The sequence below is a fragment of the Microtus oregoni genome, unplaced genomic scaffold, assembly GCF_018167655.1.
Source record: "Microtus oregoni isolate MIOR12 unplaced genomic scaffold, Mior012 000219F_ref0000284, whole genome shotgun sequence".
In the NCBI taxonomy this organism is placed as follows: Eukaryota; Metazoa; Chordata; class Mammalia; order Rodentia; family Cricetidae; genus Microtus; species Microtus oregoni.
In genome coordinates, this window is record NW_024544887.1 from 30,354 (window position 1) to 102,442 (window position 72,089).

The window sequence follows — 72,089 nt, forward strand, 5'->3', positions numbered from 1 at the left end:
TGTGATTGTGTAGTTCATTTAAAAATGTAATGTATAATTAAGAAATAAAGGTTAATGGATAATCATCAGTAATAGTAAAGCTTGTAGTCATGTTAGTTAGATTTTCTAGATATATAGAGATATATTTTAGATAGACATTCTTCATGTCTTTCAAAGATTACAGAATAGGACATTTAATGTTTTAATAACTGAGGACTTTTCATGACAATGAGACATATCTGCTCCTGGCGGCACCAATCTACTTCAAGAGGAAGATGGGCATCGAAGAGGATCCATATGGAGTTGGATAGCCATTTGGGCAAGAAACTGCTCTTGCCTGGACTGTTGCATAAACTGGACAAAGAGAACCCACAGAGAGAGGACTGCTGAACTTGCCTAAAGGTGAGACGATCTTTTGGGGTTCATGACTCATGAAAGAGTCTGCGAGACATTCTACAGGACACAGCAGATAGTGACTGAACTGTTTTTGAAATTTCCTGCTTCATGGAAATGTCTGCTGGATACTATGGGCCTGAAGGCTGAAGATGGATGCCCCAACCATACAAAAGAACTTTGGGTGACTGTCCAGGCAGCAAGATGTCTCTGTCATTTCTAGAGTTTTCTTATTTCTTGTTTACTTAGGTAGTATTATATCCTTCTGGAGTCTTTGATGGAGTTGAAGAATGAATAGATAGTTATAGTTTTCCTTAGTTATGATAAAAGATAAAATAGATATAAATATTGTAACTGTAATTCTTGCTTGATAACTGTTTTGCTATATGTAATTTTACTATGTTAAAGTTAAAGCCTTTCTTTTTTGTTTAAACAGAAAAAGGGGAAATGATGTGGGAGTGATTTCTTATTAATAAAAAAACTGCCTAGACCCATTTGATAGGCCAACCCTTAGGTAGGCGGAGTAAACAGAATGGAATGCTGGGAGAAAGAAGCTGAGTCAGGGAGTCGCCATGATTCTCCCACTCCAGACAGACGCAGGTTAAGATCATTCCTGGTAAGCAAGCTCGTGGGCTACACAGATTAATAAAAATGGGTTAGATCAATATGTAAAAGCTAGCCAATAAGAAACTAAAACTAACGGGTCAGGCAGTGTTTAAAAGGATACAGTTTCCGTGTAATTATTTCGGGTAAAGCTAGCTGGGTGGCGGGACACAGCCCGCCGCTCCGTATTTCAACATCAAAATACATAAATCTGGGGCTGCAGAGATGGTTCAGTGTTTAAGATCACTGGCTGCTCTACCAGAAGACCCACGTTCAATTCCCAGCCCCCACTTTGCTGCTCACGACTGTCTGTAATTCAAGTTCCAGTGGATCCGACATGCTCATATAGACATACATATAAGCTAAACATCAATGCACATAAAAAATATGCTACGTTTCTCTATTTATAAGTGTTATCTATATTTTTATCAATATAGTATTCTAGATTTTTCTCCATGTTCTTTTACTTTTATGTATTTTATTTTCATATGCAGTTGTTGTGGTGAGATTTTGTTTGTGTTGTAACAAATAAAGCTTGTCTGAAGATCAGAATGCAGAGTTAGCCACACTAGTTAGCCATAGAAGTCAGGCAGTGTGGCACACACCTTTCATCCCAGGACTTGGGGGAGAGAGAGAGAGAGAGAGAGAGAGAGAGAGAGAGAGAGAGAGAGAGATGGCAGATGGATCTCTGTGACTTCAAGGCCACCCTGGGCGACACGGGAGTGAATCAGTCTAAAAGAGAAACAGAATTCACAACTTTGATCCCAGCACTTGAGATCACATGCCTCTAATGCCAGCGCTAGGGAGGTAGGGGCAATATGGCTGGGTGGAGAGAGAAATATGAGGCTGGAGGAGACAGGAACTCAGTGCATGCAGTCTGCGGACTTGTCGAGACAGAATTCCCCATTCGGTCTGAGGATTTCGAAAAAGAACTAGTAGCTGGCAGCTCTGCTCCTCTGCTTCAGCTTTCACCCCCTCATATCTGACTCTGGGTTTTATTATTAAGATCAACTAGAATTCGTGCTACAAGTTGTAAATAGAAATAACTTTTAAACTCCCATTGCAGAAAGTCTATTGTTGACTAAAGAAACTTTCTTGACTTCTTGTTACGCTTTTTGGGGTTTTCTGCATATGAAAGCACAAGCTCAGGAAACTCTTAATTTCTTCTTTTCCTATCTGGGTCTCTTCTCCTTTTTAGTTTTAAATTTTTAATGACTTATTTATTTATGACTGTTTTGGCTGAACCCGTGTTATGTACACCACGTGTGTGTCCAGAGGCTGGAAAAGTGTGTTCAATTTCCGGGAACTGGAGTTACTAATGACTGTCAACTCCTGTGGATGCTGGTAACTGAACCCAGGTCCTCTGTAAGAGCACCAAGTGTTCTTAAACACTGAGCCATCTCTTCAGCCCTAAATATCTTCTACTTTTTAAAAAATCTTATTATCGTTATCATCATCATAATCATCATCATCATTATTATTATTCCTCTTCCTTCTCTTCTCCCGACCTCCTCACGATCTCACAGTTCTCTTTTCATTACTATTTTCCTTGGATAACTTTTTTATCCTGTCATCCTAACTATATATTTAAAGCTAAAGCAAGTCATTTCTAGGGAGCTTAATGTTTGATCTTGTTTTTCATCTGGTCAGTCTTCTGAGTAGAGATTTTCATACATTTCTATTTAATACTTAATAGGTAAATATTTGCTATTTACATTTCATTAAAGATTTATTGGCTGTCCCATAGTTCCTTTGTGTATCTCTATAGGCTTTCTGTCTTGAGGAGTTACACATTTGTACAGATATGTGTTGGTTCAGTGTTCCTTAACTTTCATCAGTTTTGTTTCTACTAGAAATGGACAAAAAAAAAACCCAAAAAACAAAAACAGGAGTCTACTGTCGGACACAGGCCAGCAAAGCTGTCAAGTGAGCAAAGACTGAGACATCTTTGAAAAGTTCATCAATATCACACCCTGGCTGCACCCTGGCGGTCCTGAAGTTAAGACTCAGGACCATTTGGTATCTACTGCGGTTCTGAGGAAAGCTGGAGAGCTTGTTACAGAGGCTCACGGGTGCAGAGGCAGGGTTTTTGTTGTTATTTGCTTTTTTGCTGTTTTGTTTTGTTTTGATACAGGTTCTCTCACTATGTTGTTATGGCTGACCTGGAACTCTCTGTAGAGCAGGATGGCCTCAAACTCACAGACTTCCATCTGCCTCTCTTTCCTGAGCATTGGGATTAAAGGCATGTACCACCATGCCCAGTTTGTTACAGAGGCTCAAACGATCATTTCTCTTGGAAGTTTTTGGTTTTGTTTTATGTATATAGGATAAAAATCACAAGCTCTCAGCACAGAAGCTGGAGAAAACACAAGACACTTTCATGACCTTGCTCTAGGACAAAGGGCAATGAGGCTGGTTCAGGGGTTCAGATCCTCAAATCCACATCTCCATTCCTGTGCTATACATAAACTGAGATTATAGGGGAAGGGGTGGGAGTTAAGTTTACAAAATTCCTGTCGACAGACTGGTAAGTCTGTTTACGAAGCATTATTATGTGCCATTCCTCCCGCATCTCTTAACAAATGCTTTTATTTGGGAATTTAGGGCTAGACAAGGAGATAGCCCAGCACTTTGGGAAGCAGACTAGTTCTGGCTTTGGACCTGAAGGCAGTTATTGTATCTACTAACTCTGGGTTCACCTGCATCCCCAAAACAATACCCTCGGGTCTTGAGCTTCACTGGAATTTCATAACTTCTTATCTTAATTCCAACAACGAGACTTGCCTGTACATGGACACAGACTTGGTACTGTGGGAGCTATATACAGGTGACTTCTGACATTTTCTTAACATCCTTCATTTCATTTCTTTTGTCAGAAATTTATAATTTTTATAATTGAGAATTTGTATGCTTCATTTGATTAGTATCTAGTAAAGTGAATGTAAATAACATTGTTCTAAATTTCAATTTCATATGTCAATATGCTTGTTGATAATGTACATCAACTGCTTTAAAAACCATATAAAATCCATTCACTGTAATATAGACTGTGATGTCAGCAATATATTCATCACAGAGGGCATCTACACAGATATTGCATTATTTGCTTTATTATATCATTTACTTGAACATTTCCTAAATTTTTATGCAGGCAAAATGGAAAAAAATGAAAAGTTGTTCTTGTTAAAATGACATATTCAGAAACTTCATATTTTCATAAGATAGAAGCTACCAAGCCAGGCGATGGTGGCGCACACCTTTAATCCCAGCACTCGGGAGGCAGAGGCAGGCGGATCTCTGTGAGTTCGAGACCAGCCTGGTATACAGAGCTAGTTCCAGGACAGGCTCCAAAGCCACAGAGAAACCCTGTCTCGAAAAACCAAAAAAAAAAAAAAAAGATAGAAGCTTCCAGTATTAAATATTCTAAAATATTTTTACCTCTTCACAGCTAATTGTGCATACAACGCATTTGTTTAAATGTGCATAAAGAAAAAATCAATGTTCTATTCTTGTTCAGCAACTAATTTTAAAATACTTTCAATCACTTGTTTGACAAGGCACAATTATGGGTGGGTTGGTTTGTTTGTTTTCACTGATGAGTAAATTTGAAATTAATAGCTTTTATTGACAATTATTTTTGAAGCATCCAAACAGTAGGGAAAAATTGACTACAAATATTAAAACACCAAAAAGTCACTAAATTCTTTATGCTTCCACATTTATGCTATGTGTGAATTTTCATTCATTGGTTATGGCATCCTATTTCAAACAGCTTTGAGGAAGAAAATGAGTATGAGAATACACACCACAAAGGTATTTAAAGTTTCATGAACTCTGGAATAAATTCACTTGATTACATTTCGGATGTGGAGGTGTTCTTCGCAAGGGGGGGGGGTCTTTTGCAGGTGAGGGGACTGGCGCCCTCTGAGATCATTTAGAATATTCACGAGGCTATAGAGCTTCAGTGGCAAAGTCGGGCTCTTTAACCCACAGTACTTTAGTCCCAGTCCACCTGCTCACACTTAACCACAAGTGTAATGAATAAGTGATTAAGCAAGTTTTCAAACCAATCTTAAGGTAATCCATCTAAAGTATAATTTCCCACACAATTAGATGCATCACGCAGTTCATTTGATTCCATAACTGGACAGATAAACTCGAGTGGTCATCCTGAACTTTAATATACTTGTAGAACAAACACAATGGGTGTTAATTCATCATCCACCACATATTTTTAAGTAAATGAAAATTTCGGAGACGTTAAGTTTCTGCCTTCAATGCGAAGTGAAGGAACGAAGCAATTTTTCACTAATTCAGAGAGAAAAGCTTCCATCTGCAATGACGAGATGACCGCTGCCAGCACTGCTCCAAATGCTGAGTGGCCAGTGGCTGCAGTGCCCCGCCTTCCTGTAGCACATACAGGCCTTCACACTGTTGACCGTTACCTGTTTCAATAATAAGATGATGCATCTTCTCCAGTCAGCAAATTATATCATATGCCCTATTTCTGCCTACTGAGTTTGAAATTCGGGTTATAGATTTATTATTTATCCATAAAGATGTTTCACAGGCTCCCTTGGTAATTTTTAATTAGTTATCATGCTGGGTAGCCACTGTGACATAATGCTTTATGAAGATGAGGAAATGATTTTGGCATTGGAAAAAATCCATTAACCAAACAAATTTAAACAGAACTTTCATGCTTGAAAGAAGAGAAAATTGATCCTTGAATTTGAAGTAACATGTTATTTCAGAACTGTATGGTTTTACTGATTTTAATAACTTATGGAGAAGGAAATTAAAATTTTCCAGGCTTACAAGTCTTCAAAAATAATGAAGGCAGTTTGATGAAAATAAATACAGTGTTTCCAGAATCCCAAGGACATTTTACGGAGCATTTAAAGTGCCTCAGGATCTTTGCTGTATTAGCTTTCTCAGTGTTCCTAAAATATACGTGATTGATAGCATTTGACTACTGCTTTGCATCCTCCGGTATTATCGAAAGCACAAGGGCACTTCTTACCTTTATTTTAGATTTTATTTTGTTTGCTTTCTTTTATATTATAGCTTTAATTATGTAAAAACATGTGAATTACTTAAAACTCTACTTGCTACAAGTGTTGCCTTAAGCAATGTTTAGGGGAGGAAATAAACAACTATTAAGGAAATAACTCTTCTCTCTCTCTCTCTCTCTCTCTCTCTCTCTCTCTCTCTCTCTCTCTCACACACACACACACACACACACACACACACACACACACACACACACACACACTATTCTTAGTGTTTTCATTACCACTAGTGCCAAAAATTCTCAGAGGGCTGTGAAGTCTCCCATACTTCACTTACTCATTTTTGTGTAAGTGAACCGAGGCTCACTGAGTGTAAGATACTTGTCGAATATAGTAGAAATAATGTATTTCTGACTATGGAGTAGAATCCAGTGTTTCCAGTACTAAATATAGCATTCTTGAATCGCCACTCAGTGTTCTGATGATTCTTACTGTTTGTTCAAGCAACTCCAGATAGGTGTTGAGTACGGGTGTATGGGCACATTTCAATTATCCCCCATATGGCTAAATCCCTGGCAATTTGTTTTTAATCCTTGACCACCTGCATGGGCAAGAAAAAAGGAACAGAATACCCTTAATAATTTCAAGGCTGGCAAGCCAGGTGGGAAAGGAAATAACAAAATTCATGCAGTGTCTTAGGAATATGATTTGGGAAAAGGTCAGTCTAAAAGAGAAACAGCAAGCAAGGCACACGAGAATAAAATTGGCTTCACAGGAGGAGGAAGGAGGGAGCCACAGGTGACTCAGTGGCAAGGGGAATGGAATGCTCTGGAATGCTATGTGTGCTCTATGGGACTTGCTCCGTGAAAGCATGCTGTTATTGGTTTACAGTCAATTAGAAGTTAGAAGTAAAGCTTAATTATGGTTGCTATGTTTGTTTCCAAGCAGAATTTTATTATGATTAGGCAAATAGAATTGCTGCAAAAGAAATTGTAGGCTAACTCTCCCAATTCCCAGCTTCAGTGAGCAAATTAAATTGAGCATAAATGCTATTCTAAATCTTCAGGCAGGAGTCTTTGTCTTAATATATTTTTAGACATTATTTCTCTACTATGTGCACAGAAGAAAGTCGTTTTGTTATTTCCTAAAAGAAACAAATTAGAGTAGTAAATAATCACAAATTCATTTATTAATTCAGTGAACATTAGTTTTTATGTGCCAGAGAAGGTATAAGTGCAGGTATGTTAATATAAATGATAACATATAAAAAAGCTAACTCAAAGTGACATGAAGGCATTCTTTCCTTTCAATCAAACTAAATTTCTTTGCATCTTATTTCTGTCCCTTACTATTTGAATGGCATTGGAAAAGTCATTTAATCACCTTAAATCATAGCTCTAATAACCGTATAACAAGGAAACTAATCTTTTAACATGAAAAGTATCTATCATTATACTTTATACACTGTAGGAAAAAGAATGATAACAAAATATATTATAACAAATGATTTGGGGCTTCCTTGTTGGCCACTGAGATATGAGTTTCTTGGTTCTCCTGCCTCCATGGAACTAACAGTGGCTCTATCTTTCCCACCACGATGAACTGCTTTCCTTCATCATATGGCCCAGAAAAAACAAGACTCCCTTAAACTGCTTCTTGTTAGATATTTGGTTAGAGTGAAGAGAAAGGAAACCAGCACAGACTCTTGGTTCTAAAAAGCACAGCTATTGCGCTGACAATCCTGACCATGTGGTTTGCAGGCTTTTGAAACCAGTTCATGAGAGGAATGTAGAAGAATTTGGAAGTGGAAGCTAAAGAATCCCAGGATGCTGTAAGCAGACTGTTGGTGGGAGATTCTGGTAGAAGTACAGAAAAGGAGAATATTGATAGGAGTGTGGACACTGGAGGCCAGGCACATCAAGTTTCCAGAGAGGAAAAAGGATGCTTTGAAAAATTGAGGTAAAGGCCATTTATCTTGTATTTAAGCAAAACATCTGTATTATTTCACTCTTGTTCTGAAACTTTGATACTAAATTTAAAAGTAATGAGTGAATTGTTTGGAAGGGGGTATTTTAAGACAATACAGGGGCTGGAGAGATGGCTCAGTGGCTAAGAGCACTGGCCACTCTTCCAGAGGTCCTGAGTTCAATTCCTAGCAATCAAATGGTGGCTCACAACCATCCATAATAAGATCTGGTGTCCTCTTCTGGTCTGGCCTGTAGACATACATGCAGACATACACTGTATACATAATAAACAAAAACAAATAAATATATAAATAAATCTTTAAAAAAGACAATGCAGCATGTGGACAATGCTATATTCAGACAATAGAGCAGAGCTTTGCTTATTCATTTTGTGATGCTTGTGGTGAGAATTCAAATATAAAGCAGAGCAGTAATAAATGTGTAGTTTGTCAAGGGAAGGAACACGAATAAGGTAAAAGTTGTGGATGTGGCAGAAAGGCAGGTAGACCACAAAGCGACTATAATTATTCAAGAGATGGGGCATAGTGGAGCAAGGCTTCAACCCCAGGACTCAGTAAGCAGAGGCAGACACGTGTCTGAGTTCCATGGCGGCCAGAGCTACACAGTGAGACCCTGTCACAAGAGAAAGGTGGAGTAGGAGGAAGAGACCTTGCACTCTACACTCTGACAGTAGAAATTACGTCTTGAGAGGAAAATTCCATTTATTCTAAATTCATTTTGGAAAAAAAAGAATCCCTGAAAAAAAATCTTGAGAAAGTAGAGCCTCCAGGGCACGCTGCCACATCGGGGAATTCACAAGGTTGAGTTCGGAAGTACACAAAGTCTGCTCCAGATGTGACCATAGATGCCAGGCTGCATACTGAGAGGGTAGAGCTTGGAGCCTTCCATGTGGTGCTGAGTTTGCAAGCATGTAGGAAGCAAGGGTGATGGGGACAAAGGGACTTGTGCTGAGGTTCGAGAAAGTCACTGAGGTCAGCTGACATATAGCAGGGTATAAATTTCTTCTTGGAGCTCCTGATATGCATGAAGGTGCGAAGGTCTAGGCCAAAGCCGGAGAGGACACCTTAAGACATTAGAGGTGGCAGAACTGAGGAGCATGTATGAAGAAAAGCTGCAAACACTGCGTAGAGCTGGTCCAAGGGGGCTGGAGTGGCCATGGGTAACTAACGGTTTGAATGGTCGAGCTACCCAAACCTGCTGGAGCCTAGCAGATGCCATCACAATACCCAGATTTTAGGCAAGGAACTACATGCTTTTCTGTCTGTCCTGTTAATTTTTCAATAGTGCTTTGATCTATTGTGACCTTTTTATATTTCATCTCAGAAGAAAAAATGTTACCCTGGGACATTGTATAGTTGAAGTATATATAACCTGGCTTTTAAAGATAAAATAAAAAAAAATTGCAGGAGTCTCAGAAAACACCCTGGACTCTAAAACACTATTGGAACACGCATATTAGATGGCTCAGAGGTTAAGAGCATTGCCTGCTCTTCCAGAGGTCCTGAGTTCAATTCCCAGCAACCACATGGTGGCTCACAACCATCTGTAATGAGATCTGGTGCCCTCTTCTGGCCTGCAGGTGTACATACAGGTAGAACGCTGTATATATGCATAATAAATAAATAAATAAATAAATAAATAAATAAATAAATAAATAAATATTCGTAAAACAAGGCCAGCTGGCCTGGGTCTGAAAAAGCATGGGATAAAACCGGACTCACTGAACATAGCGGACAATGAGGACTACTGAGAACTCAAGAACAATGGCAATGGGTGTCTGATCCTACTGCACGCACTGGCTTTGTGGGAGCCTAGGCAGTTTGGATGCTCACCTTACTAGACCTGGATGGAGGTGGGGGGTCCTTGGACATCCCACAGGGCAGGGAACCCTGATTGCTCTTTGGGCTGACGAGGGAGGGGGACTTGATTGGGGGAGAGGGAGGGAAATGGGAGGCGGTGGTGGGGAGGAGGCAGAAATCTTAAATAAATAAATAAATAAATAAATAAATAAATAAATAAATAAATAAATAAATAAATAAAAGATTAGATTGTTAGGCCGGGCGGTGGTGGCGCACACCTTTAATTCCTGCACTTGGGAGGCAGAGGCAGGCAGATCCCTGTGAGTTCGAGGCCAGGAAAGGCTCCAAAGCCACAGAGAAATCTTGTCTCGAAAAACAAACAAACAAAAAAGATTAGATTATTAGGGCTTTTGAAGTTGGACTGGATGCATTTTACCTTATGACATGGCCATGTGTCAGACATATAATGTTCTTGTTTAAATATAAAATATCCCCTAAAGGTCCTTGTATTTGAATATTTAATCTCAAATGTGTTATGCTGTTTTAGAAGCGTGTAGAGCCTTTAGGAAGTGTGCTCTCACTGAAACCAGTGGGTCATTCGGGGGAAGCATGTCTTCAGGTTCACAAGCCCCTTGATGCTTTCAGCACCATGGAGTCACCTGCTGCCATGCCTTCCACTAAAGCATGAGATGGAATTAATCCTTCCTCAGCTCTGCTGCTTTTTGTTAGTTATTGCTTCACAGTGACGATTAAAGGAATTACTCCACCCAGAGATTCAGCCTCTAGTCTCCCAGAATTCCATAGAAAACAAGAAGATGTCTCTGTTTTGGTGCCCCAGTTTACAAATAAAGATCCTGTTAGCTTCAACTCTGTCTTTCTTGCTTAGCTAGGCCTAAAGCAGAAACAATTGCTAATTAAAAACTAGACATAGAACCCTTAATTGCAATTGTATTCATAATAGCCTAACAGGTACTCATAATGAAGAGTTTTGCAATTATGAATGATTTGTTTCATCAAACTTTATACTAACCTCTGTTTGAATTGCTGTTGATGAAGTAATCTAGAATCTAGAGGATATATTCATGATAGCACTTCCTTCTAAGTCTAGTGTTTGATCAACAAAGGAAGCAGCAAGGGAGCAATGGGGGTTGTGGCTTTAAATCTTAATCATAGGCTACATACAGGATTTCTTTTTAATAACTGCCTGTGGCTTCATTTTTCACAAATTTGACAGATTTTGTCAGATATATGTATTTTACAGAATATGTTTTAAATTGGAGTTATTAAAATATTGATAATCTTATTTCCTCAAGTCCTTATTCCTTTGCTGATTCCTTGAACATTATTTAGAAAGTATGGTTAAAATTTGTAAGTTTTGTTTTTTTTTGATTTTAAAAAATAAATGATTTGGTGCTGCTATGTTGTTTCTTAATAGTTTCTTATTAGTACATATTAATTGTACAAATTACTTGGTTTTACACTGGGATATTTCTATACATGTGTAAAATAAAATAGTTCATTCTTCATTACCAATCCACTCTTTTTCTTTTTTCTTTCTTTTCTGAGACAGGGTTTCTCTGTATAACAGTCCTGGTTGTTCTGGAACTCACTCTGCAGACCAGGCTGGCCTCAAACTCACAGAGATCCATTTGCCTCTGCCTCCCAGTGCTGGGATTGAAGGCGTGCATCACCACCACCACCCGGCTCAATTCACTATTTTTCACCTTTGCACCTAGAATCCCTAATAATCACTCTTCTAATTTCTCGTTAATGTTTTTATTTATGTATATTTCTTTTTTAAAGACTCACTATTTTTAACTGTGTATGTGGGGGCATGGTTATGATGACCAGGGATATCTTTAGAGTCCAATGGAACCAGGGCCCTGGACCTGAAGTCACAAACAGTTGTCAACTGCTGGACATGGGTGCTGGGAACAAAACTTGAAGTACACACGCTTAGCCACTGAGATGTCTTGCCATCCCCTCTTCATAGGCTTCTTAAAGCTAGGTATGAGTGACGATGGACCAAAACCCGAGGAAGTGAACTTTTGCAAGGTGAAGGTAGTCTCCTCTCAGCATATCATCTCCACTGCCTTCACTCTTGTTTATGAAGTGGGTAAACACAGTGTACACTGGAAAGTTGTTTTACCAAGACCTCCATGGTCTCAATACACAAATGCTTGCATGCCTAACAATAGCACACATTCTTGAGTGGCCATTTTCTACTGTGGTGCCTCCCACATGGTAAAGTATAGGGATAAGGTAGGCTATTATCTTGTTGGATTTAGAGGACAACAGAGTGTAATTAATAATGCCTATGTAGACAATATTGACAGTGAATGTTTTAAATAGATTTATGGATGAATTAAAGTGCTAGATTTGTTGTTTACTGTAATTTGTTTTTCTGATAGTTATATCATAGAACAATAGCATTCATCAATTCTATAAAATACCCCTTTCATCTATTTTCTTAATCTCTTTATATACTTATTGACTTATATATTCAAAGACATTTTATTAGTTTGTTCTTTTTAGAAACTACCTAAAGTTTGCATTTTAATGTGCTTCCTCTAGGTGGGAGCCATGTCTGAATATTCTTACATGTTTAGCATATCAATCAATTTACCATTTTATATTTTTGGTTGTAAGCCTAATCTTCAATGGCTGAGCCATTTCTCCAGTCCCAATTTACCTTTTTATATGAGGGAACAACATTGTAAGATAAGGTAAAACCCGAGAAGGCCAACATACTTGGAGAAATCAATAGTACTATCTCTTTAAATTTGTCCACACTCATATTCACTTAGTGTTGTTACATACACCGTATGTGCATAGACATATCTCACTATATTTCACAGATCTTGAATACACATAACCACATGAATGATGTCTACTTAATAAAACAAAATCATAGATAATATACACAAAATTGTTTAATCTGTTAAATCATAAACTGATGAATATTTGATATAAAATATTCTTGATTATGTAGAAAAACAATTCAATAGATTCTTTCCCTATAATTTTTCTCATGCAATGCTCTTTTGTTTGTAAAGACAGAGTCTTTCTACATAGTCTTGACTGTCCTGGAACTTGCTATGTAGACCAGGCCTTGAACTCACAGATCCTCCTGACTCTGCCTCCCAAGTGCTGGAATTAAAGGCATGTGCCACCACACTTAGCGGCAATTCTCTTTTCTTTGGAGTGTATATATCAAATCTGCTAATTCTGAGCATGTTTTAAAGATGACTGACTGTCCATAACGTGTTTCCTCCTCAGACTGTGTCCTCTGCTTAGGAAATACTTCACGATTAGGGTATCATTGCTTAGATTTTAGTAAGCTAACATGCAGTCTGTGGTGGGTGGAATGAGAAATGTTTCCTATAGGTTCTGGTAACTGAAACATTTGGTCTTCAGCTAGTGGTACCGTTGGGGAGGGTTGTGTGGTGTAACCTTGCTGGGGGATTATGACACTTGGGTCACCTTTTGAGATTATATAGCCTCACCCTACTTCTAAATTTCTCTCTTTTAAAAAATTTGTTTGTTTGGTTGGTTAGTTAGTTTACATCCCAATCACAGTTTCCTCTCTCTCCTCCCCTCCGAGTCCCTCCTCTTCAATCCACTCTGCTCCCAGCCCTTTAAGCCAGTCCCCTTCCCAGGAAAGGACAGGTCTCCCATGAGTATCAACAAAACATGGCATATCAAGTTGCAATAAGATTAAACTTGTATTAAGTTTAATGTATTAAGGCTGGACAAGGTGATCCATCAAGAATAGTAGGGTCCCAAAAGCTAGAAAAAGAATCAGAGACATCCCCAATTCCTCACTGTTAGGAGTTCCACAATAGGACCAATCTACATAACTGTAACAACTTTTCTGTTTCCATAACTCACACAAGCCTGCCAAAGTAACAAAGGGTTAGGGGATTAGGGTTAGGGTTAGGGGATTAGTGTTGGGAGTTAGGGTTAGGGTCGCTTATAGTCACTATGTTTTATCATAGCAATAAAAACCCTAACTAAGACAAAGATCTTCTATCCAAACACCATGTTGGATCACAGTAAAAGAATATACTCACTGTTAGTCTCTGGCCTCCATACATGTATGTACAGCTGAGTATACATATGTACATACATACACTTACATGTATACAAAATACCAAACACATATGTATGTATGACAGACAAACGACAAAAAATAAGTTGACAAAAAGGTTTCTATTTTCTGTCTCCGAGAAATGCACTTCACCACCAAAGAGTATCTCACATGAAAGGTTCATTTTATGTAAAAGATGGATATAGGGCTCAAGATGACATCACTATTCTAATATCTAAGAAAACACACTTCAAACTGAAACTCATCAGTAGGCAGAAAGAAGATCACGTCTTATTGATTAATGAAACAGTCTGTCAAATGACTTTACAGTTCTAACTATAAATGTGATGTGCATGTCGTTTTAATAAACAAATAGTACTAGATATACAATAACAGGTTAGTCCAACAAAGTAATAGTAGGTTAACTTCCTCACTCTTATCAGTAGGCAGCTCATTCTGACAGAAAATAGAGTATCAGAGTTAAATGACATCATAGATCAAGTGGACTAAATAGGCATCCGCTGAAAATTCCATCCAAATGTTATGTTATGTGCAGATATAAAGATATTATAATGCAATGTTTTATATTAAATGTTATAATATAAATAAAATAATAAATAACACATGACATTGACCTCTGACCCATGCACACAGTCACATGCATGCATATCTACTTGTACAATCTCACACAAACACATGCACATAGCACACACTTACACACACAAAAGGATAGCAGTTATTTAATAGTTTCTCTAAACAACTATTAGGAGATGTGAGTTTCTGCAACAGTTCCTCTTCCATTCTAACATGCACCCTGTTATTTTTGTACATGTGAATGAATATTTTAACTGGTAATTTCAAGCAGTAATACGCCACAGAATGGTACAAAGATTCATCATCCCTGAAGCTACTTCTTGTCCCTGCGGTACCATGTCGTTTTTTTGTTAACGGACATCTTTTCCCTCTTGACCCATAGTGGCATTTGTGCTTAAAAATCAATTAGACTTCATCTAATTTTAAAGTTGATCATCAAAACACATCATTAAGGAAATTACTAATCAAACTACAAACTAGGAGAAATATTTGCAAAATCATGTAATTGAATCAAGACCGGAATGCACAATGTGTAAATAAGTCCTTAAACTCAATTACAAAAGACCCAAATTAAAATGTGTAAAATATTTGAACAGACACTTTACAAAGGAGGCACACAAATGACCAATAAGCATTTGAAACCATTTACAAAAAAAAAAATCAAAGAAATAAGAAACAAAACCACAGGAACAGATGATTAAAATTTGCTATAAATTCTAACATTAAATTCAACCACATAAAATGTTAGGGATGACTCAAAGCAACCCAAACTCTGCTTCTTAGTGGGGGTATAAAGTGGCACAACCACTTTTGGAAATGTTTTGACAGTTTTCTTGCAAAATCAAATATATGATTTTTCTGACTCTGCAGCTTCATGGGGTAAGTGAATGTGTTGAAACTTATGGAATGTAGCACCCAATATATTTATCTTTCAAATCACAGACAAAATTTGAAGTCTCGGTTATGCGACTGACATAATCCCTAGGAAAATGACATAGAAACCTTGTTGAATAGGTAGAGTTACACATAGTTGCCTTTAAAAAAGAGTGATAACATGAGTGAGCCTGTACTTGTGATACCTTTAAATCTGTGTGTAAATGTCAGAGCCTAAATACTCAAACAAATTCAAAGCACAAGAGATCCAAGTACAAGGGAGGTTGCTGATCGCTAAATGGAAAGCCCAGGTATGCACGGGGACCCATGGTAAGTAATCACTTATTGTTAGGAGCTGAGACTAGCCCTTAGTTTTTTTTTTTTTTTTTTTTGATTTTTCCAGACAGGGTTTCTCTGTGGCTTTGGAGCCTGTCCTGGAACTAGCTCTGTAGACCAGGCTGGCCTCGAACTCACAGAGATCCACCTGCCTCTGCCTCCCGAGTGCTGGGATTAAAGGTGTGCGCCACCACCGCCCGGCCTAGCCCTTAGTTTCTTAACTAGTTTCTTAGTAGTAAGAAATCAGGCACCTATGCCAATAGTTACAAGTAACTAAATTAAGCCCATACCATAAACAGACCAGCAAATTCTTCCCCAAAATTTCTGGATGAGGATTCAGTCTACATGGTCCCTTGCCTTAAGCTTGTTATTAATTCGATTCCAGCTATGTCATGGTGAACTTTTGACCTCCGTGTGTGATGCTGTAAATGGGTGCTCCTTAAAATCTCCGAGCTGGTATTAATTATTTGTAGACTACAATGGAAATCTACTCATCCTCAGGGAAAAAACACTGAAGAAGTCTTGCATTATAGCTATGAATGCTGGAGTGTTTGAAGGATAGTATACTGATATTTGAGACTTACTTTGAAATTCATCAAAACAATTTGAATTGGTGGATAAATAAAAAAGATGCATATTTAATAAGGCTTGAATATAAAATGCTAGTTTCTGGACTTTAAGTGATGATTATATGGCCTTTCCTTGCAATTAGTTCTATTTTTAATTAGTTCAGATATTTGAAAACATTCAAAGTAAAATGTAAGAAACAATGAGTTGCCAAGTTCTTGGTGTTCTGAGGTTAAAGCTATCTTATATGTCTATTCATTGCATTTAGACTCCTAAAAGATAACTTACAGAAGAAATGGCAGCCAAATGAATGCCGCTTTGTTTTGTCTTTTTCGTCATAATGGCCTTTGTTACTTTAGCAGGCTTGTGTGAATTATCTAAACAGAAATTCTATTATCTTTTTTCTTTCTTTTTCTTTTGGTTTTTTTGAAACAGGGTTTCTCTGTAGCTTTGGAGCCTCTCCTGGAACTAGTTTCTGTGGACCAGGCTGGCCTTGAATTCGTAGAGATCCACCGGCCTTTGCCTCCCAAGTGCTGGGATTAAAGGCGTGTGCCACCCCCACCCAGCCAGGTTGTCTATTGTCTATCTCTCTCTAAAGCTACTTTTCAAACCTCTTTGTCCTTACTTTAGTTCCTATATACGTCCTCAGTAAAGAAAAAAAAAATGCTACTTTAGTCCCAAGAAAGAGGTCAGGAAAATAGAATCCCCAGAGGCTGAATGTCCACAGGAATGAATTTTCCTGAGCCAAGTGATAGCCATCCAACATGTTCCAGAAATCCGTCAAGAATTGTGACTAGGCAGTATTCACAATAGCAACGTAGAGATGCCTATAACTCATTTCTTCCATAAAGAAACAAAGCAAGAACAACGTAACTGTATATTTATTTTCATAACCATGGGGGTATAGTTAATATCAGCAAGAAAGCTTTTAACATGCGGAGATCTAGGTCATCAACATAAAATGACACACAGTATCCTGGCATTTGACGCCATAACTCCACAGCTAGAGGGCGTGGGTGTCTCCCTTTTGAAAGCAGCAGGGTGGAATACAGAGTCCTAGCAAACTGAATTAGTACAAACTCTGCACGCAGTAGTTACTGTAAAGTTTCACAATCCTTACAGGCTCACAGAACACTTAGATAAGTAGCCTGGTTATCTCTATGGTAGTCCTCCTTTGGAAAAAGATATCACATCATCTCCAGTGAACCCCCTAAGGTGCTGGAACCTGGAGCCACCTTGGATGCTATCTATTGTCTGAGTTCGACTTCAATAGGAAGAAAACCTTGAATTTTCCCATCTCTGAAGCATCAGAGACATTCCACAGTATTGGCGTAGCAGGCAGGTGCTTTGAAAAACCTGCTCAGCTGAGGAGAGTGACTGTAACCGGAGCTGGCAGGGTGCATTGCACTAGAGGGAATAAGTGTTGTCACATGGATGGAAATAAATGCAGACACAAGGCATTATCGGGAGATAAGGGCATTTGTCCCCCCAAAATCAAGGGCATGACCAGCCATATGCCAACTCATACCAGTCTCAGGAGTGAAAACACTCTTCCTGACTCTGCCATTCCCAGGCTCATGTTACCAACAAGGAAGTGACTCCAGCAGCTGCTAGGCCTGCAGGAACATGAGAGAGTCTTGCATAACTGCGTGGTTCTGGATGCCAGGGTCTGCCTTGTGAGCATGTAAGAGATAAAGAGATGGGGATAGGGGAGAAAAACCCTTATCTGTTCTCAGACCCACATAGCCGAAAAGCGCTACCAGGACTTTCCTGACGTCATATAGTACCAGCAACAGGGCCCTAGAGATGGCATGGGGGAGCACCACGATACTGCTGGTAGCTCATCTGTACTGTCGGTAGCGCTGTGGAACACCCACACCTACACATTGTTTGTGAACTATTGGATGTGAGAAGCACGGACCACACTGTGTTCGGTTCTCACACTGATCCTATAATGCTACATATGAACCCAACTGACTGGCTGGGGGGGACAAGTATTTCAGTTTCTTCATCATGTTAGGAGTCGCCAGCATGAGAGGACCTCAGTAGTTGCAGAGTTAGTACAAACATTTCCTGAAGAATGTCCCATTGCCTGGTAGGGACCGCTAACTGGAGGAATACCACAAAGATAGAATCCCACATCATTGCTACTTATCGAAACTACTAGAATGCACTCTCTTGCAGGGTCCATAAAGATAATGAGCCCCTACAATTTTGCCATGATATTCTCTATGACCAAAATCATTCACTGCAGGCAGAAAAGCACATATGATATTTAGCTGGAAGCAAGCCCAGCATTGCATGATACAATGACAGCTCAAGACTCATGTTTTTCATTCTTATACAAGAAAGCATTTAATTGGGGGCTTTCAGTTCCAGAGGCTCAGTTCATTATCATCACGGCAGGGAGAATGGTGGCATGTACAGTAACTGAGAGCTCCAACCTGCCCTGCTAACTGAGAGAGCTCTGTGACCGAGAGAGCCCATACTGGACCTGGAAGGGCCTGTGAAACCTCAAAGACGGCTCCCACTGACACACTTCCTCCAGTAAGGTCCACGCCTTCTAGTCCTTTTCAAATGCTGTCACGTATTCTCTCATACTTTGGGAGTAACCAAAAGGGATTGTGGGCCTGCTCAGTCACATGTCTGGTACTTTAAACCTAGCCAATTACCCATAGCTGCTGAGGTCATGTACCCTAGGGCACAACTTAACAACTGACATTTTCCTAGGCCATTAAAGTGCAACTGCATTCTAAATATCTATCCCTGTTTTCATCTACAAGTGTGCCTCTCTCCACTCATCAAGGGCCCTTCTTTATTCAATGAAAGGAGACCCTTCCAAATATCCACAACTAGCCGAAATACAAAGAACTACTGACTGTGGGGTGCCCATCCCTAACAGATGCATCTACTGCACTACATCGACACCTAAGCTTTAAGGAACATCATGGAAAAGGGGGCAGAAAGATAATAAGAGCCAGAGGATCAGGACAGGAAAGCTGCATCCACAATATCTCAAAAAATACACTCACCTAAATGAGGCAAGAACAATGATACAAGTTGACATGCCAGGGTGATTGGGAGAAATCACACAAGGTACCACCCCTAGATGGAGAGCTAGAGTAAATAGTCACTGATGAGAGAGTGGATCAATCTTCCCTAGGGATAAGTGCCCTAAATGGTTATCCAATATCAAGTGATCAGTCTTGAAAAAAATATACACAAAGCAACCATATTTATAATTATATACAATATATAGGTATATATACATAATACATTATATAAATTTGAGAGGAAAACAGGGATGAAAGAGGAAGAGTTGAAAAGAGGCAAGGCAGGGAGGAAATTATGTAAACACAGCACTTATATAAAATTCTCAAAAATAAATAAAAAATAATATTATGCTGGGTTCATGTTAGGTTACACATTAGAAGAGTACATGATTATAATGTATGTACTCTTTAGCCCTTCCATTCTTCCAGATCAGATAAAGCTACTTAAGTGGTTCTTATGAGAAGAGTCTTCCTTAGAGTCTATGTTCTATCTAGCTACAGGTTCTTGGTCCCAGTAACTGTGCCAGGTATGAAGTGGCTTTAAGTTCAATCAGAAAGTAGTTGGCCACTCGCATAACACTTGTGCCATTATTGCACCGGTGGGCCTAGCTTAGCAGACCAGTCACTTGTGTGGCTCCCTGCTGGAGCTCCTCTAGTCATGCGCATACCATTTTTCAGCACTATAAAAGCTAGTAGCAATGATGCTTGGAGGTCAGTACCATAGTATTAAACTGATTCCCAGTGACTTATTAATAAAACCATAGATTAGTATACCTCTCAGCCTTCATCAGAGAAGCTTCTTCTTGAAGTAGATGATTAGTAATGTAGAGACTCACAACTGGTCAACATGCAGAGAATAAGAGATGGCAGAGCACTCTTAAATGAGACATCTATATCACACCCGTGCCTCTAAGGCTCGGGGATCATGGTGAAAGACGGGTAAGAAAGACTGTAAGTGCCAGAGGTCATTGACGAATTCAAAGGAAATGATATCTTCTGAACACAACAGGGAAGTTGCATATATGAAGTCACAGTGGTTGTGACAGCATACACAAGACTGGGCAAGCTCAAGCCAGACAGAATCCCAGGACGGGGGTGGTAGATGGACACATAGTCCCATGCCTACTGGGGACCCATGTGCAGTAACACATGGCAGTAGAAAGTGTCAAGAGTAAAGAATAGGGCAGGACAGGAAGGCAAGCATTACACATTGTCCCCCATAGTCTGAACTTTAAGAACTCAACTTGAAACGAAGCTAGTGAGTTTTAGAGACTGAGAAGGGTACCCAGAAGAAGGCTAAAAAAAAAAAAAAAAAAAAAAACCTAGAAGTGAAATTTGAAAAGTTCATCCTGCCTGGGTAAACAGAAATAACACACTGAATCCAAGTACAATGTACAATTAATATATGCTAATGTATGTTTTAGAAAGAATTATGCATGGTCTGAGATTTTACCCTCCTTTCAGTTGAACATGTAAGCCTGTCATTATTTTCGGAATGCAGAAGACAAGAAACAAGGCTTTGCTATTCGTGGCATGCAGACAACACGAGACTTCACGTTGTATTTGTGCCCCCTCCCACTTTTCTTCTGTTATGAACAGAAAAATGCGGGACAAACGCTCAACATGAAATTCATGTAAGGAGCTAGGGTCTTGGAGAGGTAAATTTCCTGGCATTTGAGCTGTCATGATGAAAATGAGTCACCTTAGAAGAAGGGACAGAATACAATTTGCCCTGCTGCTCTCAAGCCTGCCTCCATTCTCTCCTTGGGAAGAGGCAAGAAGATGTGAGGACATGGGATGAAGGCTATCTGTAAACCAAGAAGGCCTTCATCAAACGTTTGATTTTTTTTCTGATATCTAGACCTTGGACCTTCCAGAATGCAGAACCGCTGGAAAGAAACATTTGAGCTTGCGAATTCTATGGTATTCTGTTAGAGCAATCCAAACTAGGGTGTGGCTGAGACACATTCCAGTTCCCAGGAAGGCATTCTAGACAGATGGCTGTCCAGGTAGACACTGAGCAGGCTGAGTATTCTCACCATAGCTGAGGGATCCTAAGCACATGTGGAAGCACCATGCTACATGTGCGGAGGACAGAGGTTAACTTATGGGAACTGGTGCCCTCCTTCTATTGTGTGGCTACCAGGGATCAACCTTAGGTAGTCAGGCCTGGAGGCAAGCTCCCTTACCCACTGAGCCACCTTGCCAGTCCAGCAGCAGTCTTTTAAAGGAACTGTGGGCAAATGTGCCTAACGTTTGTCCTTGAAGAAGATACTAACTTCATTATGGTCAATGACAATATCTTCTTTCTTCTCCACAAGGTGACTTTGTATCTTCTAAAGCTGTTTGCTATCTAAGCATCCTTGAAAAAGAATGTCCACAAGAGAATTTTTCATCATGTTTGTTTGAAAGACATTCAAAAGGCAAGAAACTCATGTGGCAATTGGGAGAAATCTTCGGCTGCAATCTTGATGTTTGTTGCCTTTTCTCTGACCCAGAATTTTAAAGATTCTCCGAGAACCCAGAAAGCTAAACTGGAACACTCATTTGATTCATGCAATATCGTTATGGCTCTTGAAACTGGCTTGCCATGAGTTTGGCTTTCCAGACTGTTTTCAGACTCTAAATAGTGCACCGTTTATGGCCACAGCTACTGAAAAATATAGGGACAGATAAAGTATCTGCTGGACCATCCATCCTCCTACTACCAACAATCTCTTCTTATTAAGTACTTCGATTGTCTCCTCAAGAATACTTTGTACTCTAGTTCATTTTTCCATATGCTTAAGTAAAGCAATAGGACATTTACATTTAGCCCTCTCAGAAAGAGAACATCTTTTCTTCCCCACTTCTTTTATTAAGATTTCTTTTTATTTGTAATTGCCTGTATGTGTATTTCTCTGTGTGGGTGTGTCTTTCTGGGTCTGGGTTACCTCACTCAGGATGATTTTCTTCTAGTTCCAAGCATCTACTTGCTAATTTCATTCCATTTCTTTCTCTCTCTCTCTCTCTCTCTCTCTCTCTCTCTCTCTCTCTCTCTCTCTCTCTCTTTGAGACAGGGTTTCTCTTCGTTGCCCTGGCTGTCCTGGAACTCACTCTGGCCTCGAACTCACAGAGATCCACTTGCCTCTGCCTCCCAAGTGCTGGGACTAAAGGCATGCACCACCACCAAGCCCCTAATTTCATTTCTTAATGAATGAGTAATACCCCATTATGTAAATGTACCACATTTTCTTTACCCATTCTTCTGTTAAGGGACATCTAGATTGTTTCCATTTTCTGGCTGTTGTGACTAAAGCAGCAATGAATATGGTTGAGCAAGTGCCCTGTGGTATGATTAAGCATCCTTTGGGTATATGCCTAAGAATTATATAGCTAGGTCTTGAGGTAGACTGATTCCCAATTTTTTGAGAAACCCCCATATTGATTTCCATACTGGCTGTACAAGTTTCACTCCTACCAGCAATTGATGAGCGTACCCTTGCTCCACATCCTCACTAGCATGTACTGTTAATTGTTTTATTTATTTTAGCCATTCTGGCAGGCGTAAGATGAAATCTCAAAGTAGCTTTGATTTGCAGTTTCCGGATGACTAAGGATATTGGACCTTTCAAGTGTTTCTCAGCCATTGAGTTTCCTCATTTGAGAATCCTCCGTTTATATATGGACCCCATTTTTATTTGGTTTGTTTGTTTTCTTGATATCCAGTTTTTCTAGTTATTTATATATTTTCGATATTAGCCCTCTATCTCACATGTAGTTCGTAAAACTCTTTTCCCACTTTGTAGGCTGCTGTCTTGTCTAAATGATAGGGGCAGAGAGTGAGAAAGTGAAGAGGGAGATCTGTGCAGTATCTTGGAGCTGGAGCAGAGAGGAAGGGGAGGCCACAGCAGGAGTTCTGCTACAGAGCTGGGGATGAGGCCTGGGGGTGGGGGGGGGGGGGAGATAAGACTCAGAAACAGAGGGAGAGGGGAAGCTCTGGAGTTAGCCTGTTTCCCTGGCTGGGTGCCCTGAGGCTTCTCAGGGACTGCCTGTTGGAGCTGGGATGAGATAAAGCAAAGAGCGGGGGAAGGGAAGTTAGGAGGGGAAGATCTGTGAGAGCAGCAGGAGCTGTGGTGGGAGGGAAGGGAGGCTGCACCAGGTAGTTTACCACAGAGCTGGGTGTGAGACTGGGGATTGGCTTTGTGGAGGGGAGGGAGGGGTGAAAACCTTCAGTTCACCTTCTTGCTTCCCCGGGCTAGAGTGGCCAGCAGGTTTCCAGGGAATAGAATTTTTTTTTTTTTTGTCTTTTACATTGCATTTTATAAAAGCAATGTTCTGTCGTACTTATCAAAGTTCCTTTGTATCTCTAATCTCTTCTCCTTGGACACTGGGAAGGATTTCTTGTTAATTGCTGGTTTTAAACAATCTCATTCTGATATTCATATTGGTACCATTGTTCATGTTTCTTATGTCTGTGATTTGTTGAAATTTGGGGGTTATAGCTTCTGTCAATTTAGAGGAATTTTAAGCCATTCTTTCTTTGAATATTTTTTTTACTTTATTTTCAGGTTTTCCTGAATTGTAGGTATATTTGGTCACATGAGGACTTCCCAGCACTAACATATACTGGTTTTCAAATGTTTAAATCTGAAATATGGATTCACATGAAGTTGCAAATTTTGTAGAGCTTACCAGTAGCTTTATTTTATGTAACTATAGCACCATATCATAACAAATAGTTAAAATCAGGCCACGGGCACATGTGATCACATCATATCACCTATCAGTGAAGCCAAGATGCAGACCTATTCCATTACCTGTTAGGTCTCCTTTGTAATTAATACACCTTTAGAGTCACCCTGTATAAATGGTTACAAATTAGTATTGCTGTTATTATTGGAGTAGCATAGTAGAAAACAGGCACTGCTATTTGCCGTAATAGCTGGGTTTTGTTTTCTTCAAGTGGTTCTTTCCAGGGATGAAAGTAGTTTACTCACCCGCATGCAGAGGGCTCCACTAGGTCTCTGAAGTTCTTCGTACAGTTCTCTCTTTTCCAGGACTCTGCCCTGTGAGTTTGACTTTGGGCTCTCACAATCTTCTTCAAATGTACGCTGACTTCATTTCTTGGTGAATTTTAGAAACTATATTTATTTTACTTTATATGTATGAGTATTTTACCTGCACATATTTAAGTGCACTGTGTGCATGCCTGGTGCCAGTGGAGGCCAGAAGTGGGTGTTGCATACCCTGAAACTGGAGTTACAGATGGTTGTGAGCTATCACCTGGGTGCTAGGAACTGAATCTGGCTCCTCTGAAAGAGCAGCAAGTGCTCTTAACTGCTGAGCCATCTCTGTAGCCCCTCGTGGTGAGTTAGTTATATTGTACTCATTTATTCTTCACAGTTTTCTTTTGTTAATGCCTTCATTCCTACTTATTAAACCCTTTTACTTAGGAAGCTGCTCATCATAAAAGTTTTTGAACACAGACAAAACATTCAGTTAATTATTTTAATAATATTCAGTACTGGTATAAAAAAATTCAGCTTCCAAATTTTGAAATGATGGTTTTTGATAGTGAGAATCAAACAAGTAACTTTTGAAATTCTCAGTGAATTGCCTACTAGGAAATGTTATGTATGTGTGTGTGTGTGGGGGGGGGTGTGTTGCAGGTTCACCTGTGTGTGCCAGTGTGGATGCACTTGGAGGCTAGAGGTCAACTTAGCTGCTGTTCCTCACGGGGTGTTGTGAGTTAGGATCCCTCACCTGTGCTAGAGTTTGCAGATCAGGCTAAACTGGATGCTCAGTGAGACCCGGTGATACTCCTGCTTCCATCTTCTCCTCCCTGGCTTTCAAGTCTGTGCTACTACACCGAGCTTTTTAAAGGTGTGTTCCAGGGCTAAACTCAGCCCCTCATGCTTGCACAGGAAGAGTTTGTGCTATCTGAGCTATTGCCTCAGTCCCAAGAAACTTTGCTTTTGAAATAATTATTGACGCCCATACAGCATACAGCAAGCGAATGTGTAGGGAAGTCCCTTGTCTTCTCAAATCAAAACTCTGTAGAACCATGGTATGATATCAGTACCAATAAATGGACATAGGCACACTAACCTCACAAGTTAACAAATGTGCATTCATGTATATGTAGGCATCTACCAATTTTTGTCGTGTTGGTGAAAAATGACTTTAATTTTTTCCTTAGTGTCTTTTCTTACTTTCATCTTTAGCGATGTTTGTTTTGTTTAAATTTTTTGAGAATTTCATGCCCCATGCTTACATCATTCCCCCACCCTCTCCCCACTCCAAATTCTCCTGTGTTCTTCTAGTCCCTTTCAAATTCATGACATCTTCTTCTTTAATTATTATTGGTGCACACGTGGAAAACAGAACATGCTGGGTCCATTTAGTGTTGTTCATATGTATATGATTTTAGGACTGATCACTTGTTATTGGATGATCAATTAGGAAGTTCATCCCTGAGGAAGATTAGTTATCTCTCCTTAGCAATAATTAATTGACTATAGCTTTTTATCTAAGGGTAAGTGAGGCCTTGTGAGACTTCCCTATCCACATTAGGATGGCAACATGTGTTATTGTTCCAGTCTTATATAGGTGACCATATTGTTGAGATTTCATGGGTATAGCTTCGCTGTCATTTATAGAGGTCTTTATCTCAAAGCAGGTGTCCTTGTCCTCTGGTTCTTACAATCTTCCTACCCCTAACATCCACATTATCCCCTGAGCCTTAGATACAGGGACTGGGCTATAGATTTATCAGCCGGTGATGGGCATTCACGGTCATTTACTCTCTGCATTTAGACCACTTGCACATGTCTATAATAGTCTATGTCTGATTTTTTAAAAAAGTACTAGACATGCATGCGGAGCACACACATACATGCAGGCAAAACATGCATAAAATAAAAGAAATCTAAAAAATAAAGTTATTCTTGCTGCATTAATGATTCCTGAGGCTAACCTAGGCTACATGAGATCTTGTCTAAAAATTCCAAAAAAAGAAAAACCCAAATAACATGGCATTAACTCTAAAAGAGTGCAAATATTTTTGTTTCGTTCAAAACCAGTGAAAGTCTAAAGACATTTTAAATGATCCTTCTGCACTAATTTTTCCAGTCACCAAATTTACCATCATATACCTACTTTTTACTTTTTTTTTTGTTATCAGTTTCAGGAGATATAATGAGTCTTGGTTTCTGGTAGTCTTAAGGTTACTTTTTGTGGGTTTATCAAATTCAGTTTTTTAGCAAATACGTTTTATCTTTGTAGAAAAAGAAAGGCATTCTCTGCATACTGCCTATAAAATCTGTTGAACATTTAGGTTTTGCTTCTGAAATATTTGAATGAAAGAGTAATGACAAGAAAATAGGCGTTAAGTAACAGTTACCACTTGCATATTATGTCTAGCAATTGGCTCGTTTTATTTATGATTTTAAAGGCAAGTTATAAAACTCTCAGATCAATTAACTATGACTATTGCAAAATACTGAGATAATCCTAAAACTGGTCCTTGTACAGTTTAGAGCAATGATGCTCTCCTAAAGATGACAGTATAAGTGTATTCCTTACGCTTCATTGTCTTATTTTCCATATGAAGGCAAATGCTCTTTAAAGTGTTATGCTCTTACATTTCTACATAGACTGAAAAATATTCATAACAATAACGAGTTCAGTAAAATATTGCAATGATGCTTTATGTGAGATCACAAGAGAACATTATTGTTTCATTTTGTTTATGGATGTGACATTTATGATCTTAATAAGGAAGGTATTTTGAATAATTAGATGATCTACAAATACAAAATATAGTTCAAATGTTAAAAACTCATTTACTATTTCCACTTACATTATTATTTTATTGTAAAATAAATATAGTTACTAACAAACAAAATTCAGGGAATTAATATTGTGATTATTAGTGATTATATCTTTCAAAATTTTATCCATCAAATAAAAATGTATTTGCACAGAAAAACTGTCTAACAAATTCAGAATTTGAGGCAAATTCTTCCTTGATATTTTATTGAAAAGTGTTATCATTTTAAACTGTTCCTGTGCCTTATTATTAAACACATAACATCTTGAAATGGCAAATAATTTCAGGATGAATTTGAAAAATTCACATGTAATATTGACTAAATGAATGAGAGAAAATTGTCATTAGTGAGATTTGATGTTAAATTATTTTTACTGAAGGGGATGCTATTGTGTCCAGCTAGCATTTATGAATCTGTAATTTAAACTCTAATTTAGTTTTGACAGTTAAAAATGCTGCATCTTTTAAATTCAGTCCAGCCTTTTCTCCTCCTTACATTTTGGCTGTTGAATAACTTGGACTACTTTGCTCATACATTTTCTCCTCAAATGAAGCTCATCTTTTTTTAAATGATGTTCTTTATATTTCCTACAATTTACAGTGGAATCTAAGATTTCATTTACATTATATTTGTTCTCTTTCACAAAACTATAGGTATAATTGCATCCCTTAAAATTGTTTTTAATTTTTAATTCTGTGTAGGCACGTGTGTGCACACGTGGGTATAAACACATAAATGAGAGCCTGCAGAGCCCAGAGGCATCCGACCTGGACTCCTGAACTTAGTCCAGGAGCTGCAGTTAGAGGGTTGTGTCTTATGTAGGTGTTCAGAACTGAATTCAGGGCCTCTGGAAAAGCTACAAATATCCTTAGCCGTGAACAATACAGCTTCAAAATGGCGTTCTTTAACTGAACTACATAATATTTGTTTCTGAGGCTTAATATTAGATTCATTACCTCACTGAAGCTACAAACTGAAATATTTTTAAAAGATTTGTTAGTTTTTTATGTGTTTAAGTGTTAACTTGCAGGTATATATGGGTACCACATTCATGCCTGGTGCCTGCAGAGGCCATCAGACACTCTCAAACTGGAGATCCAGGCAGTTGTGAGCAACCATGTGGGTGCTGGGAACTGAATTCAGATCCCCTGCAAGAACAGTAAATGCTGTTAACCACCGAACTAGCTCTCCATCACCACAAAGTGAAATATTCTACTTCTGTAATTTCCTCTTTTATTATGTGGAAGGCTTTAAATGTCTTGCAGTTTTCTCTGTCAAGATCACTATGTTAAGCATCTGTCACGGCAATGGAAAGCTGACAGGCATACGGGGGAAAACGTTCTATTACTTCCATTTCTGTACTGGCTTTCAGAATATCCATATGCAGCTGAAAATTAGTTTTTAGGGTTTTAAATGCAATTATGAATCTCAAATGATCAGTCTTAAAATACTATGCATAGAAGTAATACTAAATGAATGGATCTATTTATTTAGGATTGTATATATACATATACATACATGCATACATACATACATGTAACAACAACTATAAAAACTTCATTTGTATCTATTTTCTAAAATAATTACTTTAGTAAATTGTATGACTTCTCTTGGGGAGTCATTAAGAAATGTTTGTTCACCCTACATAAGGCTCTGACAATAGACCAAAAATGTAACTTCGCCCAAATACAGCTTAGTGAACCACAAAGAGGGACTTATTTAATCAAAAACACCGTATTTTAAAGGGTTCAGGAAGCTGCAGAGAAAGTTAGATATGAAAGTGCCTCCTGTGTTCAGAACAACTTGCTGGATTTTACAGTAGAGGATTCCATTGGCACCCACTTAAATATGACACTGGCCGGGGTCATTTTGGAAGGATCATTGCTGATCTAATCAGAAGACCATGCCTCTGAATAAAAGTTTTGCAAGACGCAGAAGGCAGAGTGAGTTACATAGACTCAACAAACTACTCAGGATAACTTTGACCAAGTGCCAAGTAAAGCTATGCATGCCAAGGAGCCTAGAGACTTTGAAGCTTCCATGCAGAAAGGTATATTAAGCAGTGAGGTCACAAATGTCCTGCTCCTAGAATTCACTTCCATGTCATGGAGTTCTAAAACTTTGAGAAGTTTATTTACTAAACTTACTAAACAGGAATGTCATTAATCTAAACCATAAATGCCAAGTATTTCTGCTGAACAGACTCAAGTAAAGGTTCAAATGGAGGGGGAATGAGACCGATACTGGAGTCTGTGAGCTTTGTGGAGTTTACGAACTTCATGAGAATTCATCCAGCTTCTCCTGGAGTTACTTATCTTGAAGTTACACTTTCTAATGGTACTTATGAGATTATGCACGTTTCTGCCAAAGATAAGGCTATGAGATATGAGCAACAGAACCCATTCCAGTCTTCTAGACTGGTTAAGTGAATCTATTGAGAGTGCATTGTGACGTGCAGAGAAGTATGCTGAAGAAGAATGGCCAAAGCAGGGTGGAGTTGAAACAGTTAAAATGCTAAGACGACTCATTCACGATGCAGAAGAATTCAAGGACAACTGCCTGCCTTTGCAAGCAAAAAATCCAAAATGAGAGTGTTTTCGTCTTGGATAGCAAAACAGAAGAAAAACACAGGCAGATAGCATCCTCCCTTCCATAGTCATCAATAAAACTTTTTAAATTGGCTTCTATCACCACACTACCCTGATCCTACAAGATCTCATCAGAAATGCTGTATAAAAAGATGGCACTTATGGGGAGGCTATGAGGATTCTGGTGGTGGGCGTCAAGGAAGATAATAAAGCCCCTAAAGAGGCCCTCTAACTCTCGCAGCACCTATATTTCTATTATAATCTGCTGTGTACATTCGTGATGATGGTTCTTTCTAATACACTTTAATACAAAAATAAATCAATAGAACAAAAAGACTGTTATAGCTACATTCCTTGAGCAGCGATTAAAGTTTAAATTCTTTTCATTTAATGCTATCTTTGTTCTTCAATAAGTAAATATAGTATACACTATATTTAATGCTATCTTTGTTCTTTGAAAAGTAAATATATTATACACTATATTTAATGCTCACTACCTGTTTTTACATCTGGCCTTACATTTTTGCATACCTTAAATATGTAATTTTCCTTATTTTTTAAAAAAATATTTATTTTATTGGTGTTTTAACCTATATGTATATCTGTGTGAGGATGCTGGATCCTGGAGTTACAGACAGTTGTAAGCTTCCATATGAGTGATGGGAACTGAACCCCTGTCCTATTGAAGAGCAGTCAGTGCTCTTAATAGCTGAGCCATCTCTCCAGCCCCAATTTTCCTTCTTTTCTTCTGGCTTGAAGTGTTTCTGTTAAAAAGATAATGGTCATTGAATTTTCTTCATAAGCCATTTGCTGTTTTTGTCCAGATAATTTTCTATCATATATCAGTATATTTCCCAGGCTGTTCTCAAACTCTCAAGTTCAAGCCATCATTCCACCCTTGTCTCCAGAGTAGCTGCTATTCCAGATATGCCCCAGTGGACCAGGCCTAGGTTAGGGGTTCTAAATCTTAACAATACTGATATTTTTTGGCTGAATAACATTTTTGTATATGGAGTTTCTGCCCTGTGCATTTAAAAATGTTTAATGAAACAAGCTATTTGTGATGACCAGAAATGTCTCTAGACAATGACAAATATTCCTTTGGGGAAATAATAACATTTGTTAAGAATCCGTGTGTTCTAGGGGGCTGGAGAAATGGAGAGATGGCTAGGCACTTAAGGAAGTGTAGTGCTCTGACAGAGGATGTGAGTTTGGTTCCCAGCACCTACCCTATTTGCTCATAACCTACTGCAACTCCAGCTCCTGAGGTCATCCTCCAAGGGACCTGCACTTGCATGCTGTGCATGTGAACGCACACACACACACACACACACACACACACACACACACACACACACACACAGAGAGAGAGAGAGAGAGAGAGAGAGAGAGAGAGAGAGAGAGAGAGAGACAGAAACAGAGAGAGACAGAGAGACAGAAACAGAGAGACAGAGAGAGAGCGAGGAAGAAAGAATCCTTAAAGAAGGAACCACTGCTTTTTCAGACCCAGTCCAGCTGGCCTTGGTGAGTTCCCAAAAGAACATCCCCATTGTCTCAGTGTGTGGGTGCACCCCTCATGACCCTGAGTTCCTTGCTCGTGCTCTCTCTCCTTCTGCTCCTGATTTGGACCTTGGGGTTGTAGTCTGATGCTCCAATGTGGGACTCTGTCTCTGTCTCCTTTCATCGCCTGATGAAGGTTAATATCCAGGAGGATGTCTATATGTTTTTCTTTGGGTTCACCTTCTTATTTAGCTTCTCTAGGATCATGAATTACAGGCTCAATGTCCTTTATTTATGGCTAGAAACCATATATGAGTGAGTACATCCCATATATAAAACCAGACTCACTGAACATAGCGGACAATGAGGACTGCTGAGAAGTCAAGAACAATGGCACTGGGTTTTGATCCTACTGCACGTACTGGCGTTTTGGGAGCCTAGTCTGTTTGGATGCTCACCTTACTAGACCTGGAAGGAGGTGGGAGGTCCTTGGACTCCCCACAGGGCAGGGAATCCGGTCTGCTCTTTGGGCTGATGAGAGAGGGGGAGTTGATTGGGGGAGGGGGAAGGATATGGGAGGCGGTGGCGGGGAAGAGACAGAAATCTTTAATAAATAAATAAATTAATTAATTAAAAAAAGAAAAAAGAAGGAAACACTGTCATCTACATGGCTATAGAATATTATCTCTCTTTTTTAAACAGTTCAATAAATCTAAAAGAATATGCCATGGTATTCCTCAATCTTTGCTGATCCTATCAGTTATGTAATACTCTTTAATATAAAGCTTATTACCCTTTTTATTTATGTTAAGTTTTCTTGAATTATTGCTTTTAAGGTTTGTTTTTTTACTGTTGTTTAGCTTCTTAATCTTTTAGTTCCTGGTTTCCTAGTACCAGACTGTTAGTTCCTCTTTGATAACCTTAACTTTTATTACATTGAAAACATGTATCCAATTTCACTTGCTTTCTTCCTCATCGTTTCTCCTCATTTTACCTCCTAGAGCTCATCCCCCAAAGCATAATCTAATATTTTAGTCAATACTGCATTTCTTATTCTGGTTTGATTGTATATTCTGAAGACATTTTTTTCTTTAATATTTTACTCAGATTTGGTCACTTAAATTCTAAGAGTGTTCTACTTCTCATTTATAGTAGATTATTGTTTTTTTGTGTCTTATGTTACTTTTGCAGGGTCAATTTCCCTGTTAAATGGCTGAATATAGTTTTCATTTGGTCTGGGACCCTATGTTTTGCATTGTACAAAAATGTTACTTGGGGGCTGGAGAGATGGCTCAGAGGTTAAGAGCACTGACTGCTCTTCCAAAGGTCCTGAGTTCAATTCCCAGCAACCACATGGTGGCTCACAACCATCCGTAAGGAGATCTGGTGCCCTCTTCTGGCCTGCAGGCACACATGCAAACAGAATACTGACAATACTGTATACATAATAAATAAATAAATATTAAAAGAAAAAAAGAAAAAAAAAGAAAAAAAATGTTACTTGGGTCTTTTTTCCTTCTTTCTTAATGGTCTCATTTTATGATTAAGTTATATTTTTATTTATGTTTTTCTCATTCAATTTATTTTTATTATATCCATTTCCCTCCCCAAACTCTCCCATACCCTCCCTACCTCCTACTTTTGCAGTGATTTTATGTAAAAATACTGAGGATGATTTTTCTGTGAAATTTGTTTTTCTGAACATTTATGGTATAATTGTTTCGGGATATATTTATGAATTTCCCATCCCTCACCCCCTGTTTAAGGATTTTGTTTTTGTAGTGTTCACAATTATATTAGGTTACTTCCCAAGATACTGTGGCTGTTTACTCCATAGTCACTTTTTTGTTGCTTGGTTGGTTTTTTGAGACAGGATTTCTCTGTGTGGCCCTGACTGTCCTGGAATTCACTTTTTAGACCATGTTGTCCTCAAACTCACAAAGATCCACCTGCCTCTTCCTCCCAAGTGCTGAGATTAAAGGTGTGCACCACCACCGCCTGGCTCCTTTGTCACTTTAATCTGGGACTTATTTTTCCTTTATTTTATCCAGTTATAATTAGGCTTTGTTCCTACCAATTTTTCTTTGAAGTTGAGGCTTCTGGCAGAAGGAACTCCTAGTTATCCAGTGTCCAGATTTCACAGGAGCCTAATCTACTCTGCTGACTGAGATATCAGCGTAGATTTTTGCACTCACTTGCTGTTGGAGTGGGAAATCATGCCTTTCAGTAATTGTCCTCAGTTTGGTTCACTGTGCTGTCCCATAAACACCGGTGAGTCAGTTTGGTATTTTCCGGTTTCACAGCTTTCAGATGTCCCGAAGCTTAATTCTGCTTTCCCATAAACCAATAGGGTCTCCATTCAAGCCTTAGACGTATTGATGTGTGACCCTCTACTACTAGCCTTACATATAGGTATTGTCTACGGGGTTTTTAGTTTTTCTTGAGTTATCTGTTATGGTAGCTTTTAGACAGATTCAAGAAAATATGCTGCCACTTCACTCTTTCCAATATCTTCTCATGGGGCTAGAGTTTGTGATATTTGTTATTTTTGCATTAAAATATCATGACACTTTTTTCACTATTTCTCTTAAAAGTTGTTCCCGTCTTTTGTCTTCTCAAATCTAAGACTTCTGAGTGGAACTGCCAGTCTCCTCCTTACTAATATATATCCTTATAGCACTCCTAGACTCCTTTTTTAATGTATATTCTATATCATAATAACCTACAAACTCCATTGTTTTTTAAATCATTTCTCCTTTGTGACAGAAGAGTCTTGCTCACTGACAATACTACTTAAAAGATAATAATCAGTTTCTTTATGTAGCAAACAAAAGGTACTTCATATTATCTTTCCTTACATACTTAATTCTATTTCAAGGATTCTACAGTAGCATTATAGGAAATCATATACCATTTCCTACATATTTAATATGCATGAGCTAATGTACATGACCTCTCACATAATCCTAGCTAAGTACTAAGGCCTCCACTTTGCACATGAAACTGAAGCTGGTAAAATTTCAGTACTGCTCAATTTTCATAACTAGTGATTGGTAATGGTAGAATTATATAGTTACTCATTCACAGATTTATTCTGCTTCATTCATACATTTTAAACAGGTACTATCCCATTTATTACAGTTACTCCAACTTATCTGAAAACAGACATTGATAAAGATATACCTCTATCATTACATGTTTTACTCAAAATTGCTTTTCTATTTGAAGTCCTTTTTGTTGCCATATGAATTTTAGGATTTTATTTGCTTCTGCAAAAAATGTCATTAACATTTTTATTAGTATTACACTGACTCTGTAGATCTCCCAGTAGTATAGTAGTTAGAGAATATAAATTCTGCCAATCTAGAAATATGGGAAGTCTTGCCATTTTCTGCTGTTTTCTTCAATAGCTTTGGTGTTTTAAACTTTTTATTGTAAAAGTCTTTTATTTCTTTGGTTAGGTGTATTACCAAGTAATTTTTTGAGGTTATTGCAAATGGGATTGGTTACTTGATCTTGTTTGAAGTATGTCTGTTATTCATTTACAAAAATTTTGAAAAGCCATTGATATTTTTTGTTGATTTAATGTCCTGCTACATTTATTAAAATGTTTTATGAGCTCTGAGATTATTTCCAAGTGAATTCTTTGGGGTCTTCGAATTAAAGGATCATGCCATCTGAAAACAACAATAATTTGACTTATTTTTCCTATTTTTATCACTTTTATCTCTTTCTTTGGCCTGATTACTCTAGACAAGACATCAATCTATATGTTGCACAGTAGCTTTTCCGATTTTAGAGGAATTGCCTTCATTTTGTTCTCATTTAATATAATGTTGGCTAAATGTTTGCCAGAATAGCCTTTATTATGACGAGGCATATTCCTTTTAGTTCTATTTTTTCGGTGTTTTATAACAAAGGATATTGAACTTTGTCAGAGCCCTATTCTACATCTATCTGTTGAGAAAATCCCATGGTTTCTATCTTTGAGTCTATTTATCTGTCATACTATCCTTTTTTCATTAGCAATAAATTGAACTGTACTTGAATACTAACTTGACCATGGTGACTGATCTTCCTAACACATTGCCAAATTCATTTTAGGAGTATGTATGGAGAAGTTTTATATCCGTGTTCATCAGATAAATTAGTTTACAGTTTATTTTCTTCATTGTCATTTTTTATTTTAACATTATAATAATACTAGCTATATAGAATAAGTTTGGTAGCCTACATTTTCTTTCCATTTTGTAGCATATTTGTGGAGCATTGGAGTTAGTTCTAGTTAACTGGTAATCCTTTCTGATTTTTTTTATAGTTAGTGTTTATTGAGTCTTCCATTATCAAAATTTCAGGACATTTTTTTTTTCAGAATTTCAACTTTGCCGAGCAACTTTCAACACATACTGCTCAACTTATCATCATGTTCCTGACTTTCTTATTCATTCGTTGAACTGATTTCCTGACTTTATTTGCTTGCTTGAATCTTCTTTGAGGTAAAAGTTAGGATTTCACAGTATCTCTGGTTGTATTCACTAAGTAATAATGAGCTCTTAGATGAGTCATATTGACTTACTTTTTTGGGGTATCTCTCATATTTCCACACTGTAATTTTTCATTTGTTGATATTAAAAATTTCCTTTTCTCACTTTATTTATTTAGTTTTCCATACATCTTCTTAGTGAATAGAGTTATCTTTGGCTTGGGCTCCCCACTACTATTTGCTTGGGATAAAGGAAACAACAGTAACTAATCAATGAGTTTATAATAAACACATATTTAAATGAAAAATATATCAATTAGGTAGTTCATATACATGCCAGGTAGACTTAGTAAAAATGCAGCTAGGATATTAATATGAGAAATTAGGAGTTTAAAATTTATTAAAGCATAAGTTATTAATAGTTAAGAATCAAAAAGAAAGAGAATTAGATAACAAAAATAAGATAGAAGAAAGAAAAGTAATGAGAAGAAAAGTGCATGGGAGGAAGTGAGAAGAGTTGATGATGGCAAAGAATACAGTAACATAATTGTGGGAAAAACAAAGACATCATACAATCAAATCAGTAGAAAAGCTGATGCCCCCAAAGAACAAAAACATTTAATAAAAATTAGTTAAAAATTGAAAAATAATTAACTAGTCAAGTTCCCTGCTCATGTAAGTGTGCAGCTTTCATCCCCACTCAGGGGTATTGTCTTTTGCAGCATATTCTGCGGATGGGACAGAAGCCACTTATTTCTCTGGAATTCAAACAGGTTAGACCAGAATGGACTGTTTACAATGGGAGCTCAGTCTACCTTTCCTGGTGGGTTAAATCCCATTGTTCCCTGATTGCTCAGCACAAATGTCTCCAGTTCTCAGAATAAGGACGAGGACTCTGACTCTCCGTGTGTGGCAGAGGCCACTAAATTCCCTCTTTGGTATTGACTTCATCACCTTAATGGACGTGTGGAGCTCTGGTAGAGAGGATTTACTTTCTGGCTTAACTCTGCTTTGTGGTTCACATTCTCCACTCAACTCTATTTGTTTGCATTCTATTTTGCCCCCTAGGACTACACAGTTCCTCAAGGTGGTGCTCACTTAATCCATTGAGGTTGAGAAACTTTGAAGTTGAAGATATCAAAGTGTGAGGTCCTCTGATGTTGCTAGCTAAGAGACTTGTTCGTAAAATCTCTCCCAGAATGCTTTCCCCTTCCTAAACTGGTTAGCAAGCTAAAGCAAAATAGTATTTGCCTATTGGTCAGTTTATAGGAATTCTGTCTAAAACTTTGTTCTGGCTAAGTGTCAGCAGGTGAGTCTGTAGATTTCTTTTTTTTTCTTCCAAGCCTTATACAGTAGTGGTTCTCCCTTTCCCCAGAGATTTGTCCAGTAATTTGTGTTCCAGTCCTTTGTTTTTTTTTTTTTAATAAATCTAATATGTCAGCATTTCAGGATTTAGCCTGTTTACTGTTGCTGTCCTTAACTCTGCAAGCCACTCACCTCTTACTAAAAACACGCATGCAATGATCTGTTTCAGATGTTTGGAGGCAGGGAAGGTGCTGGTGTCTTTGATGTCCCATCACACTCTATTACTTTCAACAGCCCATCTTTAACAGTATGACACGGGGCAATCAAGCATGAAATAGTCACAGCTGAAAATACGGCATATCCATATAGAACAAACCTGTGTCCTGCAGAATCATTTGCAATCTCCTGGTCATGTGTAAAAGAATTCTGCTACGTTTTTTTTTTATAGTGATTGGGTTATGTTTCTGTATCAAACTATGGAGAATTGATATCTTAATAGTGTTCAATTTTCTAATTTCAGTATGTGGAATCCTACTAGATTTAGGACTTTACATTCCAGAAAATTTTTAAATTTTTAAGTGTATAGCCATTTTGTCTTATTGATCTCACACTATTCCATTTTATTTTTAATACTATATATCACACTTTAAAGTTTTATTTTGGATTATTAATTACTAGTTCACAAAATAATTTTTAATGATATTGAGTTTTGATTCTTTTATAAATTCAAATTTTAAAAAGATGTATTTATTTTTTTTTGAGAGTCTAAGGAACTTCACTGGCCAACAACTCCAAAAGAAGCAAACCATTTCTGTCAGTAGGTTTTTTTACATGTTTGACTCTGGGGTCCAGTCGGGGCACTGATGCCACATTATAAAGTGACTCCATTTAAACTACACACACACACACACGTTTCTCCAATAGTACATTTCCATACAACCATGCATGCCAACCACCTGATGATTGGATAGTGAAAATGTAGTATATTTGCACGATGGACTGTTTTCAATAGGTCTTTAGTGTTATTTATCCATCCTCATCTCCTACTTCCTCCTCCACCCTTCACTCTGCTCCTCAGCCCCATTTTTATACTTCCTGTTCCATTATTCCCTTTGAATTCTTTATACAAGTGCATTCTGTTTCCTCTCCTTTGAAAGCCCTTTCCATGGCCCCTTAGTAACTTCCTGACTTCTACGGTAATTCTAAATAAAACATAAATACCTGAAAATTCAAGCTAACACGTACAAATGAGAGAAAAAGTGGTATTTATCTTTCTGGATCTGGGTTACCTCTTTCAGAATGATTGTTTCCAGTTCCATCCATTTACCTGAGAAATTCATTTTTCTTAATAGTTAAATAATAGTCCATTGTGCAAATATATTTTCATTATCGATTCATCAGGTGATTGGCATGCAGGCTGTTTCCCTTTCCTGCCTATTGTCAATAGAGCAGCAATGAACATGGATGAGCAACCATATCTAGAGTAATATTCAGAGTCCTTTGGGTATATACCTCAAGAGTGATGTCACTGAATAATGTAGCAGATCTTGTTTAAATTTTTGAGGAACATCCACCCTGATTTCCATAGTGACTGTATCAGTCTTCATACTCAAAAAATGCTGTTGCTCTTGATTGCCCTCCAGAATTGGCCAAGAAGACCCTATTGCTGAAGACAAAACATACTTGAGTAATATAACATGAAGAAATGGAGCTGGTATAAGAAATTGGGCTGAGGAGCAAGTCAATAAACAGCTCTTTTCTTCTATTGCTTCCACGTTTATTCCTCATTCTAGGTTACTGCCTTGAACTCTTGCCCTTGCATCCTTTGATGTTGGACTGTGTTATGGAACTTTAAGACAAAATAAACCCTTTCCTTCATAAGCTACTTCTGGTTATGATGCTTTATCACAGCAATAGAAATCAAACTAAGGCAATATCATTGTCTTCCTCCCAAGGCTTAGGGCTAATTGTGGTGTGGGAATTGAAAGAATATAAGAGCCAGAGGTGGTAGATAGAGGATGCTAAGAAAACAGTGTCTTTTGGCACATTAAGGTAGCTTCACACACAAATTTACAAATATTCCAGTAGCATGCACAAGACCTAGGCAAGCTCAAACCAGACCAAATTCCATCATAGAGATGGGAGTTGTTCACAAAATTCCACCACTAGACACAGAGTTAATCACAATTGTTATCTGCTTGGAGGAAAAACCATCTTCTGTGAGAATGTAGCCCTGGTAGGTTGACCATGCTCTAGAGCAGCAGTACTCAACCTATGGGGTCACAACTGTGTGGGGGTCAAATGACCCTTTTACAGGGGTCACATATAAGATATGCTGCATGCCAGATATTTACATTATGATTTATTACAGTATCAAAATAAAAGTTATGGAGTAGCAATGAAAAATTTTATGGTTGGAGAGCACTACAACATGAGGAACTGTATTAAAGTGTTGCAGCATTAGGAAGGCTTAGAACCACTGCTTGAGTGAAGGCCATACATTCACAAATATTTGGGCAGCATATATTAGTCTTGATCGATTTTTTAAAAAAATATATGAGGTTTGATGGGTAAGGGAGGTAGGTGGATCTGGAGAGAGTTGGGGGATGGGGTGAACACGATTGAAAAACAACATACAAAACCTTCAAAGAACAAACAAAAACTTTTGAGATTTATTTTTATGGGTATTGGTGTTTTGCCTGCATGCATGTTTGTGCACCATGTGTGTCTCATGCCTGCAGAGCTCAGAAGAAAGCATTATATCCCTTGGCAGAATCTAGTAGAACTCTGCATTAACATAATCCAGTTTTTCTTCTTTTTTGTTAGGAGACTTTTAATTCCTACATCTATTTCACTAGGGATTATAGGTGTGCTTAAATTGCTTATCTGACCCTGATTTAATTTTGGTAAGTAGTATGTATTGAGGAATTTGTCTATTTCTTTTAGATATTTTTTAATTTTTTTTTTCATTTTAGTGGAATACAAGTTTTAAAGTTTATTCTTAGGAGTCTCTGGATTTCCTCAGTGTCTGTTGTTATGTCCCCCATCTCATTCCTAATTTTTTTACTTTGGGTCTTCTCTCTCCACTTTTAGTTAATTTTGGTAAGGGTTTACCAATCTTACTGATTTTTCTCAAAGAACCAAATCTTTGTTTCATTGATTCTTCACATTGCTCTCTCTGTTTCATTTCTTGACTTCAGTCCTGAGTGGGATTAGTTCTCGCTATCTACTCCTTTGGGTGCCATTTTTTCCCTTTTTGTTTTACAGCTGTCAGGTGTTAAGTTGTTAGTATGAGATGGCTCCAATATTTTTATGTAGGCACGTAAAATAGCTTTTTTTGTGTCCCATAAGTTTGGGTATGTTGTGTAATTCATTTTCATTCAATTCTAGAAAGTCTTTAATTTATTTGTTAATTTCTGTCTTGAACCATTTTTCATTCAGTAGAGAGGAGAGTTGTTTAGTTTTCGTGAGTGTGTAAGCTTCCTGTTGTTTGTGCTGTTGTTGATATCCAGCTTTAATTCATGATGGTCAGACAGGATGCAGGGGTTATTTCAATTTTCTTCTATCTGTTAAGACTTGCTTTTTGTGTCCAAGTATGTGTTCAGTTTTGAAGAAATTTCCATGAGGTGCTGAGAAAAAGGTAAAACCTTTTGTGTTTAGATGAAATGTTTTTAAAATATCTGTTAAGTTCATTTGGTTTCTGACTCCGCTGCAACATTTCTATGTCTACACAGCTTGTCTATTGGTGAAAGTAGGTATTGGAGATTCCCACGATGAGTGGGTGAGGCTCACTATATGATTTAAGTTGGAGTAGTCTTTCTTTCATGAGTGATGGAGTTGGGGGGCTGTGGTAAAGTGGTGAGGGGGGGAAGGAAGTTTGGAGGGAAAAATCCACTTGATTCTCTGGGTAGGACAGTAGGTGGGGGGAAGCTGTAGCAGCTGCTACAAAGCTTGGGACAAGACTGGGGATTGCATTTGGAGGAGAGGAGGAAGAGGTGAAGATCTGGAGCTAGTCTACCTGCTTCCCTTGCCAGAGTCCTGCCAGAGTTTCATAAAAAGATTTTCTATTGATAATTATGTGTATGTGTGGGCTTCTGTGCATGGGTGCGTGCACATGAGTGCGGGTGCCAGCAGAAGCCAGAGACATCACATACCTGGACCTGGGAAGGCTGTTGTGACCTCCATAACACAAATGCTTGGGACTGAACTCAGGTCCTCTTCAAGAGCAGAATGTGCTCTTAGCCACTCGTGAGCCCTATGTCACAGCTCTTTCACAATATCTACAAAGTATTAACAAAACAAGCGGCTTTGAATTAGTTAAGGTATAAACAAAGTATAGTATATCTATATAGAAGAGTATACAAAGCCATAAGATAATGAAGTGCTGATATATATTAAATGTGTATGAAACGATTGAATTTTGCTATATGTAAAAGCCATATTTAGAATTCTGGATACTCTATGATTCCATTTCTCATGAAATATTCAACTAAGATAAATCTACAGAACTAGAAAGTTAATTAGAGGTCAGTAAGCCTGGAAGAATGCGGGTAAAGTGGAGAATGTTTGCTCATAGGCAGGGCTTTCCCATTTGTTTGCTTGTTTGTTTTATTTATTTTAGTTTTTGATACAGTGTTTCACTGTGTAGCCCTGTAGACCAGGGCTCACTCTGTAGATCAGGCTGGCCTCAAACTCAGAGATCCACTTGTCTCTGCCTCTTGAGTGCTCAGATTAAAGGCGTGTGCCACCACTGCCCAGCTGGGACTCCCTTTTATGATGAAAAAAATTTCTAGGGGCTGGAGAGATGGCTCAGAGGTTAAGAGCATTGCCTGCTCTTTCAAAGGTCATGAGTTCAATTCCCAGCAACCACATGGTGGCTCACAACCATCTGTAATGGGGTCTGGTGCTCTCTTCTGGCCTGCAGGCATACAGAATATTGTATACGTAATAAATAAATATTAAAAAAAATTTCTAAAGATGATAGTGGTTATTGTTGTCCAGTTATCTCTCTCTCTCTCTCTCTCTCTCTCTCTCTCTCTCTCTCTCTCTCTCTCTCTCTCTCTGTGTGTGTGTGTATATGTATATATATATATATATATATATACACACACTGAAAACCATTAATTTCTATACTTGAAAATTGGCAAGGTACATGATGCCCAAATTACAGGTCAGCTGGGCATTATGACACACATTTGTAATCCAAGCACTCAGGAGGCTAAATGCACTAGTTCAAGAACAGTTTTGACTACATAGTGAGACCCTGTCTCAAAACAAAACAAAAGTAATAATAAGTAAACACAAGACAAATTACATCTCGATAAGCCTTTGAAAGATGACAGAATAATAGATATTGATAAAATGCCAGAACTCATCACGACTACAGCTACACTATATGAAAAAAGTCCTTCAGATATATGAAAGCTAATAAAGTCAAAATAGTGCCGGAAATGGGAAATACACATATATTAGGGTTTTTAGTTATTCAAGTCTTGTAGGAGCCAGAGAGGTCAAGGATACCATGAAAACACAACCCACAGAATTAACTAACCAGGCTCACCGGGTATCATAGAGACTGAAGCAACAAACATGGGTCCTATATGGGATGGCCTATGTATGGGTCTCACCTATGTCCTCTGCATATGTTATGGTTGTGTAGGTTGGTGTTCTCGTGAGACTCCTAACAGTGGGAGTAAGTGGGGGGATCTCTGACCCTTTACCTCCTACAGTATTGCCTCATCCAGCCTTGATATGAGGGTTTGTGCCTAGTCTTATTGCAACGTATTATGCTATGTTTTGTTGATGTCTCTGGATGGCAGGCTTTTTTTTAAAAGGCAAATGGAGGAGGAGTGCATCACAAGGAGAGAGGAGGTGGGGAAAGAGACTGGGAGGAGTGGAGGCAGAGAAAACTGTGGGCATGATGTAATGTATGAGAGAAGAATAAAAAAATTAAAAACACAGTTTTATCTATTACTAAAAATAATAATATAAAATAATTTAATATATGAAAAAATATATAATTTACAAATATATGAATAAATATACCGATATGTAAATATCACATTTGCAATGATATAGTATTCAAAGGGCAAAAATAGGAAATACAATGTATAGTTGTATTTTTTGTGTAAAATAATGCAACACCTGAAGATAGACAGCGACTCTGGTTTCTCTTCAGATCGTATAAATCTTTCGCCTTTTACTGAAGATAAACAGTGGTAAGTTCATGATATATACAGTAAACCCCACAGCCAAGAAAATAATGAAACAAAGCATTACAACCAATATTACAATAAAATGGTAAAATCAAGTCATATAATGGTTAACACACTGAATAAGAACAATTGAAATAGCGTCAAAGTCTTTGGCATCATTCATGAGTAGATGAGTTAACTTTGTTCTATTCTGAGCAACAGCTGAATTTTTAATGTAGTCTGGTCTGCTGATGTATTTTTTTTTCTGCTGATGTATTTTGTCAAAGGTGCATAACAATTTCAACCCTAAATTGGAGACATTTATTGCCTCTGCAGAATTCATCCCTGCTAAAGACAATTCAACATAAAAAAGAGACTAGTGACTCATTAGTATGGTATTTCTACATAGGTACAACAACTTACAATGTGAACTATAGTCTCAATTATAAGCCAGAACACCTTACAATGTGAACTACAGTCTCAATTATAAGCCAGAACATACGGTTATTCTTCTATGAATTACTTTCCTTTTCCCCTAAAATGTTGCCAAAAAGGGATTTGCTTGTAATTTTTTCTCAGACATGGAAAAGACCCTAAGACTCCATGCCAAAAGGCATCTGCACAGTTATAGTCTGCTTCTGATTATGTGTTTAGATTGGAAGAAAAGATGTCAAATGAAAATGTGTTTGTATGAAGAATGAAACTTGTGGGATTCTCTAAATAGATTTGACTGTGATTTCCTTACTTTGATCACCTTGTTTATGTTAAACTCAGAACACTCTTACTGATGTGTAAAAACTGAGGACACTGAAGGACAAAGAAAGCTCAACATTTTTAAAGAAAAGATGTTTTTTTTTATTTTTCCTGCATGTATGTCTATTCACTGTGTGTGTGTGTGTGTGTGTGTGTGTGTGTGTGCGTGTGTGCGTGTGTTGCCTGAAAAAGCCAGAAGAGTACATGAGATCCCTTTGAATTGGAGTTACAGATACTTGTGAGCCACCATGTGAGTGCCGGCAACCCAGTCTTGGTCCTGAGCAAGAGCACTTAACCACTGAGCCATTTCCTCATCCTCAAAATTCACTATTTTTTTTTGAGGAAAAATATTAATTTCATCATCCTTTCAGTGATTCTAATCCAGTTTAAAAATCTTGGTTATTATAATAATATGATTATTTCCCACCTAACAAACTATAGTATCTGTTGTGAGTTTCACCACTGTTAATGAATATAGCCATTTGGGCAAGAAACTGCTCTTGCCTGGACTACTGCATAAACTGGACACAGAGAACCCACAGAGAGAGGACTACTGAACTTGCCTAAGGTGAGATGATCTTTCGGGGTTCCTGATTCATGAAAGAGTCTGCGAGACATTCTGCAGGACACAACAGATAGTGACTGAACTGACTTTGAATTTTCCTGCTTTATGGAAATGTCTGCTGGATAGCATGGGCCTGAAGGCTGAAGATGGATGCCCCAACGGTACAGAGGAACTTTGGGTGACTGTCCAGGCAGCGAGATGTCTCTGTCATTTCTAGAGTATTAAAAGTTGCTTTTTTCTTGTTTGCTTAGGTAGTATTGTATCTTCCTGGAGTCTTTGATGGAGTTAAGAATAGTTAGTTATAGTTATAGTTTTCCTTAGTTATGATAAAGATTATTGTAACTTTTACTTGATAACTGTTTTGTTATATGTAATTTTGCTATGTTAAAGCCTTTTTTTTTTTGTTTAAACCGAAAAAGGGGAAATGATGGAGGAAGGTCATTGGCTAATAAAGGAACTGCCCTGGCCCATTTTATTGGTTAGAGGATAGGTAGGTGGAGTAAACAGAACAGAACGCTGGGAGGAAGAGGAAGTGAGCTCAGAGACTCGACAGCTCTCTCGGGAGCAGACGCCTCAGAGAGAGATGCCATGCCCCGCTCCCGGATGAAGCTCCGACCCAGGATGGACTAGGCTAGAATCTCCCCGGTAAGCGCACCTTGGGGTGCTACACACAGATGATTAGAGATGGGCTAAATTAATATGTGAGAATTAGCCTAGAAGAGAATGGGCCAAGCAGTGTTTAAATGAATAGTTTGTGTGTTGTTATTTCGGGCATAAGCTAGCCGAGCAGGCAGCTGGGGTGCTGGGAACGCAGCCCCACCGCCCTTATTACTTCATTTTTTTCTTATGATTATTATAATTTGAGACAGCCTCCTCTGAGCTCATAATTCTCCTGCCTCAGCCTAAGTGCTAGGATCACTGGTGCACATGACCACGTTCAGCTGTTTTTTCCTTTATGTGTGTGTGAGAGGGGGTGTGTGTGACTTATGCATGTGTGGTACATTCATGTTAGTGTTTGGATATATGCACCCATGTGTGCCCACGTAGAGTTCAGAATGGGTCATAATGTATCCTCCTCCACTGACCTCCCCTGTATTGCCTTGAGACACACTGAACTGTAAGCTTGTCATTAGAGTTGGTAATGACAAGTAGCCATGATAGCTACCCAGTGAGCTCTCAGGATCTACTTGGCCAGTTCTGGGGTTACAGGTATATGAAACTATGCTGGACTGTTAATATATGTATTGGGGTTTTAACATAGGTTGTCATACTTGCAGAACAAGAACTCTTAATAATTGAACTATTGAGCCATTATATGCGTCATTCTTAAAATCCAATAGTAGTGTTTTAGAGTATGAGTTTATTATGCCTGATTGTGATTCTTTTCAGTGACCCTGGCTGAGGCTTCCTTAAGAGCACTGGTAATCTGGACTTTGTTTTTGAGCTAGCATCTCATGGCAAACATTAAGGAAGGCCAGTGTGGCAAAGGACACATGTCTGCCAGTTAGTGTTCATAAAATGAATCAATTTACTGTTTGTCACTCACATTCCTAGCACTAGTGGTATTTGTTTTTTGTTTCCTCATAATAAAATTCCGACAGTTTCAAATTGCACATATTAATTATCTCACAGTTCCCATACACTAGGATCCAACCATTGTTCCCTGAGTCCTCTAGTCAGTCTCCCAAGGCTGCAGTCAAGGCATTGCATAGGCTTCATTCTCATCAAACACTTTGAAATATACACCCACATTCTTCTTGAAGAATTGCAGGCAAGTTCCATGCCCATTGAAGGCCCTTAGTTTTGCTTTAAATGGTATTTACTTGATTTCATCAAAGTATGTTGAGAATAATCTCCTATAAACTCAAAATCAACTGATTGGGACTTTAGCCCTATCTGCAAAATCTCTTAAACTTTACTATATTCTGCTGATTGAAACACATTACAGACTCATTCTACATTCAATGCAAGCAATTATAAAATATGACACATTAAGGTATATCTTTTTGATTTTGGTTTTTAAGACAGGGTTTCTCTGTGAAGTTCTGGTTGTCCTAGATAGAACTCACTCTGTAGACCAGACTGGCCTCGAACTCACAGAGGAGAAATGGCAAATTTGTCAAGTAAGTCAACTCTGAATGTCAATTATGCATTTGGGATGATGGGTGTGGTGCATTATGACCTTTTAGTGGAATGCATATGATATTCCATGTTATTCCGATGACATAATTTACATGCACGGTGTAATAAAATATTGGGAAAACTATCTTCATGTTTTATATTTTCACCTTTAAAAAAGCACCTAGAATTCAGCAAGACTCCAGAAGTTATTATAAATCTTAATTATGCTTTTGAAAAATAATTGAGTTATTAAAATAAGAATTTTCTTTCCTACTTTCAAAACATAAACAGACTAGGAACAGAATGCATTCCTGCTTCCCGTTCTTTTACTAACTTCCATTTTACAAAGCTCAAATTAAATTATTGTTAAAGCAAGCATAAACGAACCCTGACACCCTCTACTTCATCTTCACTTACTGGAATAAAACATGTTAGGAATAGATTTTCCTCAACATAAAAATACCCAATAAAAATTTAATGAAATAATACACATGAATTAACTGTCAAAGCTTGTCATTCTAATTGCTGTTGATATTATTATTGTTATTGTGTTTTTAAAACTAATCAACATTTTTACATGTAAAAATATAAAATGTCATGGTATGTTCGAATTCTTCATTTAAAATTAGTTCATTATAAATTTAGCATGTAAATATAAATCTTTGACACCATACAGTCATCTCACATTTTCAAATCAATAAACTTCAAAAAGATTAAAAATTAATGATATAATTTGAATGTATTTCATCACAAGAACTGTCAGTCAAATCATGTTGATTAAATGTTCTAATCTTTTAGAGTGAAAAATTACTAACTTTTCTGACTTGAACTAAAAAATAAAAATTAAAAACAAACAGCAAGAATGTGTCACTGTGACATAAATGGTTTCACTGTAATCAACCAAATGAGAAGTGGGAATATTGTACAAAAATGGTACAGATAGTTTTTGATCCACTCATTGCACTCTTGATCAGACTCATTCTGCACATGAGATGGTGTTTGTATAGGGTATTTAAGTGACGGATTGTGTTTGAGTTTACTCGTTCATTTAAAATCTTTCAGGGTTTTTTTTGTTGTTGTTGTTTTTTTTTTTTTTTTTTTTTTTTTTAGTTTTCGAGACAGGGTTTCTCCGTAGCTTTTTTGGTTCCTGTCCTGGAACTAGCTCTTCTAGATCGGGCTGGCCTCAAACTCACAGAGATCCGCCTGCCTCTGCCTCCCGAGTGCTGGGATTAAAGGTGTGCGCCACCACCGCCCAGCTGTTTCAGTGTTTTTAAAAATAAATTTGAATATGTTTTAATGAAAGATTGAAATAAATAGCTCACCATCTAGAGTTTGTTAGGAAAAAAGACTCTTTCAGCAGATTGTATATTTAGAAAAAATTAATGCTACCATGGGCTGTACAAAAATAATTTTTAGAATTAAAATAAAGGAGCTGAGGGGTGGTGCATACCTTCAATCCCAGCACTTGGGAGACAGAGACAGGCAGATCTCTCTGTGTTCAAGACTGGTCTGATCTACAGTATGAATTTCAGGACAGCCAGGACTATACAAAGAAACCATGTCTGGAAAAAACAAACAAACAAACAAACAAACAAGAATTAATTTAAAGGATACAACAGCCGGGCGATGGTGGCACACGCCTTTAATCCCAGCACTCGGGAGGCAGAGGCAGGTGGATCTCTGTGAGTTCGAGACCAGCCTGGTCTACAGAGCTAGTTCCAGGCACAGAGAAACCCTGTCTCGAAAAACTAACTAACTAACTAACTAAATAAATAAATAAATAAATAAATAAATAAATGATACAACAATTTGGTTCTAAATTACAGTGATCAGACCTATTTTTTTTGTTTTGTTTTTTTTTATTATTGAGAAAAGAAGAAAAAAAACGTAAACAAAAAAACAAGTTTCCACCTCCTCCCAGCCCCCCCATTTCCCTCCCCCTCCTCCCACCCTTCTCTCCCTCCTCCCACCCTTCTCCCCCTCCACCCACTCCTCTCCCCCTCCCTCTCCAGTTCACAGAGCAGTCCAGGTTCCCTGCCTGTGGTAAGTCCTAGGTCCTCCCCCCTCCGTCCATATCTAGGAAGGTGAACATCCAAACTGGCTAGGCTCCCACAAAGCCAGCACATTAAGTAGGATCAAAACCCCGTGCCATTGTCCTTGGTGTCTCATCAGCCCTCATTGTTCGCCATGTTCAGAGAGTCCGGTTTTATCCCATGCTTTTTCAGTCACAGTCCAGCTGGCCTTGGTGAGCTCCCCGTAGATCAGCTCCACTGTCTCAGTGGGTGGATGCACGCCTCGTGGTCCCAACTTCTTTGCTCATGTTCTCCCTCCTTCTGCTCCTCATTGGGACCTTGGGAGCTCAGTCCAGTGCTCATGTGTGGGTCTCTGTCTCTATCTCTATCCATCATCAGATGAAGATTCTATGATGATATGCAAGATATTCGTCAGTATTGCTCTAGGATAGGGTCATTTCAGGTTCCCAATCCTCAGCTGCCCAAGGAACTAACTGGGAACCTCATCTTGGGCACTTGGGAGCCCCTCTAGAGTCAAGTCTCTTGCCCACCCTAAAGTGGCTCCCTTAACTAAGAATTGTGCTTCCGTGCTCCCCTATCCAACCTTCCTTTATCCCAATCCTCCTTTTTCCCCAAGTTCCCCCCATTCTCCCCTTCTCCCTTTTCTAAATTTGGTTCTAAATTACAGTGATCAGACCTATTTTTTTTTCCGTTTTTTCGAGACAAGGTTTCTCTGTAGCTTTGGTTCCTGTCCTGGAACTAGCTTTTGTAGACCAGGCTGGCCTCGAACTCACAGAGATCCGCCTGCCTCAGCCTACCGAGTGCTGGGATTAAAGGCATGTGCCACCACCACCTGGCAGATCTAAATATTTTTATGTTCATTTGAGAGCACTACCCTTAAAAGTGATTGTAAAACATTAGAGAATACTCAGGGCAGAACATGGTGATATGAGTTACAGTTGACTTTACAGTTCATTACAATATTCTCACACTAAGTTCATAGGAAATATTTAAACCAGTAAATCAAGATAGCATTCATATAAATAGTCTACATCTCCCTGTTTCGTCGTACTAGTCCTACCCATTTGCTGGTATTATATATGAAAGTCAACATAGTATAGAAAAATCAGTGGAGTAAATCAGACAAGAAAAAAATTAACAAATAAAAAGATTCAAGATGAAAAAAACAAGCTGGTTATTTGTAAACAACATAACCACATAAGAAAAAATCTAGGAGCCGGGCGGTGGTGGCGCACGCCTTTAATCCCAGCACTTGGGAGGCAGAGGCAGGTGGATCTCTGTGAGTTCGAGACCAGCCTGGTCTACAAGAGCTAGTTTCAGGACTGGCTCCAAAACCACAGAGAAACCCTGTCTCGAAAAACAACAACCAAAAAAAAAAAAAACAAACAAAAAAAAATCTAGGCATCTACAGTTTTCTTCTAAAATTGTACTGAAGTTAGTTTATACACCACCACCAAAGAAGATAATGCATTATAAAAGAAACTCTTCTTTCTTGACACAGGTATTGCTATGTAGCTGAGACTGGTCTTGAGATTACAGAGATTCACTTGCTTCTGCTACCCAAGTACTAAAATTTAAAGCAGGTGTCACCACACCCAGTTAAGGAACTTCTATTTTATATATGTATATGTCCAGGTACATCTGCATGCATGCTGTATGTCTGCGTGATTGTGATTGTGTGTGTGTGTTGGACAGTACCCACAGAGATAAGAATAGAGCAGAGAACCCTTGGAGCTAGAGTTAGCCACAGAGTTACTTCTCCATCCCCCCAAGAAACTCATAATATCAATATCCAAGAAGTAAAATACCTGGAAATAATTTTTCTTTTATTTTTGAGATAATAATGCAATTACAACAGCTTTCGTTTCCCTTTTCTCCCTTCAAACCCTCCCAGTTATCCCTTGTTCTCTTTCAAATTAACTATTTTTTATTCATTTTTATTACATGCATATCTGCATATACATGTATATTCCTAAGTATAACCTGCTCAATCTGTATAAAGTTTACTTAAATGTACGTTTTCAGGTCTGACTATTTGCTATTGGATAACTAACTGGTGTTCTCTTCCCTGGGGAAGATGATTTCTCCCACTCTCAGAATTCCTTACTTGCCTGCAGTTCTTTGTCTAGGGTTGAGGCCTTATGGGCTTTCTCCTGTCTATAAAGCCTCCATGTGGTAGCAGTGAAAAATTGCCCATCTATTTTAACATGAGATGTAATTTGCAATATTTACACAGCAGTATATTAATCTAATAAGTAATATAAATGAATAATGAACTGAGAAGCACCAAGAACTGATAAAGTAAGCATGGGCCCCTAATAAACACAAAAACAGTACTCCTAGGACGAATCAATTTTACTTTAAATCAAATAAGTTTAAGAAGAATTCCATAAACATCCCAGCAATAAGTGTGCATATATGAACAAACTGGTTCCCAGAATGTTACAGAAATACAAGAATAGTAGATTACTTTCAATTTGGGCGAAGAAACACTGGAGAGGAAATTAGCCAATTTTAAGAACTTACTATGCAGTTACAACACGTCAGACTTCTTGATAGACTGTGCCTCCGTCAGTTTTTCACTGCTGTGATAAATGATCTGAGAAAAAAATGACTGAAACGTCTGTTTTGGCTTACAGTTCCAGAGGTTTCATTCTATGGGCAGTTGGTTCAACTATTTGGTCCCAAGGTAAACCAGAACATTATGGGACAAAATGTGATGGAAAACAGCTCATTACCTGATGGGAGTTTAGAGAGAGTCCACTCAACTGTGAACTCATTAATGTATTGATGAAGCTAGTACTTCATATTCCAATTACCTATCAATAGTGCCACAATCTCAGAACAAACATTTAATAAAGGATCCTTCCAGTATATTTTATATTCAAATCTGAACAGAATCAAATATACTGATCAGTGGAAGGGAATATAGAAGCTAGAAGTGATTGTTGTTAATAGTTAACAATTAAGAACAATGTTAAAGGCATAACAAACATTGGAAAGTTCCTTACTATCTACAAATAAATTCAGAAGTAGCATTTTTATATAGGCATATAGACACACCCAGACTAAGTCTCCCTCGAGAAGTGCTAAAAGCATTTGACACTCAATTCCTTGCTTATCTCTAGAAGTGAATTTGACCATATATTGACAACCTAACATTTTAAAACTATTTTGTGTTAGACTCCACCCCAAATCCAGCATCCTTTGAGCAGAGGGCACTAGGCAGAATGAAGAGGTGGGTTTGAACAAGAATCTGACCACTTATTGAAGCTGCCTGATACCCTTTGGAACAGTATAGGAATGAAAGAATTACAGGGACCTCTCTTTCTTTTCTCCAGAAGAGGCTTACAATCTAGGGTCCCAAGGGCTAAGTGACTTAATTTCTAATGAACTTGAGGAAAGTAGCAGATCAGACAATGCAGAACCCTCTTCGTATTGGAATCCCAGAACAGCACTCCATGATACCACTTCGTGGCTTGTGCAAGCTATGGTCATATCATGAGCACTACCCCCTTCTAATCTGTTGGGGAGGCTTTCCTCTGAGTATTTCATTTGACTTCCTGACTTTTTCATCTTGTCTTCTATTTTAGTTTTGCTTTTCTTCAGAAATACTATCTCTTTATTAAAATCTATTGTCATATCTTAACTGTTTTTTATTATTTCATTCAACTGTATGTGTTTTTATGGTCTTCACTCAAAAATTTATTCATATCCTTTATGAGCTTCTGGAGTGTGTGTATGTATGTATATATATATATATATATATATATATATATATATATATATATATACAATTTCTTGTCTTGTGCAGTAGCTAAGCTGCTTTTATCAGTGGATATTACAGTTTCTTGAAGTTTCTTGAAGGAGACCCATTGTCTTAGTTCTTCCTGTTGATTGTGTATTTTTGCAATGGAACCTGGGCATCTCAAGTTATGTCCTTTGTGTCATTTCTTGATATGGATAAGTCATCTTGCTTTGTTGGATGGGTGCTTGGTTTTCATTATTGGGTCACTCTGGGATTCCAGGTAGGCCTGTCCACGATCCCAGGTTGGTATGGTAGTGTATGAAGTAGCTGATAGATAGGCAGGCTCATGGGAGGTGGCTCTGGTGTTAATATCTAGATTATAGAAAGAACCGCCCCTAAAATAAAACATCAAGAAAAAAAATAACCCAGTTGAAAATGTGGAATGTAACTAAACATAGTATTCTTAAGAGATGTTTTACAAGTGTCTGAGAAACACTTAAAAAAGTTCAACATTGTAGTGATTTGAAAGAAAATGACCCCTATGGGCTCAAATGTAGTGATTTAAATGAAAAATGGCCCTATAAGTGGCACTATAAGTTGGTGTGGCCTTTTTGGAGTAGATGAGGCTTTTCTGGAGGAAGTGTGTCTCAATCTCCTTCTGCTACCTGCAGATTGAGATATAGAACTCAGTTACTTCTTCAGCACCATGTCTGCCTGCATGCATTCGTGCCAATTAAATGTTTTCCTTTATATGAGTTGCCGTGGTCATGGTGTCTCTTCACATCACTAAAACTCTAAGACAAACATCTTTAGCCATTAGGGAAATGCAAATTAAAATTATTTTGAGATTTTTATCATACTGTATAGCAGGCTTTCTTCTGACCATCAACCAGCTCCCAAATCATGACATGGAGATTTATTATTAGTTATGAATGCTTGCCCTTAGTTTATACTTGTTCCAGTAGCTCTTATAACTTATTTTAACCTCTTTCTCTTAATCTACTTTTTATCTCAGGAATTTTTATTTTTCTTTCACTCCGTATGCTCTATTCTGTGTCTGGCTGGCTGGCAGCTTCCTGGCTGGCTGGCCCCAGGTGTCTTTTTTTCCATTGTTTTCTCCTCCTCTCAAACCTAGATTCCTCCTCTTATTTATTCTCTCTGCCTGCCAGCCGCATCTACCCCTGTAATCCACCATATAAACAAACTGAAGGAAAACATTCCATGTGACCATCTCATTAGATGCTGAAAAAACATTTGACAAAATTCAACACCGCTTCTTGATAAAGTTCTTGGAAAGAGCAGGGATACAAGGAACCTACCTAAGCATAATAAAGGCAATATACAGTAAGCCAACAGCCAACATCAAACTAAATGGAGAGAAACTCAAAGTGATCCCACTGAAATCAGAAATGAGACAAGGCTGTCCACTCACTCCATATCTATTCAATATAGTACATAAAGTTCTAGCTAGAACAGTAAGACAACAAAGGGAGATTAAGAGCATACAAATTGGAAAAGAAGTCAAACTCTCACTATTTGCTGCTGATATGATAGTGTACATAAGTGACCCCAAAAATCCTACAGGGATCTTGTATGACCTGTATGAGAAGAACTTTGAACCTTTGAAGAAAAAAATTGAAGAAGACATCAGATAATGGAAAGATCTCCCATGATCTTGGATAAATAGAATTAACATAGTAAAAATGGCAATCCTACCAAAAGCAATTTACAGATTCAATGCAATATCCATCAAAATCCCTGCAAAATTCTTCACAGACTTCAAAAGAACATTACTCAGCTTCATATAGAAAAACAACAAACCCAGGATAGCTAAAACAATCCTGTACAATAAAAGAACTTATGGATGTATCGCCATCCTTGACTTCAAACTCTATTAAGAAAATACAATATTAGCATAAAAAGAAATAGGATGGATAAAATTGAAGATGTGGATATCAGTCCACACATCTATGAACACCTGATTTTTGACAAAGAAGCTAAAAAAATGAAAAAAGAAAGCATCTTCAACAAATGGTGCTGGCATAACTGGATGTTGGCATGTAGATAGATCCATATCTATTGCCATGCACAAAACTCATGTCCAAATGACTCAAAGACCTCAACATAAGACCAACCACGATGAACCTCATAGGAGAGAAAGTGGGAAGTAGCCTTGAACATATTGGCACAGGAGACTACTTCCTAAATATAACTCCAGTAGCACAGACACTGAGAGAAACAATTAATAAATGGGACCTCCCAAAACTGAGAAGCTTCTGTAAAGCAAAGGACATGGTTAAGAAGACAAAGCAGCAGCCTACAGAATGGGAAAAGATCTTCACCAACCCCACATCTGACTGCAGAATGAACTCAAAAATATACAAAAAAACTCAAGAAACTAGACATCAAAAGAACCAATAATCTAATAAAAATGGAGTACAGACCTAAACAGAGAGCTATCAATATATGAATCTCAAATGGTCAAAAGGACTTTAGGAAATACCCAATATCACTAGCCATCAGAGAAATGCAAATCAAAATGCCTCTGAGATACCATCTTACACCTGTCAGAATGGCAATGATCAAAAACACTGAAGTTAGCTTATGCTAGAGAAAATGTGGAGTAAGGGGTTCCATTGCTCGTGGGAATGCAAAATGTACAGCTACTTTGGAAATCAATTTGGTAATCTCTCAGAAAATTAAAAATCAATTTATGTCATGACCCAGCAATACCCCTTTTAGCCATATACCCAAAGGATGCTCAATCATACTACAAGGACATTTGTTCAACTATGTTTATAGTAACATTACTTGTCATAGCCAGAACCTGGAAACAACCTAGATGCCCCTCAACCAAAGAACAGATAAGGAAAGTGTGGTACATTTACACAATGGAATACTACTCAGTGTTAAAAAAAATAATGACATCTTGAAATTTGCAAGCAAATGGACAGAACTAGAAGAAGAAACCACATTGAGCAAGGTAACCGAGACCCAGAAAGACAAATATAATATGTACTCACTCATAAGTTGTTTTTAGACATAAAGCAAAGAAAAACCAGCCTGTAGTCCACAACCCCAGAGAACCTAGACAACACAAAGGACCTTAAGAGAGGCATACATGGATCCACATAGAAGGAGAAAAAGACAAGATTTCCTGAGTAAATTGGGAGCATACAGAACAGCAGCTGAAAGAACTGCTAGAGCAGAAGGAAACAGGATGACTAAAGTACACAGGAAAACCAAAGCTAGCTTTTGAAACACAAAGAAATTAAAAGCTTTCAGCTGTACTAAGTGAATAAAAAGAATGAAGAACTAAATTAATAGAATCAGAGATGAATAAAATAAAGGCGACATTAAAGCTTATACTACAAAGATGTAAATGGTTATTAAAGCTGTATATGCAATCAGCTTTAAAAAAATGAAAATGGATATAGTCCTGGACACATATAACCTAGGAATATTAAATCATAAACACATGAATAATTTGAACTGGACAACAACAATGAAATGAATCAGAATTTAAAAGTTTACTACAAAAGATAAGCTATACTGAAGAAATTAGTTAATGAATTTGACTAAAAGTCTAACCAAGAAGTAAGGCCAATTTTTTCAAACTATTCCAAAAATTTGAAGGACAGGGAATCTTTCCAAACTTAATCTAGAAGGCCAGCATTATCTTGGAACAAAAGCAGACAAGGACACAACAAAAAATTATGAAAGTAATGTTATATTATTTTTATTAAATAAAAGAACAAAAGGAAGGGAAAGAAAACTGTAAGATAATAGATATGAAAACTTCAGCAAAAAATTAGAAAACTGAATTGAACCATATGCCAAAAGCTTATACATTGTGCCTAAATTGGGATATAAAAGTGGTTCAACATACACAAACTAATAAATGTGATACATTAGCTAAACACAATGTAGAAATCGTATCTTCAACAGTTCCTGAAAAGATGTTTAAAAAAACATAATTTCAACAAAAAAATCATCAGTAAATTAGGTAAAGAGGAATCTGTCTCAACTCAGTAAATGTCACAAGTGATAAACCATCAGTTAAATTAATGATGAAGGTGAAAGGTTGAAAGATTTTCCCTTAAGATCTAGAATAAGACAGGATGGCAATTTTTACCACTTTTGGTGAATAAAGTTAAGTCATTCCCAGAGCAATCAGTATAGAGTAAGGAGAAGAAAAATCTAAATTGTAAAAAAAGAAGTCAAAATCTTCTCAGACAGCATGAGACTACAAAGAAAAAAAAAACTTTTTAGAAGCCGAAAACGAATTCAATGAACATCTACATGCAAAACTAATCTATATCAATAGCAACCTATCTGAAAAAGAAATCAGGAAAATAATTCCACTTAAAAATATTTTTAATTGCCGGGCGGTGGTGGCGCACACCTTTAATCCCAGCACTCGGGACACAGAGGCAGGAGGATCTCTGTGAGTTCGAGACCAGCCTGGTCTACAAGAGCTAGTTCCAGGACAGGCTCCAAAACCACAGAGAAACCCTGTCTCGAAAAACCAAAAAAAAAAAAAAAAACAAATATATATATATATATTTAATTGAATATATATTTAATTGAATTTTATGTATATGATTGCTTTGCCTGTATGTATGTCTGTGCACAAAGTGCATGCTTGGTATTCCCTGAGGCTAGAAGAGGATGTCTTCTGGAAACAGAGTTACAGATGGCTATGAACTCCCACGTGGCTGCTGGAACTTGAACTCGGGTCTTGTAGAAGAGCAGCAAGTGCTCTTAACTGCAGAGCCATCTTTCCAGCTTAGCAGATTAAGTAAAGAGCTGAAACAACTCCTATAAGAGTAGATCTATGTTTCTGTACTATTTGCTCCATTTTGGGAACTTATGTCAGCCTGTATTTTATGAAATATGGGAAAACAATTTTAACTTTGTATATCTGTCACTGTTACATGGTGTTGAAATTAATGACTGCACTTTGCTCTAAAGGCCTTGTGCAAACAGTCAAGAAAAGAAAACATTCAGCATGAACTGAAAATAGAGCCAAATATGTTCTAAATTTCTGGTCAGTCAGAGCTTTCCTTATTAAACTGTCCATGGGTTCTGAATTTAATGCCAAAAGCCAAATGATTCGATCATTTTCCTAGAGGAAAATTGGCCACTGAATATCTGTCAGTGGCAAGAATTTTCCTTTTCCTAAAGTAATTCATTCTTAGGAGTAGAGTTCATTTATGTCTCAATTACTTAGTTTTCAAAAATTCCATATTGCTAGATAATATTTTACATTACCTCTTAAAGCCTACAATATCATGAGCTTTCTCTTTAAATGATGTTTCCACTTCATACAACCACTGATTTGTCTTGGTTGAAATTTCAGTGTGTGTGTGTGTGTGTGTGTGTGTGTGTGTGTGTGTGTGTGTGTGTGTGTAGGTGGGAATGCACAAGCAAATGTCCTCAGGTCTTCTGTTTTCAAATGAAATTTCCCTTAAATCTCAAATCTTTTTTTTTATATATATATTTTTGAGACAGGGTTTCTCTGTAGCTTTGAAGCCTGTCCTGGAACTAGCTCTTGTAGACCAGGCTGGCCTTGAACTCACAGAGATCTGCCTGCCTCTGCCTCCTAAGTGCTGGGATTAAAGGTGTGCACCACCACTGCCCGGCTAAATCTCAATGAAAATAAAACATAAATTAAAAAAAAAAGCCATGGTGGTGGTACACGCCTTTAATCTCAGCTCCTAGGAGGCAGAAGAGTCTGTGTTTAAGGCCAGCCTCATCTACACAGCAAGGTCCAGGACAGCCAGCCCTTAATAGGGAGACTCTGTCACAAAAGCCAAAAACTACAAATAAATGAAAAGAAACAAGACAGCTGGATAATATATTCACAGTTGGCAGAATCTCAATAAAATACATGCTATATACTTAACCCCTAATCAGATACAGCATTAGCTGTAAGTTTTCCTGTTTTACTTGACATTTCCAAAGCATTTTTAAATTATCTTTCCCTACTTACAAAGCAATGCTTCCTTTTATGATTACACAATCACATCCTGAATACTTATCCTACTCAGCAACATTATTTCTGTCATATTCATTTATTGTTTATAATCTTTCAGAAGCCCACAAATGTCTTTGTGTGATAACTTCCATACTTACTCAAATTATGAATAAATCTTACCCACTGTCTTTGCACACCTATAAGGAAAAAAGCCACAGGAAACTGTTTCAGGGTCTTATCTTTCCTCTTTAACTCTATTTTTCTTTTTCCTTAAAGAGGCAGCTTTTTTTTTGTTTTCAATACTTCCAGAGCACAAATTCCCCTCCCTCCCCTCCCCCCAGTCCCCCTCCCCCAGATCCACACCTCTTCCTTTAACCTTAGAAAAGAACGGGCCTCCCAGGGATAATGACTGAAGTATTTTTCTAAAGGCTGTGTGTGCTCTACTTTGAATGTGCACCCTCCAAAATTCTTATTGAAACTTAATCCCCATTTGGCCATAACTGTAAACCGCTTTTGGGTGGGCTACTCAGTCTAGGGGTTGTAACCCACCCTGCAGTCAGTTATTCCAGGGTCCCCGAGAGGCACTATCTGGAAGATATGAGCTGAGAGAGAAGGAGGCCATGCTAAGTTTGGCAGAGCCTCCGTTTATTAGAGATGGGGTACAGCTTATATAGGGTAAGGAGTTGGGGGGTGGGCACAGGGGCCTGGGCTCTAGCCGCGTGGTTCACATTGGTCACGTGGTCCACGTTCGGTCAGGTCATGTAGGCCAGGAGTTTACAGGTTGACACACCTAGTTCTCTAGATTGTTTGGAATGTGGGGCGGGTTCCCCTAACAGATAGCTCTCTATTAACAGCTAATTTGGGTGTGGGGTAGGCTCTGTCAATAGAACGATTCTTAACACAATTATGGGTGTGGGGTTCTCTGCAGACTCCCCAGGGTGATGGTTCCTGTAGTAATTTTAGGAGAAAATTGGCTCATGACACATAACAAGAGGCAAGAATTTTGGAAAATGATTATGACTGCTCTGTCTTTGTGAATGGATTAACAATTTACAAAGCACACACAAGGTAGCTTACAATACTCCATAACTCCAGTTAGAAAAGAATCAATATCCTCTCTGACCTCCATGGGCACTCAATGCCCATGGTACACAGACATAAATGCAGGCATACATATAAAATAAATATAGAAAATAATAATGCCACGAACACCGTGTGTGCATCCTTTGTGTGTGTGCGTGCACACATGAGATTATTATGCCATATGGTAATTCATATTTTAAATGCATAATTTAATTGTAGACATGCAAGTAGGTATGATGTTGTATTTCATTGTGACTTTACTTTTGGACATCTAATGACTAATGATAAGTATTTTTAATATGCTTATTTAACTATAACTTATATAACTTATTTATATATCTTCTTTAGAGAAGTGTCTATCCAATATATATACTCGGTTTAAAATTTGGTTAGTGGCGCACGCCTTTAATCCCAGCACTCGGGAGGCAGAAGCAGGCGGATCTCTGTGAGTTCGAGACCAGCCTGGTCTACAAGAGCTAGTTCCAGGACAGGCTCCAAAACCACAGAGAAACCCTGTCTTGAAAAACCAAAAAAAAAAAAAAAAAAAAATTGGTTAGTATCATTGGACTGTTGAGTCATAGTAATTCTTAATTAATTGTATGTATAAGTCTCTTATCAGATATATGATTTTAAATATTTTCTAACATCTACTGGGCTCTGCTTTCATTGTTACTGTGGTGCTCTTTGAAACATGTTTCAATTCTGATTATATATTATTGTTTTATTTTTTTCTTCCATCATTTGCATTTTTGACATCTTATATCTAAAAGAGCCTTGTCTAACCCAAATCTTTTTTAGCTTCCAAAGCAACAAACACAAAGTCATATGGTCCAGAAATAAGGTTAGAAAAACTGGCAAAGCAAGGCTACTTATTTGTCACAAGTCTCAGTCATTTTTAGCTGCGTTGCCAGACAAGTCTGGACCAAGCTTTTTTTCTCTATAATTTTCCTACAAATCAAAAGAAGCAATCAATGATGACCTCATTCAGTCAGAAGGAAAAGATTTTACGTTTTCACTATTATTATTCAGATATTTCACAGATGCTATCTTTAAAACAACCTCAGCAAACGTGTAATTATCCATATCTGTCATATGAAGACTGAGTGCCCAAGAATTCAGATTACCTGAGGCCACACAACTGCTACGGAAGCCTAGCTGAGATTTCAGAGTAGGTCTGCAGGGCCACAGAGCCCCCGTGCTCATCCTGCTGCACTATCTCATCTGGTGCTGGAGGCAGTGGAGAGAAGGGTAATTATGAAAACAGGCGCTGGAGACAATCTTCCTTCACCCACAGTGGCTTTTAAAGAATGCATTCTTATTTATTTTTTAAGAACTTCATGCCTATTCTCCCTCCAATCCCTCTTCCTGATTCCCCTTGCTTCCCCCAACAAACCCACCCCCATCTACTCCTACCAAAGGGTAAGGCCTCTTATGGGGAGTAAACAAAGCCTGGCCAGGTAAGTTGAGACAGAACCAGGCACCCCACCCCTGCAATTAAGGCTAAGCAAGGCATCCCACGACAGGGAATAGGCTCCAATAAGCTAGCTCATGCGTCAGGGATAGGTCCTGGTCCCACTGCCAGGAGCCCCTCAGATAGACCAAGCTACACAACTGTTCTCCACATGCAGAGGGCCGAGTTCAGTGCCATAGGGGCTCTGGCTGGATCTTATAACTCAGGAGGTTTTGTGTGGATCAAATGGTACCAGCCATATCAATCACCTCTGACAGTTTCCAGCACAGAATGTGTTCTCAAAAATCATTTTTCATTATTAATCTGGTATGGATACAATTTCAAAACTATTATAAAAGGGAAATAAAGTTTAGTAATTTCTAACTTCTTTAGAAAACCAAGTGTCTTGTCAAAAATTGGAAGAAATCAATATATTTCCAACTCTGGAAAATCATAGTTACTTATTCATTTATTTTCTTTTTTTTTCTTTTTTTTAACTTTTGTTTTTATTGAGAAAAGGAGAAAAAAAAAGTTTCCACCTCCTCCCAGCCTCCCATTTCCCTCCCCCTCCTCCCACCCTTCTCCCCCTCCCCCCACTCCTCTCCCCCTCCCTCTCCAGTCCAAAGAGCAGTCAGGGTTCCCTGCCCTGTGGAAAGTCCTAGGTCCTCCCCCCTCCGTCCATTTCTAGGAAGGTGAACATCCAAACTGGCTAGGCTCCCACAAAGCCAGCACATTACGTAGGTTCAAAACCCCGTGCCATTGTCCTTGGCTTCTCATCAGCCCTCATTGTTCGCCATGCTCAGAGTCCAGTTTTATCCCATGCTTTTTCAGTCACAGTCCAGCTGGCCTTGGTGAGCTCCCAATAGATCAGCTCCACTGTCTCAGTGGGTGGGTGCACCCCTCGTGGACCTGACTTCCTTGCCCATCTTCTCCCTCCTTCCGCTCCTCATTGGGACCTTGGGAGCTCAGTCCAGTGCTCCAGTGTGAGTCTCTGTCTCTATCTCCATCCATCACCAGATGAAGGTTCTATGATGATATGCAAGATATTCGTCAGTATTGCTCTAGGATAGGGTCATTTCAGGTTCCCTATCCTCAGCTGCCCAAGGAACTAACTGGGGACCTCGGCTTGGGCACCTGGGAGCCACTCTAGGTTCAAGTCTCTTGCCAACCCTAAGGTGGCTCCCTTAACTAAGAATTGTGCTTCCGTGCTCCCCTATCCAACCTTCCTTTATCCCAATCCTCCTTTTTCCCCAAGTTCCCCCCATTCTCCCCTTCTCCCTTTTCTCTCCCCATCTCCCCTTACCCCCATCCCATCCCACCCCCAAGATCTCAATTTTCTCCCCGGCAATTTTGTCTACTTCCCATAGCCAAGAGGACAACTATATGTTTTTCCTTTGGTTCACCTTCTTACTTAGCTTCTAAAGCACTTGTTGAACCCTTATCTAAAATGAATAATAATAATAATAATAGTCCGTGCTTTTATAAACTTGTTCCTAGAAAACATGTAACTTAAAAGGTGAACAAAATTAATTTTTAGATATTCAGGAAATTTTTTGTATCCTTGGAGCTTATAGAACAGTACTTCAAAGGTAGCCTTAAAAAGTTGAAAAAAAGTATTGAATACATTTAAGCAGGAGAACAAAGGGGTTATGTTTTATAAAGGTGTCTCTGCTTGTCAGGTGGAGAACCTACTGTTAGGTAATCGCCTAGGGCAACAATACATGGTGGAATATATATAAGTTCACTTTCTAGACTGCAACAAATAGAGATGTTACATTTTTATGGGTACAATATATCCCTTGCCTGAGTCAAGCCATCTTTCATTAACTTATAAACACAAGAAACATATATTATAAGCTGATTATATATCACTAACAGAATTTTGTAGATCTATAAATTATGGGTGAATAAGTTTATGGTTTAAACTAAATAAGATTTCAAGCAGGGTGGTGATGGTGCATGACTTTATTTCCAGCAGGAAGAAGCAGGTGAATTTCTGAGTTCAAGGCCAGTCTGGTCTACAGAATGAATGGCAGGACAGGCTCCAAAGCTACACAGGGAAGCCCTGTCTCAAAAAGAAAAATTTCAATTATTTTTCTATCTCAACCTGATGTTTATAAGAGGAAAATGTAGACAAAATTATGATCATTTATTAATTGTTCAGTTTTTGAGTCAGAGTCTCTATACCTACTTTACAAGTGAAAATGAAGTATATATACCTTTGAAAACAAATTTATCTGATAAAATATATTAGCTGTCATATACACACACTCTGAACATAATCATAATGGATGTATTACCTTAAATATGAAAATATCTGAATCAAAGCATATATGTTTTCCTTAATATACTGCATTTCTCTGATAATTGCAAAATCTAATGGAATGACACTTTCTCTATCAAAACATTTGGAAAGTACTTTTCTTACCACTCTGAATAAAGCAAAAATATCAGAAGGCTCCACAAAATTTCAGAAGACATTAAGGACTAGAATTATTAGCTACAGGGGACTAAGGTATAGATGCAGTCTATTGAAAGAATGTTTGTCTAGCATGGGCTAGGTCCAGGTTTGAGCCCAAATGCCAAACTTTGAAAAATAAGGAGTAGATATTATTGTATATTTCTTCATATATAAAACTGAATGGAAAGATTCTAGAAATACACAGGCTTTCTGATTATGGTACATTAATCTCTTCTCAAATGCATCATATCTTGCACGATACAAATTTTAAATTTAGCCCAAATTTTTCTTCAACTCAAAATCTAATGAGTATCAACTAACTTCTTGGTAAGGTGGGAGACTAGACATTACCTCCTGTGACTCACTGGGGAAGTGTGAGAAATAAAAAACAGACTTTATTCCAAAGAGGAAGAGAGGGAGAGCTTCAGAAATACACGAAGAGATAGGACAGATGAAAAAGTAGGTTGGAAGCCTTAATGGAAAGACTGCCAGTCCTACCTACAGAACGATCCCACAGAATCCATAGGCCTTGAATCCATTTGGAGGGGAGGAGAGTATCTTTCCAGACAAGAGGTGTCCACAGTAGAAAGGACTTCCCTGCCTCAGGGGACACTGGTGAGACAGAATTTTCATAGGGAGCTATTGTTTAAAATGGACTCCTGAGATGCCTGGTGTGGTGGTGCATGATTTACTTCAGCCTGGTCTACAAAGCAAGTTCCAGGACAGTCAGAGCTACATAGAGAGAACTCACCTAAAACAAACAAACAAACAAACAAACAAATTATACACACACACACACACACACACACACACACACACACACACGCACGCACGCACGTGCATGCGCGCTAAGGAATCCTAATTCAACCCATCACAGCTCCGGGATGAGACAGCCCTGGAAGGCAGTATTGGAAAGAAGGAAGACATAATGGGGGCGGGGGAGGGCAAACAGTACTGGTGGTAAGAGGCTCCGCCCTTATGTGGAACAGGGAAATGTAGGCATGCCTTGGTAGTAGGGAGTAAGCTTCATCAACTGAAAATAACTATAGAATTGGATTGCTCTGAGCCTGAAGTTAGTGGGTGGGTCAATCTATAGAGCCACCTATCTGATATGAGGTTCACTCGTTTAGACTCAACGATCTCTGAAGTTCAAGTGGACTGGACTGCTTGTCTTCTACTCCTCTATTGGCATGCTGGATGCTTAGCAGATTTTAAAAGTATGAACACAGATCTCAGTCCTTATAATGCTTCCTACACCTCCCAAACACGAGGGAGCTACCTCCCAGATAGAACAGTGCTGATCTTGGGCTTATGAGTCTCAGGAAGATGGGAGAACACGCCATGATAATACACTGCAAAGTTAACTGTAGCCAGCAGGGGCCCCTTGTACACAAAGAAGGGGAAATACTAAAATCTAGACAGCTCTGGGTGATATGGGACAATTGGCCCATACCAGGTCAGTATTAATATAAATTATAAGAAAGAGACTACAGACTCAACTACCCCATGCACATATACATACGACTTTTCAGTACCTAGCAGTCACTCCCATACTTATCCTTTTTTCTTCTCTTTGCCCCTAGTGGTTTTTCTATTAATTTCTTACTACACATTTAGTCGTATGTTGACATTATCACTTTCCTTTAAAATATACCTGATTTTCTTGCTTCTCATATTATTTACCTAATTCCCTTACACATTATACTTCTTTTAGTCACCCCTTCCTCTATACTTCTTTTTTTCTTTTTTTGCCATGTTTAATTCCCCTTTCTTTCTCTGTACTATATTAGTAGTATTTTAACTTTTTCTTTTCAAATATATTTTATGTTTTTACTTTTTATTTACCTTCTTAAATTAACCAATTTGGGATATTTTTCTCATTATTAGGAAACCATTTTTTTCATTTTCTCTTATTTTTCTAATTGTATTATTTTATTTTTCTCTTTGTTGACTGTAGTAATTAAGGAGCGGCGGGGCTGCGTTCCCAGCACCCCGGCCGCCTACTCGGCTAGCTTATGCCCCGAAATAACAACACACAACTGTATTCATTTAAACACTGCTTGGCCCTTTAGCCCTAGCCCTTACTGGCTAATTCTGTTATCCTGATCAACCCATCTCTAATAATCTGTGAGCACCGGTCTTACCAGGAAAGGTTCAGTATGTCTAACCTGGCGGCTTGCTTCATGGCGTGTGTCTGCCCGGGAGCGGGGGCATGGCGTCTCTCTGAGGCATCTGCTCCCGAGAGGAGAGCTGTGGAGTCTGAGCTCACTTCCTCTTCCTCCCAGCGTTCTGTTCTGTTTACTCCTCCCACCTATCTTCTAACCAATGAGGGCCAAGCAGTTTCTTTTTATTTAACCAATGGTTGGGGGCCAAAATGAAGGCGTAAGTCACAAACAATGCCACACCAGTTTGGAATTATGATTAATAGGGTGGTATTTATTTAAAGGGGAAAAAACTTACAGATCACTGTCCCAGGCAACAGCCCTCTATGCAACCAGGAAGGGAGTCTAGTCGCCAGCGGAGCAGGAAGTGAAGAGAGAGAGGAGAGGGAAGTGGCTGCTTTTTTAAAGGGAGAGAGACCACGCCCCAATGGGCTGGTATCTCAGCAGCTATAGGCTGGAGGAGTGGGAGGACCTCCCGCAACAGTTGACACTTCTTTTGCATTTTAAAACTTTATATTAACATAATTTTTATTGATTCTTTGGGAATTTCACGGAATGCACGCCAATCCCACTCACTTTCCAGGCCTTCCATGTCTGCCCTCCACCCTTGTAGCCTCCATCACCAAAAGATTTTTTAAAAAGCACTTTGCTCCTCGGTCTTTCATGCCTCTCCATCACATATATTCATTTGTTTTAGTGGCCTTGGGAGCTGCAGTGTGCCGGGAAGTATTTCGGCCCAAACAGCTTTATTTTGTGTTGGTCAGGATCAAGATCTGTGGCTTCTGATACACCATCAGTCCTGGACCCTCATCAAAATTCCTCTGGGATATCCTGCTGTTGCCCCAACTCATGCAGGTTTTGTGGCTGTTGTTCTGCAGGACCAAACCCTTCATGTGCTCTAGCAGGTAGTAGATGTTGGGGCGGGCCAACTCAAAGCCCTAGATGTGGGCAGGGGTGGTAGCTGAGATGGTCAGTCCAGGCCTCCACTGGGACTGCCTGCCTGAGGTGAGAGTCAGGGCCAGCTCTCTCTCACTCATGGTGAGGGATGGGATCAGCTTTTTCTCATGCAGGGCCCACTCTCCTGTTGCCACTGTCAGTGAGAGGTCAGTAGTTTTCCCAGGATCAGCTTCCCTGTGCCCATGCCACCTGAGCCAGTTCTGGGGGTGGGGAGCTCTCCTGCTGAGGCAGATGGGAAGGGGCTAGCTCTCCCATGGACCCTGGTAATAATGTGGGCCAGAGACATCACCACAGTGGTAGGGCCATGAACGCAGACATGGCCCTCGGCTGCAGCTTGGGCCTGGATGTCCCTGGGTGGCAGCCCAGCTGGGTATGGACCCAGTGGCTGTGTGTCCCTTGAACATGGCCTCAGGCAGCAACCCAGACTGCACTGCTTTTGGTGACAACATGTGCCACGGGCATCAATACAGATCATGGACCCAGACATGAACCTTGGCTGCAGCTTGGGCCTGGCTTTCTCCATGGCAGTACAGGGCACTCAGATTAGTATGTCCCCACTGGTGGCCTGGCCCACAGACTTCAACATGGCCTCAGGTGTGGGCTCAGACCACAGGTATCTGTATGCTCTTCAGTGGTAACATGGGTCATGGATATCCACACAGACCCCGGCTGTGGTAGGGCGACAGATCCAGACATCACCCTCAGCAGCAACCCAGGCCTGGACATCATATGGCCCCAGGTGGTAGCACCAGCCACCCGTATCAGCCTGTTCCTCATTGCTGAAGCATCTTCAGTTCTGCTGCTCTCCACAGGGCTTGAGCGCTCTGCTTCTCCCTCACTTCCATTTCTCAACCACATACCTGCTCATCTTAGTGGTACCTCCGTTCCTGGGCCAGGATCCAGTTTTAATTTAACCTTGCTTCTCCCCAGGAGTCTACCCTCAGGCCCTTCTTTCAGCTCACTCATTTAGAACACCATCTCTCCATTTGCCTTAAAGAATTTTTTTCTTTTGTTTTGCTTTTGTTCAAGAAAAATTTCCTGTCAGTCATAGAAAACTATCTCCTGCTAGGTACTAGAAGGAAAAAGATGCTCAAGAATTCTGAGACACTGGGTTGTTTCTGGAATAGGGAGGAGGCAGAGAGGCGTAGAATTAAAAGCCGCAGTGACATGGATAGACAAAAGGACAGAAAGTGAGACAAAGCCTTGGCCTGTAGAACCAGGAATGCACCTGGAACAAGAGCTATACTGGGGCCGATGCTGCAAGAGCACAGACCGAAGCTGTTTCAGTTCCTCTGTCATCTCTTCCGGTTTCAAATGCCAGGAAGGCAGTATTCAGTTCAGCTCAGTCGAACTACTTTTTCATCCACAGATTAGAACATTGCAGATAAAACAGACCTTATATAATGGAGAAGATACAATTACTCATAATGAAACGAAGGGATACGTTTTGACATGGGGTTTAGTCATAGGAACCCCAAATAAAAATGGGAAGTGGATAGAAGACTGGAGTACAAGGCAAAGTATCAAGGCAGTGACTCAGGCACAAAAACCAATAATATAAATAAGTCATCATAGCTGGCAAGGAAGATCAGGACAGAGTATTGAGAATGACTCTAAGACACATTTGTACAAGAGAGCACAATCTCAGGGTCGAAAAAGGACCATGTGAAACTTGATACTGAGTTTAGTTGTTTTGGGATAAGCTTGCAGGTGGGAAGTTATTGCATCTGTGGCCATTTGAAATCAAGTAGGATAGAATACTCAAGAATAACAAAACGCTAGATATTATACACTATTTTCCTGAGAAAAGTATTTATGCTAACTTTATGAGAAAGTTAAGTCTTTCTCTTCTCAGTAAGGAATAATGAGTGGGTTCGCTCCCTATAAATAATACACACGAAGAACAACAAAGGAAAGACACAGGGGGAAAAGAGAATGAGAAGAGAAAGTGGAGGGTGGTAATACTGGAAGTAGCAAGGTTTAAATGGGGATAGGAGTGGGAGGCTAGAGTACAGGGCTGGTGGGGAGGGAGGAGGCTAAAAGGGGGACTGAGCATGATCATAATGTATTACACAATGTACAAAATTGTCAAGGAATACATTAATTAAAAAAGAAAGAAATTTAAAAAGTAAATGAAAAGTAAGGATACAAGTAAAGGAAGAGAAATTAGAAGGAAGGCAGAAATGCCTGTAGAATTCCACAAGCCCCTTGTAAGAGGCATTGCAAGAGAAAGAAAGACCCGAAATTAAAGAGGGGATAAACAATTCAGCTGCAATAATCAGCATACATCACAAGACAAAAACGTCATGGAACAGAAGAATAGCATTTTATAGCAGGATGCAAATCAGGAAACAGTAAATGAACTACTGGAACACCCAGATTGATTTTTAGAATAGAACTCTTTTCCAATTGTTTGCCTATAGATAGAATGAAATATGTATATGTAATTCATCATTAGCAATTACTTTCAGGCTTAAAAAAATCCTACTTATAATTACATTCATACAACATGTGAATTGCTAGTCTCCAAACAGGCTTCCTTCCCCATTACTAATTAAAGTCTTAGCTCAGAAACAGCACTTATTTGGTTGCATTTTTGAATGCTCTAAGATGCACAGTTTGAAAATCAGCCACTTACACCTACAGACACTTTAGTTCGCAGGTCTTGTGCATGCTGTCACAATCACAGTGACAAATAGGAACAGCTGACCTGCTGTATCTAGAAAAATGGTTTCCTTACAGTTATTTACCACCTCTGGCTCTTCCACTCTTACCACCCTCTCCTTAGCAACAATTGCCAAGCCTTAGGGGTGGGAAAGAGAGGGGTCTGATAGAGACGCATCCTATTTACACATGAACATTCTGAAAGCTTCATTCTTTGACTAATAGGGGTCTCTGTGCCAGTCACCATCTACTGCAGAAACGAGGGTATGGAACAGGGATGGATCTGTGAGGAGATGGGTGGAATGATCAAAATATATTGTATGAGCTTTCTTTCGCACGACCCAGCACCCCCAGCACCCCTCCCCAACCCTGCCCTGCTGTATGCTAGGACCAGTGCTCAACTTTAGTTTTAAGCTCCTAAACTAAGGCGACCCACCCAGAGCGGTGAGTGCCTGCCTACCGGGCAGGCCTCAGGGTCCCCTGTAAGGGAGCCGGGCACCTTCAGCTCTGGCGCCAGGCTTCCTGCGCGCTCCTGGATACCCCCCCCCACACTTGCTCCATTCATCCTGTTGGCCCTGGATCATTGGGCTACCGGCGGCCCTGTTTAGTTGCTGAGGAATCCCATCAGGACGGGTGAGTGTGTGCTATCCAGGGGCAGCTGTCCCGGAAGAGAGCACAAACCCCCTCCCCCAGCTCCTTCTGCAGGGCTGTCTTTCTTTTGCACGACCCAGCACCCCCAGCACCCCTACCCAACCCTGCCCTGCTGTATGCTAGGACCAGTGCTCAACTACAGCCTTAAGCTCCTAAACTAAGGCGACCCACCCAGAGCGGTGAGTGTCTGCCTGCCGGGCAGGCCTCAGGGTCCCCTGTAAGGGAGCCGGGCACCTTCAGCTCTGGCGCCAGGCTTCCTGCGCGCTCCTGGATACCACCCCCCCACCCCACCCCACTTGCTCCATTCATCCTGTTGGCCCTGGATCATTGGGCTACCAGCGGCCCTGTTTAGTTGCTGAGGAATCCCATCAGGACGGTTGCTGAGGAATCCCATCTGGACGGGAACGGTTCCTGCTTCTACACTGAAGAGATATACCCTGAGAGTCAATCACAGCAAAGACTGGACCAAGAGACCAGGCCTCTCCTGGCTCCATTTGAAGGAAGAGATGGGAAGGCGCCAATACAAGAATTCCTCCAACAATCTGAAAGGCAACATGACACCACCAGAAACCAGGGATCCCGAAATAAGAAGAATTGTACACCCTACTCCTGAAGAAATAGAAGAAATCGACTCAAAAGTGAACTATATGAAAATAATAGAGGACCTTAAACAGGAGGTGAAAAACTGCCATAAACAATTAGAGATTACAAACAAAAAGGTAGAGGAAATGAATAAATCGCTCAAAGACACGCAAGAAAACCAAGAGAAACAAGAAAAAGCAATCAAACAGGTTAGGGAAGCGGTTCAAGACATGAAGAATGAAATGGAAGCAATGAAGAAAGCACAAACCGAGGGAAGAATGGAGATGGAAAATCTGGGTAAACGAACAGGAATGACAGAAACAAGTACTAACAACAGATTACAAGAGATAGAAGAGAGACTATCAGACACTGAAGATACCATAGAGAAAATAAACACACTGATCAAAGAAAACAGCAAAACCAACAAATTCTCATCACAAAACATTCAGGAAATTTGGGACACAATAAAAAGACCAAACCTAAGAATAATTGGAGTAGAAGAAGGAGAAGAAGTGCAGCTCAACGGTACAGAAAATATACTTAATAAAATTATAGAAGAAAACTTTCCCAACCTGAAGAAAGAGGTACCTATGAAGGTTCAAGAAGCATACAGAACACCAAATAGGCTGGATCAAAAAAAAACATCCCCTCGCCATATAATAATCAAAACACAAAATATACAGAATAAAGAAAGAATATTAAGAGCAGCAAAGGAAAAAGGCCAAGTTACTTATAAAGGTAAACCTATCAGACTTACACCTGACTTCTCTATGGAAACCATGAAAGCCAGAAGGTCCTGGATAGATGTACTGCAAAAACTAAGAGATCATGGATGCAAGCCCAGACTACTATATCCAGCCAAGCTTTCGTTCACTATAAATGGAGAAAACAAAATTTTCCAGGATAAAAACAAATTCAAACAATACGTAGCCACAAACCCAGCCTTACAGAAAATTATAGAAGGAAAATCACTAACCAAGGAGTCCAACAATGCCCACAATAACTCAGTCATCTAGAGACCTTTCACCAGCGCAACTCAAAGAAGGGAAACACACAAACCCTACTACTAAAAAAGTGACCGGAGTTAACAACCACTGGTCATTAATATCACTTAATGTCAATGGGCTCAACTCACCTATAAAAAGGCACAGGCTAAGGGATTGGATACAAAAACAGGATCCCACGTTCTGCTGTCTACAAGAAACACACCTCAACCACAAAGACAGGCACCTACTCAGAGTAAAGGGCTGGGAAAAGGCTTATCAAGCAAATGGTCCTAAGAAACAAGCAGGTGTGGCCATACTAATTTCTAACAAAGTTGACTTCAAACTTAAATCAATCAGAAGAGATGGAGAGGGACATTTTATACTCATAACAGCAACAATTCATCAGGATGCAGTCTCAATCCTGAATATCTATGCCCCGAATATAAAAGTGCCCACGTATGTAAAAGAAACATTACTAAAACTCAAGGCAGCCATCAAACCACACACACTAATAGTAGGAGATTTCAACACTCCTCTCTCACCAATGGACAGGTCAATCAAACAGAAACCTAACAGAGAAATTAGAGAATTAATGGAGGTAATGAAGCAAATGGACTTAACAGACATCTATAGATTATTCCACCCGAAGAGGAAAGAATATACCGTCTTCTCTGCAGCTCATGGAACCTTCTCGAAAATTGACCACATACTCGGTAACAAAG